The 63198-nt window shown below is 38.8% G+C and overlaps 1 long non-coding RNA gene across 1 annotated transcript; it reads left to right on the top strand.

Annotated features, from left to right (window-relative positions):
- Window positions 1–11056: 11056 nt before the first annotated feature.
- On the top strand, window positions 11057–49656 carry LOC134331736 (uncharacterized). The gene is made up of 4 exons (XR_010015163.1): window positions 11057–11445; window positions 12517–12668; window positions 15503–15646; window positions 49276–49656. It is a non-coding gene; the product is annotated as an uncharacterized LOC134331736 (long non-coding RNA).
- Window positions 49657–63198: the final 13542 nt, after the last annotated feature.

The following is a 63198-nucleotide window of genomic DNA, read 5'->3' as shown; positions in this document are numbered from 1 at the left end:
TGAAGCAGACAGGCTTTTCTTATGGGCTCACTAAAGTGTACACTCTTCTCCTCCCCTGAGTGCAGCGGCACTGGTGCAGAAAAAAGTGAACTGCCGAAGACCCCACTGTTTAACAAACATTCCAACTGTGAAGGGAAATTAATAATTCAAAGCCGTGGACCAAGTCAGGTTCATTTTAGTCTACCACAAAAGGTTGGTCGTAGACATGACGCTGATTTTTACAAGCTTTTCTCATGCTTGCTCTAGACGAGTTAATTATATTGATTGCGTTCATTTAATCTGCCAGATGTTCATACTGTACACAGCGTACGTGTCCTTGTGTTAGTGTATATTTGTGAATGATCATTAAACAAAACACAATTGAACAAAAATTGAATAAAACATATTTTGTAGATTTATTTCATTGGGTTTGCTGCCAAAACAGCCCTGACCCGTCAAGGCATGGCCTCCACTAGACCCCTGAAGGTGTGCTGTGGTATTTTTCACCAAGATGTTAGCAGCAGATCCTTTAACTCCTGTAAGTTGTGAGGTGGGGGAATTTGGAAAACAACTCGTTGTTGTGCTCCTCAAACCATTCCTGAACCATTTTTGCTTTGTGGCGGAGCTCATTATCCTGCTGAAAGAGGCCACAGCCATCAGGGAATACCGTTTCCATGACCGGGTGTACATGGTCTGCATCAAGGTTTAGGTAGGAAGTCCATGTCAATGAAACATCCACATGGATGGCAGGACCCTAGGTTTCCCAGCAGAACATTGCCCAAAGCATCACACTGCCTCCGCCGGCTTGCCTTCGTTCCCATAGTGCATCCTGGTGCCATGTGTTTCCCAGGTAAGCAACCACACGCACCAGGCCACCCACGTGATGTAAAATAAAACGTGATTGATCATACCAGGCCACCTTCTTCCATTGCTCTGTTGTCCAGTCCCAATGCTCATGTTCCCATTGTTGGTGCTTTCGGTGGTGGACAGGGGTCGGCATGGGCACCCTGACTGGTCTGCAGCTATGTAGCCCCATATGCAGCAACCTGTGATGCACTGTGTATTCTGACACCTTTCTATCAGAACCAGCATTAACGTCTTCAGCAGTTGAGCTACAGTAGCTCATCTGTAGTCAGCCTTCGCTCCCCACGTGCATCAATGAGCCTTGGCCAGCCATGACCCTGTCGCCGGTTTACCACTGTTCCTTCCTTGAACCACTTTTAATAGATACTGACCACTGCAGACCGGGAACACCCCACAAGAGCTGCAGTTTTGGAGATGCTCTGACCCAGTCGTCTAGCCATCACACTTTGGCTCTTGTCAAACTCACTCAAATTCTTACGCTTGCCCATTTTCACTGCTTCTAACATCAACTTTGAGGACTAAACGTTCACTTGCAGCCTAATATACCCCACCCACTAACAGGTGCTGTGATGAAGAGATAATCAGTGTTATTCACTTCACCTGTCAGTGGTCATAATGTTATGCCTCGTTGGTGTATGTTACATAATGTAATTGTTACAGATACAGCTGATTAAGCAATAATTCTCCAAGTAGCAGCCTATTCAGATGTAGAAGTGAATGCAAGTGCGCTCTTTATTATCAGTGACAGACATCCGGCAGGACTGGTGGCCCATTTTCCTCATGTCAGACAGCACCATATGGCAACCGTTCACTTGTGCTTCTTAGTTGTATTCGAAACCATATTTGTATGCAGGCATAATGGTGATCACCGTTAATTAAAAACACTCCGGGAGCAAGTTCATAGAGTGTACACTACAAAAAACATCGTCCCAAAGGCCTTCAAGCGTAATGTAAGGCAAGTTCTTGACGGCACCTAAGTATCAAGGACGGCAAAACTTTCTGACTTGCTGTCAGATTGGACTTTAAATAGCACAAGCGCAGAGCTAAAGCACTTGGTTACAAATTTAGCCAGGCTCTTGATAATGCTAAGCCAACATAGTTGAAAACAGAACATGCTAATTTGTTATGCTAATTCAGCAAGAAAGTGATCAAAGTTTGCCCTAGTTTTACAACTGAATTTTTCCTTTTACAGCAGTACTGGATCAGGACATCATATTAGCCAAAAAACAGCAATGACTTCTAACCTTCATTTTACATTTAGCTATAGCTATATTAGCAGTAATTATAGCTTGTTTTTGACCACACTGTTGGAACTTGGTCATTTTCATCTAAAGAGTAAATCTTACCTTACATTTGACATAAACCTGACATAAATAAATGTGACAATTTCTATGCAGTAATACATCGATCAGCCATAACATTAAAACCACGTCCTTGTTTCTACACTCAATGTCCAATATATCAGCTCCACTTACCACATACAATTACTGACTGTAGTCCATCTGTTTCTCTTACATTTTTAGCCTGCTTTCATCCTGTTCTTCAATGGTCAGGACCCCCACAGGACCACAACAGAACAGGTATCATTTAGGTGGTGGATAATTCTCAGCACTGCAGTGACACTGACATGGTGGTGGTGTGTTAGCGTGTGTTGTGCTGGTATGAGTGGATCAGACACAGCAGCGCTGCTGCAGTTTTTAAATACCGTGTCAACTCACTGTCTACTCTTTTAGACACTCCTACCTAGTTGCTCCACCTTGTAGATGTGAAGTCAGAGACGATCGCTCATCTATTGCTGCTGTTCGAGTTGGTCATCTTCTAGACCTTCATCAGTGGTCACAGGACGCTGCCCACGGGGCGCTGTTGGCTGAAAATTTTTGGTTGGTGGACTATTTTCAATCCAGCAGTGACAGTGAGGTGTTTAAAAACTCCATCAGCGCTGCTGTGTCTTATCATACCAGCACAGCACACACTAACACACCACCACCATGTCAGTGTCAATGCAGTGCTGAGAATGATCCACCACCCAAATAATACCTTTAAAAGGGTATGTACCATAAAAAGGTATGTAGAGAAATAGATGGACTACAGTCAGTAATTGTAGAACTACAAAGTGCTCCTATATGGTAAGTGGAGCTGATAAAATGGACAGTGAGTGTAGAAACAAAGAGGTGGTTTTAATGTTATGGCTGATTGGTGTGTGTGTGTGTGCATATATATATATATATATATATATATATAATTTAAAAGAATTAATTAAAGTATGAAGGAACTTCAGCCATCTCCTGATGACCCCAAACTAAAGCTTACAAAGCAAATTATGAACATATAGAATGTAACCAGTCTCAAAAATAAGTGTTCTCAGAAAATGATTGACCTTACTACGCCTATTAAGACCAATCACTCTTCATAGTCAGAATCCCAAAAACAGCCACCAGGCTTTTCAATTTTTAACCAAACCCTTTGTACATGTTAAATATTAACCAGTGCTACATTACACAGGATTACATCGTTTTCTCTTTCTCAGGTTTGTTTGTTTGTTTTCCTTTTTAGTTTTTACTATTTATTGTGGATTGCTTAAAATTCTTCTCGACCTTTTTCATTTGCCTGGAGGTTTAATGTGTTTTAAAACATCTCGACACAGGAGGACCGTGGCTAACAGGTAATCTGTCTAATTACAGCATTGGAGGGGAGGTCTGGTTAAATATTTACAAACCTCCATTACCTCTATTTCACCTATCCTGTGTGGGGTTTGCTCCAGAGACCAAGCTTCTTTTTTCCGCCTCCATTAGCTCATGCCTTCATGCCCAGAGCAAGCTGAGCGTGGTGACAGGAAGCGCAGGATTGCTGTGCAGCTCAGTTGTACCACCAGCCTGCAAATATGGCTTCTTTTCTAAAAATTCGCAGCATTGCCTTACAGCAGTAGGACCAAAATGTCATTTTTAACCTGATTGGTAGAGCATCATTTAGTTTTTGTTATATTTTTGTAACTTTGTGTACTAAACTAAATCTGGCTTGGGAATAGGGGAGGGAGGTTCATTTTTGTATATTACACAGAACTTCTTAATAACACAGTAATTACACCTAAATATCTTTTTTACCTTAAATTTTAGGATGCAATCATTAATATTTTATTGTTATTTTTAGAGTTTACTTAATAAAACAATTTCAAATATTTAGCTCTTAAAACTAAACCTAATATATGCTACTATTGCTAAAGCCAGTGTTAACAAAATCAGTGTTACTAAATACTAAAAAGTGTCCTGATCTTGCACTGTGGTCAGTGTAATATACAGTGTATCACAAAAGTGAGTACACCCCTCACATTTCTGCAAATATTTCATTATATCTTTTCATGGGACAACACTATAGACATGAAACTTGGATATAACTTAGAGTAGTCAGTGTACAGCTTGTATAGCAGTGTAGATTTACTGTCTTCTGAAAATAACTCAACACACAGCCATTAATGTCTAAATAGCTGGCAACATAAGTGAGTACACCCCACAGTGAACATGTCCAAATTGTGTCCAAATGTGTCTTTGTCCCTCCCTGGTGTCATGTGTCAAGGTCCCAGGTGTAAATGGGGAGCAGGGCTGTTAAATTTGGTGTTTTGGGTACACTTCTCTCATATTGGCCACTGGATATTCAACATGGCACCTCATGGCAAAGAACTCTCTGAGGATGTGAGAAATAGAATTGTTGCTCTGCACAAAGATGGCCTGGGCTATAAGAAGATTGCTAACACCCTGAAACTGAGCTACAGCATGGTGGCCAAGGTCATACAGCGGTTTTCCAGGACAGGTTCCACTCGGAACAGGCTTCGCCAGGGTCGACCAAAGAAGTTGAGTCCACGTGTTCGGCGTCATATCCAGAGGTTGGCTTTAAAAAATAGACACATGAGTGCTGCCAGCATTGCTGCAGAGGTTGAAGACGTGGGAGGTCAGCCTGTCAGTGCTCAGACCATACGCCGCACACTGCATCAACTCGGTCTGCATGGTCGTCATCCCAGAAGGAAGCTGACGCACAAGAAAGCCCGCAAACAGTATGCTGAAGACAAGCCGTCCAAGAACATGGATTACTGGAATGCCCTGTGGTCTGACGAGACCAAGATAAACTTGTTTGGCTCAGATGGTGTCCAGCATGTGTGGCGGCGCCCTGGTGAGAAGTACCAAGACAACTGTATCTTGCCTACAGTCAAGCATGGTGGTGGTAGCATCATGGTCTTGGGCTGCATGAGTGTTGCTGGCACTGGGGAGCTGCAGTTCATTGAGGGAAACATGAATTCCAACATGTACTGTGACATTCTGAAACAGAGCATGATCCCCTCCCTTCGAAAACGACCCCAAACACAACCTCCAAGATGACAACTGCCTTGCTGAGGAAGCTGAAGGTAAAGGCGATGGACTAAACCCAATTGAGCACCTGTGGCGCATCCTCAAGTGGAAGGTGGAGGAGTTCAAGGTGTCTAACATCCACCAGCTCCGTGATGTCATCATGGAGGAGTGGAAGAGGATTCCAGTAGCAACCTGTGCAGCTCTGGTGAATTCCATGCCCAGGAGGGTTAAGGCAGTGCTGGATAATAATGGTGGTCACACAAAATATTGACACTTTGGGCACAATTTGGACATGTTCACTGTGGGGTGTACTCACTTATGTTGCCAGCCATTTAGACATTAATGGCTGTGTGTTGAGTTATTTTCAGAAGACAGTAAATCTACACTGCTATACAAGTTGTACACTGACTACTCTAAGTTATATCCAAGTTTTATTTCTATAGTGTTGTCCCATGAAAAGATATAATAAAATATTTGCAGAAATGTGAGGGGTGTACTCACTTTTGTGATACACTGTATATATATATATACAGTGTATCACAAAAGTGAGTACACCCCTCACATTTCTGCAGATATTTAAGTATATCTTTTCATGGGACAACACTGAAAAAATGACACTTTGACACAATGAAAAGTAGTCTGTGTGCAGCTTATATAACAGTGTAAATTTATTCTTCCCTCAAAATAACTCAATATACAGCCATTAATGTCTAAACCACCGGCAACAAAAGTGAGTACACCCCTAAGAGACTACACCCCTAAATGTCCAAATTGAGCACTGCTTGTCATTTTCCCTCCAAAATGTCATGTGATTTGTTAGTGTTACTAGGTCTCAGGTGTGCATAGGGAGCAGGTGTGTTCAATTTAGTAGTACAGTTCTCACACTCTCTCATACTGGTCACTGAAAGTTCCAACATGGCACCTCATGGCAAAGAACTCTCTGAGGATCTTAAAAGACGAATTGTTGCGCTACATGAAGATGGCCAAGGCTACAAGAAGATTGCCAACACCCTGAAACTGAGCTGCAGCACAGTGGCCAAGATCATCCAGCGTTTTAAAAGAGCAGGGTCCACTCAGAACAGACCTCGCGTTGGTCGTCCAAAGAAGCTGAGTGCACGTGCTCAGCGTCACAGCCAACTGCTGTCTTTGAAAGATAGGCGCAGGAGTGCTGTCAGCATTGCTGCAGAGATTGAAAAGGTGGGGGGTCAGCCTGTCAGTGCTCAGACCATACGCCGCACACTACATCAAATTGGTCTGCATGGCCGTCACCCCAGAAGGAAGCCTCTTCTGAAGTCTCTACACAAGAAAGCCCGCAAACAGTTTGCTGAAGACATGTCAACAAAGGACATGGATTACTGGAACCATGTCCTATGGTCTGATGAGACCAAGAATAATTTGTTTGGTTCAGATGGTCTCAAGCATGTGTGGCGGCAATCAGGTGAGGAGTACAAAGATAAGTGTGTCATGCCTACAGTCAAGCATGGTGGTGGGAATGCCATGGTCTGGGGCTGCATGAGTGCAGCAGGTGTTGGGGAGTTACATTTCATTGAGGGACACATTAACTCCAATATGTACTGTGAAATACTGAAGCAGAGCATGATCCCCTCCTTCCGGAAACTGGGTCGCAGGGCAGTGTTCCAGCATGATAATGACCCCAAACACACCTCTAAGACGACCACTGCTTTATTGAAGAGGCTGAGGGTAAAGGTGATGGACTGGCCAAGCATGTCTCCAGACCTAAACCCAATAGAACATCTTTGGGGCATCCTCAAGCGGAAGGTGGAGGAGCGCAAAGTCTCGAATATCTGCCAGCTCCGTGATGTCGTCATGGAGGAGTGGAAAAGCATTCCAGTGGCAACCTGTGAAGCTCTGGTAAACTCCATGCCCAGGAGAGTTAAGGCAGTTCTGGGAAATAATGGTGGCCACACAAAATATTCACACTTCAGGAACTTTCACTAAGGGGTGTACTCACTTCTGTTTCCGGTGGTTTAGACATTAATGGCTGTATATTGAGTTATTTTGAGGGAAGAATAAATTTACACTGTTATATAAGCTGCACACAGACTACTTTTCATTGTGTCAAAGTGTCATTTTGTCAGTGTTGTCCCATGAAAAGATATACTTAAATATCTGCAGAAATGTGAGGGGTGTACTCACTTTTGTGATACACTGTATATTAGGGCTGTCAAACGATTAAAATTTTTTATCGCGATTAATCTCAGAATTTCATATAGTTAATCACGATTAATCGCATTAAAAAAAATCTGTGTAAATGTTATAGAAAACAAGGATTTTTAAGTGAAATGTTACAGTTAAAATGGTGAACACATTTTATGCTAAATGTACTGATGTTAAAAACTACTGGGACAAGAGAAAACTGTTTTATTCACTCACATACTAGGCAATAATACTATCCAGTGGTTTAATGGACGTTTCACGAACTGAGTGTGTTTAGACTAGGGTGGCCAGATTCATAGTAACAAAAAGGAGGACATAACACCCCAAAAAGCCGGACATCATATTAGGAACAGGGGGACATGCTACTGCAACACACAGAATGAATCCAGAACCCATATAACAGAGTTTTTGACCAATTTAAGCAAGAATTATATAACAAATGACTGTTTTACTCACTAAATGTTGTGTCTTTTCATATTTAGGTCCGTTCATCGCTGCCTCAAAAGTTTACTTTTTGGCATTTTCACCGCGTTCCTGATCATGAGAGCTGAGTGATTGACTCAGGTAGCGGTATTTACAAAACAGAGAGGGCGGGCGAAATTCAACCACCCAATCACAGACTAGCATTTAGAGGGCGGACCTTCTCCGATTGGCCAGTGGTGAGGCTGTTAAACCAATGAAATACAAAGCATTTGTTTTGACATGTACCTGAGCCAATGGTAAATAATATTGATCAAAAATGAAACCAGTTCACTCCAAAAGGAGGATTTTTAAGTGTCCGTCCTAGCGTTACGTGAATGGAGGACTGGCAGCTTCTTTATTATGCAAGTGCATTACTACCACACTACGACGCTCGGTAACATTATGTTAACAAACCGCAAATGAACAACGGTGGCAAGTCCGACATTAAAACGTTTGTTCTACCAGTCAAGTCTCAACATGAACTAGAATTTGCGTTAACGGCACTAATTTTTATAATCGCGTTAAATTGAGATTGCGTTAATGCGTTATTATCGCGTTAACTTCGACAGCCCTAATATATATATATATATGCATTTCTGATTAATTAATTTATTATTTAGTGATTTATTCATTTATTTATTATTATGTATTTGGTTAGTTATTTAGCCCGGCCACCTAGCTTAGTTTCTTATCCTATTTACAAAGCCTAACTAAATTAAAACCTAAATGTATTTATTTATTTATTAAGTTAGTTAGTTAGTTAGCCTGGCCACCTAGTTTAGTTTTTTTATACTATTTACAAATTTAAAACCTAAATTTATTTATTTATTTATTTATTTATTTATTTATTTATTTATTTATTTATTTATTTATTTATTTATTCATTTATTTATGTATTTATTTAGTTAGTTAGTTAGTTAGTTAGTTAGTTATTTACTCCGGCCACCTAGTTTAGTTTCTTATCCTATTTACAAAGCCTAACTAAATTAAAACCTAAATTTATTTAGTTAGTTAGTTCTGCCACCTAGTTTAGTTTTTTTTATTCTGTTTACAGAACTAAATTAAAACCGTAATTTATGTATGTATGAATGAATGTGTGTATGTATGTATGTATGTATGTATGTATGTATGTATGAATGTATGAATGTGTGTATGTATGTATGTATTTGTGTGTGTATGTATGTATGTATGTATGCATGTATGCATGTATGCATGTGTGTGTATGTATGTATGTATGCATGTATGTATTTGTGTGTATGTATGTGTGTGTATGTATTTGTGTATGTAGTTAGTTGGTTAGCCCTGCCACCTACTTTAGTTTTTTATTCTATTTGCAGAACTAAATTAAAACCCAAATGTATTTATTTATTTATTCATTTATTTATTTATTTATGTAGTTAGTTGGTTAGTTAGTTAGTTAGTTAGCCCTGCCACCTACTTTAGTTTTTTATTCTATTTGCAGAACTAAATTATAACCCGAATGTATTTATTTATTTACTTATTTATTTATTTATTTATTTATGTAGTTAGTTGGTTAGTTATTTAGTTAACCCTGACACCTAGTTTAGTTTTTTCTTCTATTTACAAAACTAATTTATGTATTTATTCATTTATTTATTTTTGTAGTTAGCCCTGCCACCTACTTTAGTTTTTTATTTTATTTACAGAACTAAATTAAAACTTAAATGTATTTATTTACTTATTCATTTATTGATTCATGTAGTTAGTTGGTTATTTAGTTAGTTAATTAGCCCTGCCACCAACTTTAGTTTTTATTCTATTTACAGAACTAAGTAAAAACCTAAATGTATTTATTTATGTATGTATGTAGTTAGTTAGTTCTGCCACCTAGTTTAGTTTTTTATTCTATTTACAGAACTAAGTTAAAACCTAAATGTATGTATGTATGTATGTATGTATGTAGTTATTTAGTTCTGCCACCTAGTTTAGTTTTTTATTCAATTTAGAGAACTAAATTAAAACTTAAATGTATTTATGTATGTATGTATGTATGTATGTAGTTAGTTAGTTGGTTATTTTGCCCAGCCACCTTAATTAGTTGTTTTTTTTTAATCTTATTTACAGAGCCTAGAGCAAATACTTAAAAAGTTTATAATTAGTTTAATTAAATAAATAAAACATTTTGCTGCTTTAAGAAACTAAAAAAAGTGCAAAGCAGGAGTTTTTCTCTGTGTTTATAAGCAGTCTGCACAACTGCTGGTTCCAGTCCTGAAAAAGTAAGTAATTAACTTAAATAAATATATAAAGTGCTTTAATTTGACTACAGATGTAATATAAAGTGTTAAGTACCATTCAGAGACAGTTATTTAAAGGTTATTTAAAACATAGGTGTTTCATTTTATGATAGCAAGGCTGTCCTCAGCTGAGCTTTTGTGGGACATCTGAAAGACATTTGCTCCCACTATTTTTGCTGTTCTTCTGCAATGCTGAACAGATCACAGAAATATTCCTGATTCCAATCAATCCAGTCACATTGCCAAACTTTATCTGTGTTGGCTTGAAATGAGAGATGACCTTTCGTACGTGTGGAAATCAATCACGCTGACAGACACGCCACTTGTTCTTTATTACCCTCATATCAAAACGCCCGAATTATTATTGCACTGGGACTTTTTGATTCCTCTTTTAATGTTGACTTGAGAAATATTTTCATTAGGATCTGTCTAATCACATTTTTCATCACACAGAAAGAAAGAATTAGTAGTTATGTACATCTTAGCGGCTTTTCTTGACGGTTCTTTGAGCGGAAGCTAAGAAATGTGCAAAGAATTCTTAATCACCTGGATGTCAGAGAGAAAAAAACAAAAAAACAATGAGTTTAAAACAAAAGCTTTTCAGTCGTGTGGGCACAATTTGAAATGCAGAACATAACTGAAGCTCAAACACTCTGTCATCATATTTCAATAGATTATGTGACACTTATTCATTTTGTACACTATTGAAAAAATGCTAATGCTGTTTTTTGTGCAATGCAGCAAACGCGTCTTCATAAGTCATAGACACATGAATAAACTGTACCTGTTTTAACTGACTAGGCTCACAGTAACTGATTTAGTGTATAAAAAACAGCACAGCGTGCTCTCTACAGGTGCAAGCAATGGCAATGCCACATTGGTCTCAACAGAAAGCCAACGGTTTTCATGCATTTTGGCTCTGCCAGGAAAAGTAAAAGAGCACAAAACAGGTTTCAGGCCTTGGTGGTGAAAGCCTGTCAGGCAGAATTCCCTCAAAGAGCATATCGACTCCCAAATCCGCTTGGACAAGGGTGCAACGAGCCGTCTGCAGACCCTGTCAATCAAAGACGGAACGATACCTCTTTTTGGGGAGTCGTGTTTTGGGGTCACGCTCGGCCTTTTCAAGGAAAAAAAAAACCCCACTCTTTTTAGTGATGAGAGTCTTTCACTAACTGCTACAGTCTAAATGGAGATATTTGTCTTTTCGCAGTGACCGCAGTCCCCCGTGTTAAGGATGACACAAAGATTGGAACTGCGGACGAATAAATATCGTTTTCTCAGGGTTTAGTGCAGGTGATGAATTACTGCAGATAAATAAATTGAAATCTTGAGACGTGAAGAAACTTAAGTCATCAGATTCTTTGCCCAAGGTGTGTTATTTTTAATGGTTTCCTCAATTATTCAGAATCCCAATAATGTTCTAGATTAAAATAATTTCTGATCTGAATAAGACATTAGATTAATAATAGATTACACTGTGTAATAGAATTCCACCTGTGAAATGGCTTCTATTCTCAATGATTTCTATATCATTAAAGAAAACATGATACTGTATGAAAGGGTATTTATCTACAACCCCAAATCAGAAAAAGTTGGGACAGTATGGAAAATGCAAATAAATAAAAAATGCAGTGTTCCTTACATTTACTTTGACTTTGATTTGATTGCAGATGTTTTGAACCCAAGATATTTAATGTTTTGTCTGCTCAGCTTTTGTTAATATACATCCATTCCTGCATTTCAGGCCTGCAGCACATTCCAAAAAAAGTTGGAACGGGGACAATTTAGTGCTAGTAATGAGGTGAAAAAACTAAATAATGATGTTGCACATCTTAAAACGTGTTTGCAGGAAGAATGGGACAAAATAAAAGCTAAAACACTAAATCACTTGGTCTCCTCGGTGCCAAAACTTCTTTTAAGTGTGGTGAAAAGGAATGGCAACATTACAAAGTGGTAAATGCTTTACTGTCCCAACTTTTTTTGGAATGTGTTGCAGGTCTGAAATGCAGGAATGGATGTTTATTAATAAATGACATGAAGATCAGCAGACAAAAACATGAAATATCTCAGGTTCATCCTGTCTGCAATAAAATAAAAGTCAAAGTAAATTCTTGTTTTTTTTATTATTTGTATTTTCCATGCTGTCCCAACTTTTTCTGATTTGGGGTTGTATAATTATGGTTAAATGCAAAAACTTGAAACTTAGAATATGGCACAATTTAACTGTGTGTTTGCATTATACTGTATAAATGCTAAATGTCACAGACTCCTAGTCCACACAATTAACACTATCAGTCTTTTTTACCTGGATTTCCCCCTTTGTTTAACATTTATTACCTAAATCAATAAAATTAACTACTGATATTTAAATGTGATCTGAATTACTTTTTGCTGTCGGTTTTTTAACATTTTCTTAATGCATTTTCTCCCCTTTTCTCCAGATTTTTAGCACTTCCAATTTGTACCCAATCGCGTTATGCTTCCTCTCTACTGGAGCTGACCCCCGCCTTGATTGAGGAGAGCAAGACTGTCGCACGCCCCCTCCGACATGTGTGCATAGTCGTAGCCGACTGCATCTTTTCACTTGCACGAGGTGAGTTCACATGCCGATCAGCTTTGTGCACGGAGAGCCACACCCTGATCAGCATTATTCATCGTAATTCGCTCAGTCCGGCTCATCCTACCCTATGAATGCCAGCCAATCGTTCATGCGGCCGCCCAGACAAGAGACAACAGAATCATCTGAAAAACCAAAACGTCCAGTAACCATCAGTTCTGCCCTGTTAATAACAGGTCAGAGGAAAACGGCCCAACTAACCGATCTAAAAAAAAAAAAATAATAATAATAATATTTTATTATTATTTTTAGAGCTTACTTAATAAAACAATATGAAATATTTGAGCTCTTAATTAAAACTATACCTACTACATGCTACTATTGCTAAAGCCAGTGAAACCTAAATGTATCACTTATGCTAAATACGAAGTGTTCTGATCATGCACTGTGGTCAGTCAGTGTGATTAAATGTTATTATTGCATTGTTTTGTTGTTATATTATTATATTGTGTGTTATATTACACCATTTATTAAGAAGCTTTTAAAATCTATACTGTAATTAGTCTTTTTACATGGATTGTTCCCCCTGCATGGAGTACAAGACAGTATAGTGTAAAGTATCAATATGCACATTTGTTGTTACCATTATAGTTACCATTACCATCACTAGATTATTAATAACAATAATAATTATAACAATGACAGTAACAAAACATGACAGCAAGTTTGGGGTCTCTAGAATAAAGTTACGTCAGTGTATAAGTGATTTAAGTTCTAAGAAAAACATCCCTAATCAGTCCAACAACATTAGATCTGGCTGCCTCGACTGTGAAGAGACTCGTTGTAGTGTCTGATGGCAGGGGGTAAAAAAGACCTCACGTACCGTTTTTTAGCACAGCGTGACTTTTTTAGCCGGTTGCTAAACACACTTTTCTGTGCCTTTACTGTTGAGTGGAGGGGGTGTGCAGCATTTGTCTGTGGCAGTGTTACTGGTGCCAGAAGCTGCCAGTCTTTTGGGATTTTTATGCTGTCTCATACACAGAAATATACATTAAGGGTGTGTTCGAAAACCTAGGGAGCTGCCTTGCTGTCTTACTGCCTACATACGCAGCTGCCTCAGTAGAGAGGATTCTAATAAGTCATTGACTTATAAAGCAGGTTATTCGAACACGCTACTTAGACAGCGATGCCATTGGGTTTCGCTTACTAAGCTAACAGTTAGCATCTTGCCATTCAAACCAATGGGATGGGGTGGCACAGCGCGCTGGCATGTCACCTAAGATCTCCCTCCATGTACCGAAAACGGTTACATTCGCTGACAAGCCTGAACATGCAAATAAAAACACTTGTGCAATTTTATACAAGTTAAAAATAAATAATAATTTATTTACGTTTGAAAATAACTCGTTTCTCCGCACCTTCCGCCATGTTTTTTTATTTTTCTGTGAGAGAAGTGCTGCCGCTCTGAATGCTGGGATTGCATATTAAGGCATCTAGGATTTCGAACAGCCTCATTCTCAGGAGCGCGCATAGGATGATGTAAAATGCTGTCTATGTAGAGAGCTCCCTAGCTTTTCGAACACACCCTAAAACTACAGTATTCGAGCCTAGTGGTTAAGGTACTGGACTAGTAATCAAAATAGCGCTAGTTGAAGCCCCACCATTACCCCCCATCACTGCCAGGTTGTCACTGTTGGGGACTTGAGCAAGGCCCTTAAGCCTCAATTGCTTAGACAGTATACTGTCACAATACTGTAAGTACACTAAAAAAAACTAAAATGTCCAGTAAGCGTCAGTTCTGCAGGTTAAAATGCATTGTTAATAACAGAGACACAAGGAAAACAGCCAGATTGGTGCAAGCTGACAGAAAGGCTATGCGACTCAAATAATCGTTTGAGTTTTAACGTTCAGGCAAATTAGCTATTGCGACAGAGGACCCCTTTGGGTTCAGCCAAGAACAAAAATCTGTTCTACAATAAGCACAGGCTCACTAAGACTGAAAGATAAGGATGGAAGAAAGACGCCTGGTTGGATAAATCTCAATTTGTGCTGCAACGTGGAAATAAAATAGGGGTCAGAATTCGGAGTGGAAAACATATTTTTGCTTTATAGGAGTGGAACCCCATGTGGTTTGCTGTTGTAGCCTATTGACCTAAAGTAATTAAGAAGTAATTATTTAAATTACCGTAGCCTTCTAACATTCTTACTCAAGCTTTATTGCCAAGGCATTTCCTCAGTAATTTTTTTATTTATTTATTTATTTTCCCCCCAATTCCCCCCCCCCAATCTAGTCGTGTCCAATTACCCTGATTGCGTCCTCTATACTGATTCGACCCTTCACCGCTGACTGAGGACGCCTCTCAACTGACATACGCCCCCTCCGGCACGTACGGTCAGTACAGACTGCATTTTTCACCTGCACGAGAATACACCGACGGGCACTGTGTACGGAGGGCCACACCCCCATCAGCATTATTCCTCAGCCTGTGCAGGCGCCATCAGTCAGCCAGCAGGGGCAGCAGTTGCACCATTTATGAGGACCTATGATCCCACTTTCTTACTCTCTAACCCTGAACTCGTACTTATGTGAAAGACGTGGTACAGATAGTAAGGTAAAAAATTGTCAATAGGTTTAAAGAGTCAGTAATATTTTCTCCAGCAATAGAAGTGTTGAGTAGGGCAGCGACTGTGGCTATTTGCTTGGCTTGCAATCCTCAGGTTCAGAGACCGTTATGTTGGGCATCTTGCTGTTCTGAAGTCTCAGTTATGCACTTGCAGGGAAGATATTTAACTTGACTTGGTGTTACTAACATCTGTGGTGTGGCAGCAACATTAGCCCCCCACAAATTGCCACTTGCTATCTATTACAGTTGGAGTGCCTGGAGTGAGAGTCCACTAACACCAGTTAAACTAGCTGACTCGAGCAGACCTGGCAAAGAGCTGGAATTACAGCAGGAACTCCTAGGATGATAGAAGTTAATGAATTACTTCAATAATAAAGGACTTCAAGACTGGTCAGTATGACACCTTGTTATTATTATTATTTTTACTATTATTATTATTATTATTACTCTTATTATTATTTTACTATCATTATTATTATTATCATTGTTTTTACTATTATTATATTTTTTTTTTACTATTATTATTACTATTATTATTATTATTATTTACTACTATTATTACTATTATTATTATTTACTACTATTAGTATTACTATTATTACTATTATAATCACTATTATTATTACTATTATTATCGCTATTATTATTTTTACTATTATTATTACTATTATTGTATTATTGTTTTATTTTTTTTACTACTACTACTATTATTAGTAGTACTATTATTATCATAACTATTATTATTATTTTTTTTACTATTATTGTATTATTATTATTATTTTGCATGTATTTATTTTGCATGTATTTATTATTAACCTCTTTAACCTGTTAAGTGTTGCATTTAACATCACTAGGAAACACAAGGCACCTGAACATGGCACCAATCCATTACAAAGCACCCCACACTCATATTCTCTCACTATCTGGAGCAGCCACGCCAACTTCAACATGTTTTTGAAAGGTTAGAAGAAAGCGGGGTACAACTGCCCTATACACACACACACAGACCCAAGAAGAACAATGGAAATTCCTCATAGACAGGGATCAGAAGCAAGAATTAAAATCAGGTTGTTAGATAGATAGATAGATAGATAGATATAGATAGATAGATAGATAGATAGCTATATCTATCTAGCTGCATATGTGTGTTTTAGGTATTATACTGATCTAAACCTGTATCTCAGTGGTACCGTGATAGTATAATAGACAGCTGTGCCACCCACGCACCCACAATTGGCTGTTTGGGCCTCTTCATAGACACGATTGACACCCCGTCCAGGGTATTCCTGCCTGTCTGAACCAGACCCGGCGTGACGCCGACCAGGATAAAACAGTTAATGAAAATAAAATAAAAATGATCAGTGTTGATCAGTTATTGTAATGTGTTAATAAGTTATTATTTTTATTTAATTCTTATATTATTATGCTAATTATTAAGAAATTACACAAGAAATATCTTGTACTTTAAAAAAATCTTTAAATAGATAAATATCTATCTATCTATCCATTTATTTATCTATTATTATTATTATTATTATTATCTTGTTTATTATGATAAATTTTTATAATTATTATTATAATAATTATTATAATAATAATTATCCTATTATTATTTTTTAATAATTATTATTATAATAATTAATGTTATCCTTTTAGTATTATTATTATTATTATTATTGTTGTTGTTGTGTATTATTATTATTATTATTATCTTGTTCATTATTATTATTATTATTACATCCTAGATATCCTGAATTTATCTCAGGACACTCAACACTACGTTTATGCACTTGCTCAAACCTATCTGCAGTTTAGATCAGATAAATCCACTTTTTACAAAACTGTTAAAGCCAGGTGGAAACCAGAGAGCATTGGGAAAAGAACATGCCAGACTCCTTATAAACATTGACTGTAGACAAGGGGTGAATCGGGTCCGTGTACCTGTTTTTTCACTGTGCTGCGGTATTATAATTCAATACAGTGGTACCTTGTAACTCAGCGTACCCTAAACTCTAAATCTTTGAAACTCAACGCCCTTTGTCGAGAAATTTGTACCCTTAAACTCAACATTTCCCCTTAACATGTTCACCTTTTTTTACCGCTTTTTAAAAATTGATTTATTTAACTTCAAATTAACAATGAACAGCCGCTTTGTTCTGCGCTTGGCTTAAGCGGTGCAATAAGACGTCATCAAAGTGTGAATATGAGACGAACCTGCATTTGTGTGGAATAACCGTCAGATTCACTCTGAAAGCTCCACATGTACAGTGTATCACAAAAGTGAGTACACCCCTCACATTTCTGCAGATATTTAAGTATATCTTTTCATGGGACAACACTGACAAAATGACACTTTGACACAATGAAAAGTAGTCTGTGTGCAGCTTATATAACAGTGTAAATTTATTCTTCCCTCAAAATAACTCAATATACAGCCATTAATGTCTAAACCACCGGCAACAAAAGTGAGTACACCCCTAAGAGACTACACCCCTAAATGTCCAAATTGAGCACTGCTTGTCATTTTCCCTCCAAAATGTCATGTGATTTGTTAGTGTTACTAGGTCTCAGGTGTGCATAGGGAGCAGGTGTGTTCAATTTAGTAGTACAGCTCTCACACTCTCTCATACTGGTCACTGAAAGTTCCAACATGGCACCTCATGGCAAAGAACTCTCTGAGGATCCTAAAAGACGAATTGTTGCGCTACATGAAGATGGCCAAGGCTACAAGAAGATTGCCAACACCCTGAAACTGGGCTGCAGCACAGTGGCCAAGATCATCCAGCGTTTTAAAAGAGCAGGGTCCACTCAGAACAGACCTCGTGTTGGTCGTCCAAAGAAGCTGAGTGCACGTGCTCAGCGTCACATCCAACTGCTGTCTTTAAAAGATGGGCGCAGGAGTGCTGTCAGCATTGCTGCAGAGATTGAAAAGGTGGGGGGTCAGCCTGTCAGTGCTCAGACCATACGCCGCACACTACATCAAATTGGTCTTCATGGCTGTCACCCCAGAAGGAAGCCTCTTCTGAAGTCTCTACACAAGAAAGCCCGCAAACAGTTTGCTGAAGACATGTCAACAAAGGACATGGATTACTGGAACCATGTCCTATGGTCTGATGAGACCAAGATTCATTTGTTTGGTTCAGATGGTCTCAAGCATGTGTGGCGGCAATCAGGTGAGGAGTACAAAGATAAGTGTGTCATGCCTACAGTCAAGCATGGTGGTGGGAATGCCATGGTCTGGGGCTGCATGAGTGCAGCAGGTGTTGGGGAGTTACATTTCATTGAGGGACACATGAACTCCAATATGTACTGTGAAATACTGAAGCAGAGCATGATCCCCTCCCTCCGGAAACTGGGTCGCAGGGCAGTGTTCCAGCATGATAATGACCCCAAACACACCTCTAAGACGACCACTGCTTTATTGAAGAGGCTGAGGGTAAAGGTGATGGACTGGCCAAGCATGTCTCCAGACCTAAACCCAATAGAACATCTTTGGGGCATCCTCAAGCGGAAGGTGGAGGAGCGCAAAGTCTCGAATATCCGCCAGCTCCGTGATGTCGTCATGGAGGAGTGGAAAAGCATTCCAGTGGCAACCTGTGAAGCTCTGGTAAACTCCATGCCCAGGAGAGTTAAGGCAGTTCTGGGAAATAATGATGGCCACACAAAATATTGACACTTCAAGAACTTTCACTAAGGGGTGTACTCACTTTTGTTGCCGGTGGTTTAGACATTAACGGCTGTATATTGAGTTATTTTGAGGGAAGAATAAATTTACACTGTTATATAAGCTGCACACAGACTACTTTTCATTGTGTCAAAGTGTCATTTTGTCAGTGTTGTCCCATGAAAAGATATACTTAAATATCTGCAGAAATGTGAGGGGTGTACTCACTTTTGTGATACACTGTATGTGTGTTTATCTGGATTTTTCTCCTGTTTCACTTTTAAACTTGTGTTATAGCTCGAGGGGTTGAGATTGTGAGAATCAGCTTTTTGTTTTGAGAGAGTCTAAAATGCTCATCATTAATGAAATTCTATGCACATTTTAGTAGAATGTCACGTTAAGCTTTGTGCAGTAATTTATTTTTAATTGTTTTCAATTGTATTTTAGTGTGTTTATATTATATTTGTGTAATTTTCAGTTTATAAGTGTCAAAAACAACCCCAATTATTTTACATGAGCCTAAAATATATGCAGTTCCACAGGACCATGGAACGCATTAACCGGTTTCCCGTACATCCTTATGGGAAAAAATACCTTGAAACTCAACGCCACTCCCAGAAACAATTAACATTAAGTTTTAAGGTACCACTGTATTTAAAAACACAGACGCTCTGCCTGGTACACTTATTAACAGCAAAATGACAGGTTTGGTTTATATTTAGCTTACAATCCTCAAATCACATCAATCATTTACACATAAAAGACTCTTTTTGGGTCAAACACACAATCTATCTAATGTGTGCTTTAAATTTTCATACTTATTTCATATTTCATTTTTAAAACACATCAATTCTGATGTGATATTTTTCCTAAATGAAAATCAGAGTGAAACACCCTATGATAACTCTTGGGCTTGCATATATGATTAATGTTTTGAAAAATTGTGTTTAATGGCAGATTAGGCATAGTTATGCGCAGCCTCATCTATTTTCTACATCTCATTATTTCCTCAATGATGGCTGAAAAAGTTGAGACTTTATTTGTGCAATCTAAATGGGTTATTGATTCAGTTTTTTTTTTATGGGAAAGTGTCCTTGGTACTCCCTGTTGCAAACAGCAAGTGATACAGTTCTCATGACCCGACTCTTCTAATAATATTCTCTCGCTTTTAGGTGCTTTTAGAATATGCACACTGCATAGTAATGTTTCACTATGAACTTGTTATGAATTCAGAAACATAGCCTGTAATGACCTTTACAGTTTCTCTCTAATGCCGTTTAGTAGTTAACATACAGGTATTTCCCAAGGGTGGTTTATGTCTGTATAGGGATAAACACTGGGGGAGGGAGGTAACCCATTTTTCTCTGAAAGACCAGTAAAAGTTACAGAATACGAGACGCAAGACTCTGGTCTCTGATAATCTAGTGCCATCTACTGTTAACATGTCCATTATCATGCATATCCAATTGTTAAAATGTTAAAACATTATACATTGAATTTAACCAGAATATACATTCATTTATTTATTCATTCATTTTCTCTAACCAATTTATCCTGGTAAGGGCTGTCATGGGTCTAAGACCACCATTTAACACTGATGACAGTTTATTGACAGTTTATTGCAAGGCAACACCCATTTACACAGTACAGACAATACACACCGGAAGTGCAGAAATTGCTTAAAATCCATTTTATTGTGATTATCACAAGGTGTGAATAGAATAGAAAATAACTACTTTACACACATAGGCCTGACATGGTGGCACAGCAGGTAGTGTTGGTGCTGCACAGGTCTAGGTGATGGTTTGTGTGGGGTTGTGTCTTCCCCATGATTATGTGTAGAGTTCCTTCCTGTATTTTGATTTCAAAAATTCCTGGTTGGGTAAATTGTCCCGAGTGAGTGAGTGAATTAATGATTAAATTAGTGAGTGAGTGAATGTGTAAGTGAGTGTGATAATGTATGAGTAAATAGGTTAGTAACTGAGTAAATAAGTTACTTCTTTACCTAGTTGTGAATTAAGTGAGAGTAAATTCTTGAGTGAGTGAATTAATGAGTTTTCAGTGAGTAAATGAATTAGTAAATGAATGACCAAAATAGTGAGTGAGAGTGTTCATGTATAAGAGTAAATATGTTAGTGAGTGGGTAAATGAGTAAATAAGTGAGTAAATTATTGAGTGAGTGGGTGAGTAAATGAATGAATGAGTAAATTAATGAGTAATAATGTAAAGAGTAGTAATGTATGAGAGGAAATACATTAGTGACTGAGTAAGTTGTGAATGTGATGTGAATTAAGTGAACGAGTGAGTGAGTCAGTGAGTCAGTAGGTGAGTGGGTGAGAAAAGAGTATAATAAGTAAGAGTCTAAATGTATGAGTAATGTTATTGAGTGAGTAAATTAGTGAGTGTGTTAACGTAAAAGAGTAATGTGTTAAAGAGTTAGTAAATAAGTAAGAGTCTAAATGTATGAGAGTGTTATTGAGTGAGTAAATTAGTGAGAGTGTGTTAATGTATAATAGTAATGTGTTAGTGAGTTAGTAAATAAGTGAGTAAACTAGTGAGTGAGTAAGTAAATAAGTGAGTGAGAGTCTGTATGAGAGTAATAGTGAGTGAGTAAATAAGTGAGTAAATTAGTGAGTGAGTGTTAATGTATAAGAGTAATATGTTAGTGAGTAAGTAAATAAGTGAGTAAATTAGCGATTGAGTGTTAATGTATAAGAGTAATATGTTAGTAAGTAAATAAGTGAGTAAATTAGTAAGTGTTAATGTATAAGAGTAATATGTTAGTGAGTAAGTAAATAAGTGAGTGAGTGTTAATGTATAAGAGTAATATGTTAGTAAGTAAATAAGTGAGTAAATTAGTAAGTGTTAATGTATAAGAGTAATATGTTAGTGAGTAAGTAAATAAGTGAGTAAATGAGTGAGTGAGTAAATAAGTGAGCGAGAGTCTAAATGTATGAGAGTAATATGTTTGTAAGTGAGTAAATTAGTGAGTGAGTTAATGTATAAGAGTAATATGCTAGTGAGCTAGTAAATAAGTGAGAATTAGTGAGTGAGTGTGTGTTAATGTATAAGAGTAATATGTTAGTAAGTAAATCAGTGAGTGAGAGTGTTAATGTATAAGAGTAATATGTTAGTGAGTAAGTAAATAAGTGAGTAAATTAGTGAGTGAGTGTTAATGTATAAGAGTAATGTTAGTGAGTAAGTAAATAAGTGAGTAAATTAGTGAGTGAGAGTGTTAATGTATAAGAGTAATATGTTAGTGAGTAAGTAAATAAGTGAGTAAATTAGTGAGTGAGTGTTAATGTGTAAGAGTAATATGTTAGTAAGTAAATAAGTGAGTAAATTAGTGAGTGAGAGTGTTAATGTATAAGAGTAATACGTTAGTAAGTAAATAAGTGAGTAAATTAGTGAGAGAGTGTTAATGTATAAGAGTAATGTTAGTGAGTAAGTAAATAAGTGAGTAAATTAGTGAGTGAGAGTGTTAATGTATAAGAGTAATATGTTAGTAAGTAAATAAGTGAGTAAATTAGTGAGTGAGAGTCTTAATGTATAAGAGTAATATTTTAGTGAGTAAGTAAATGAGTGAGTGAGTGAATAAGTGAGCGAGTCTAAATGTATGAGAGTAATATGTTTGTGAGTGAGTAAATAAGAGAGAATTAGTGAGTGAGTTAATGTATAAGAGTAATATGCTAGTGAGTTAGTAAATAAGAGAGAATTAGTGAGTGAGTGTGTTAATGTATAAGAGTAATATGCTAGTGAGCTAGTAAATAAGAGAGAATTAGTGAGTGAATGTGTTAATGTATAAGTGTAATATGCTAGTGAGCTAGTAAATAAGTGAGAATTAGTGAGTGAGTGTGTTAATGTATGAGTAATATGCTAGTGAGCTAGTAAATAAGAGAGAATTAGTGAGTGAATGTGTTAATGTATAAGTGTAATATGCTAGTGAGCTAGTAAATAAGTGAGAATTAGTGAGTGAGTGTGTTAATGTATGAGTAATATGCTAGTGAGCTAGTAAATAAGAGAGAATTAGTGAGTGAATGTGTTAATGTATAAGTGTAATATGCTAGTGAGCTAGTAAATAAGTGAGAATTAGTGAGTGAGTGTCAGAGTCAGAGTCAGAGTCAGAGGTTTTATTGTCATTTCAGCTACATACAAGTACATATTGAAACGAAACAGCGTTCCTCTAGGATCACGGTGTAACACGGTACAAAAAGTGCAAGACAAAACAGTGCAAATACAACAATAATACAAAAAATCCTATAATAAATAACTACAAAAGATATTCCTAATTATCCCTAATCTAAACAAGTAATTAGAACACAGGACTAAAGACAAGTGTTAGTACATGATGGTGAATAGATGGTACAATGGTTCCTGAGGTAGTGACATGTTGTACATTAGCAGCGTAAAATTGGCAATGCAGATAAGGTGCCTAAAAAGTAAATATGGTGCAAAATACAAGTAAGGTGCAGAAATTATTGTGCATTTCCAGGAGGTGTGCAAAAATACAAGTAACATAGTCAAAAATGCAAGTAACAGTCAATACAGATCAGTGTGTGGCAGCAGAAAATTTCCGGAGGAAATTGTTACAGTCCTGAGTTTAGAAGTCTGATTGCTTGAGGGATAAAACTGTTACATAGTCTGGTTGTGTTAGTCCGGATGCTGCGGTATCGTCTCCCAGACGGGAGCAGAGTAAAAAGTCCATGTGATGGATGGGTTGGATCGTCCACAATGCTGAGAGCTTTGCGGATGCAGCGGGTGTTAAAAATGTCCGTGAGAGATGGAAGAGCGACCCCGATGATCTTTTCAGCTGTCCTCACTACTCGCTGGAGAGTCTTACGGTCCGACGCAGTACAATTTCCGAACCAGACAGTGATGCAGCCGCTCAGGATGCTCTCGATTGTAGAACGTGGTGAGAATGGGGGGTGGCAGATGAGCTTTCCTCAGTCTTCTCAAAAAGTAGAGACGCTGCTGGGCTTTCTTGGTGATGGAACTGGTGTTGAGGGTCCAGGTGAGATTCTCCTCCAGATGAACACCGAGAAATTTGGTGCTCTTGACGATCTCAACAGATGAGCCGTCGATGTGCAGTGGGGAGTGGTCCCTTAGTGTCTTTCTAAAGTCAATGACCATCTCTTTGGTTTTATCCACATTCAGAGACAGGTTGTTGACTTGGCACCAGTTCGTTAGATGTTGTACCTCCTCTCTGTACGCTGACTCATCGTTGTTGCTGATGAGTCCCACCACAGTTGTGTCGTCTGCAAACTTAACGATGGAATTCGAGCTGTGCATTGCTGTACAGTCGTGTGTAAGCAGAGTAAACAGCAGTGGACTGAGCACACAGCCTTGGGGAGCGCCGGTGCTCAGTGTGGTGGTGCTGGAGGTGTTCTTACCGATCCGGACGGACTGAGGTCTCTCAGTCAAGAAATCCAGGATCCAGTTGCAGAGAGAGGTGTTCAGGCCCAGCGTGCTCAGCTTTCCAATTAGATGCTGAGGAATGATGGTGTTGAATGCTGAGCTAAAGTCTATGAACAGCATCCTGACGTAAGTATTCTTTCTGTCCAGGTGTGTAGAAGCCAGGTGAAGTGTAGTGGATATGGCGTCGTCCGTTGAGCGGTTAGGACGGTACGCAAACTGCAGTGGGTCCATGGTGGGAGGCAGTAGGGTCTTAATATGCCTCATGACTAGTTTCTCGAAGCACTTCATGATGATAGGCGTGAGTGCTACGGGACGATAGTCGTTGAAGCATGACACAGATGACTTCTTTGGCACGGGTACGATGGTGGTCGTCTTGAGGCACGTTGGAACGATGGCGCTGCTCAGGGAGATGTTGAAGATGTCAGTGAATACATCTGCCAGCTGGTCTGCACATCCCTTGAGCACTCGGCCAGGAATGTTGTCTGGTCCAGAAGCTTTCCGTGGGTTGACTCTGTGCAGAGTTCTCCTCACGTCCGCTGTGGAGAGACGAAGCACCTGGTCGTCACAAGGTGGGATCATCTTCCTCGCCAACATGTTGTTCTGCGCCTCGAATCGAGCGTAGAAGTCATTCAGCGCATCTGGAAGGGAGGCATCACTGTCACAGACGGGTGGAGTCGTCCTGTAGTTGGTGATGGCCTGGATGCCCTGCCACAAGCGCCGTGTGTCACCGCTGTTCTGGAAGTGGCTGTGGATGTTCTGGCCGTGTGCGCGCTTTGCTTCTCGGATCGCCCGAGAAGTGTGTTAATGTATGTGTTACATCGCCCGAGTGTGTTAATGTATAAGAGTAATATGTTAGTGAGTAAATTAGTAAGTGAGAGTGTTAATGTATGAGAATAATGTTAGTGAGTGAGTAAATAGGTAAATAAGTGAGTAAACTAGTGAGTGAAAGTGTTAATGTATGAGAGTAATATGTTAGTGAGTGAGTAAATATGTGAGAATTAGTGAGTGAGAGTGTTGATGTATAAGAGTAGTATGCTGGTGAGTGAGTAAATAAGTGAGTACATTAGTGAGTGAGTAAATAAGTGAGTACATTAGTGAGTGAGTAAATTAGTGAGTGAGTAAATAAGTGAGTACATTAGTGAGTTAGAGTGTTGATGTATAAGAGTAGTATGCTGGTGAGTGAGTAAATAAGTGAGTAAATTAGTGAGTGAGTAAATGAATGAGTAAATTAGTGAGTGAGAGTGTTAAAGTATGAGGCCTAATTTAATTGTCCTTATTAATTGTCTAAATTATTTATCTATAGTGGTGAGTAATCATGTGATTGTGTGAGTTAATGAATGAGTGAGAGTAAGATAGTGGGGTGAGTTACAGTATGTAAGTAAATGAGTAAAGGAAGGCGTAAATGAATGAGTGAGAGTGAATAAGTTAGAGAGTTAATGAGTTAGTAAATGAGTAATAAGTAAATGAATGAGTCATTGAGTAAATAAGTGAGTTAATGAGTCAGTAAGCGAGTAAATGAATGAGTAAATTAGTGTGAGTGAGTGAGTGAGTAAATCGGTTGGCGGGTGATTGTGTGATGCCATGTGATTGATTGGCCTCTGTTCAGTCTGTATTTAGGAATCGGCTCTGGATCCGCTGGAACCTAAATTGATGAGTGCAGGCCACACCTTTATCTGTAGTGAATGAAGAGTGATTATAAGACCGTAAGGGAAGGGAAAGGAACGCTGAGATGTTGGATTGGAGTTCAGGGTGACTTCCTCTTTGTGCTGGGCAGTGCCCTCCCCCTCCTCATCAAAAATTCATCAAGGTAGAGAAAAGGGAATGATGGGTAATTACTAAATACAGGGAATCAATTAGAAGTTGGAAGGAGTTGTATTCATTTTGGGACAGTGGTAGCCTAGTGGGAAAAGCTTTGGGCTATCAATTGAAAGGTTGGTGGTTTAAATCCTGGCTCTGCCATGCAGCCACTGTTGGGCCCTTGAGCAAGGCCCTTAACCCTCTTGGCTCTAAACAAGCTGGGATATGCAGAATATGTTTTAATTCTTAATTTGTTAGTGTGAGGAAGTAACAATCAGTTGTTGAACTTAGATTTTAGTTGCAGATTTATTATACAGTTGTTATCTTTGACTGAGCAACTAATATTAATCAGGTTTTGGTTCTATATAAATGAATAAAAAAATAATTATTTATTATTAAATATTAAAATTATTAATTGTTATTATTATTAATTATGCATTATTGATTATTAAAATTATTAATTGTTATTATTATTAATTGTTGTTGTTATTATTATTATTATTATTATTATCATTATTAATAATAATAATAATAATATTAATTATTACTTTTATTACTATTATATTATTATTATTACTAGTATTACTATTATTATTATTATTATTATTATTCTTATTATTATTATAAAATTATACTTCAATATTTATTTTTTTCTCCGTCACCGCACCTGCCCGGCTGACACGAGTGTCCAAAACTATGCATACATACCATGCATACATATTTACATACATACATACCTACATACATACACACATACACATACATATACACATATACCTACATACATACACATACACATACATGTACACATATACCTACATACATACACATACATGTACACACATACATTCACAAATACATTCATACACACATAGATACACAGACATACAGTGTATCACAAAAGTGAGTACACCCCTCACATTTCTGCAAATATTTCATTATATCTTTTCATGGGACAACACTATAGACATGAAACTTGGATATAACTTAGAGTAGTCAGTGTACAGCTTGTATAGCAGTGTAGATTTACTGTCTTCTGAAAATAACTCAACACACAGCCATTAATGTCTAAATAGCTGGCAACATAAGTGAGTACACCCCACAGTGAACATGTCCAAATTGTGCCCAAATGTGTCGTTGTCCCTCCCTGGTGTCATGTGTCAAGGTCCCAGGTGTAAATGGGGAGCAGGGCTGTTAAATTTGGTGTTTTGGGTACAATTCTCTCATACTGGCCACTGGATATTCAACATGGCACCTCATGGCAAAGAACTCTCTGAGGATGTGAGAAATAGAATTGTTGCTCTCCACAAAGATGGCCTGGGCTATAAGAAGATTGCTAACACCCTGAAACTGAGCTACAGCATGGTGGCCAAGGTCATACAGCGGTTTTCCAGGACAGGTTCCACTCGGAACAGGCTTCGCCAGGGTCGACCAAAGAAGTTGAGTCCACGTGTTCGGCGTCATATCCAGAGGTTGGCTTTAAAAAATAGACACATGAGTGCTGCCAGCATTGCTGCAGAGGTTGAAGACGTGGGAGGTCAGCCTGTCAGTGCTCAGACCATACGCCGCACACTGCATCAACTCGGTCTGCATGGTCGTCATCCCAGAAGGAAGCTGACGCACAAGAAAGCCCGCAAACAGTTTGCTGAAGACAAGCAGTCCAAGAACATGGATTACTGGAATGCCCTGTGGTCTGACGAGACCAAGATAAACTTGTTTGGCTCAGATGGTGTCCAGCATGTGTGGCGGCGCCCTGGTGAGAAGTACCAAGACAACTGTATCTTGCCTACAGTCAAGCATGGTGGTGGTAGCATCATGGTCTTGGGCTGCATGAGTGTTGCTGGCACTGGGGAGCTGCAGTTCATTGAGGGAAACATGAATTCCAACATGTACTGTGACATTCTGAAACAGAGCATGATCCCCTCCCTTCCAAAACTGGGCCTCATGGCAGTTTTCCAACAGGATAACGACCCCAAACACAACCTCCAAGATGACAACTGCCTTGCTGAGGAAGCTGAAGGTAAAGGTGATGGACTAAACCCAATTGAGCACCTGTGGCGCATCCTCAAGTGGAAGGTGGAGGAGTTCAAGGTGTCTAACATCCACCAGCTCCGTGATGTCATCATGGAGGAGTGGAAGAGGATTCCAGTAGCAACCTGTGCAGCTCTGGTGAATTCCATGCCCAGGAGGGTTAAGGCAGTGCTGGATAATAATGGTGGTCACACAAAATATTGACACTTTGGGCACAATTTGGACATGTTCACTGTGGGGTGTACTCACTTATGTTGCCAGCCATTTAGACATTAATGGCTGTGTGTTGAGTTATTTTCAGAAGACAGTAAATCTACACTGCTATACAAGTTGTACACTGACTACTCTAAGTTATATCCAAGTTTTATTTCTATAGTGTTGTCCCATGAAAAGATATAATAAAATATTTGCAGAAATGTGAGGGGTGTACTCACTTTTGTGATACACTGTACATACATACATACATACATACATACATATACACATATACACATACATATTCACACATTCACAAATACGTTCATACACACATAGATACACACACACACACACACACACACACACACACACATACACATGTATATATATATATATATATACTGTATATATATATATGTATATATACAGTATATATATATACACACATACATACATACATACATACACATACATACATACACATACACACATACATACATACATACACACATACATACATACATACATATACACATACATACACACATACATACATACATACATACATACATATACACATACATACACACATACATACATACATACACATACATACATACACATACATACATACATACATACAGTGTATCACAAAAGTGAGTACACCCCTCACATTTCTGCAAATATTTCATTATATCTTTTCATGGGACAACACTATAGAAATAAAACTTGGATATAACTTAGAGTAGTCAGTGTACAACTTGTATAGCAGTGTAGATTTACTGTCTTCTGAAAATAACTCAACACACAGCCATTAATGTCTAAATAGCTGGCAACATAAGTGAGTACACCCCACAGTGAACATGTCCAAATTGTGCCCAAAGTGTCAATATTTTGTGTGATCACCATTATTTTCCAGCACTGCCTTAACCCTCCTGGGCATGGAATTCACCAGAGCTGCACAGGTTGCTACTGGAATCCTCTTCCACTCCTCCGTGATGACATCACGGAGCTGGTGGATGTTAGACACCTTGAACTCCTCCACCTTCCACTTGAGGATGCGCCACAGGTGCTCAATTGGGTTTAGTCCATCACCTTTACCTTCAGCTTCCTCAGCAAGGCAGTTGTCATCTTGGAGGTTGTGTTTGGGGTCGTTGTCCTGTTGGAAAACTGCCATGAGGCCCAGTTTTCGAAGGGAGGGGATCATGCTCTGTTTCAGAATGTCACAGTACATGTTGAAATTCATGTTTCCCTCAATGAACTGCAGCTCCCCAGTGCCAGCAACACTCATGCAGCCCAAGACCATGATGCTACCACCACCATGCTTGACTGTAGGCAAGATACAGTTGTCTTGGTACTTCTCACCAGGGCGCCGCCACACATGCTGGACACCATCTGAGCCAAACAAGTTTATCTTGGTCTCGTCAGACCACAGGGCATTCCAGTAATCCATGTTCTTGGACTGCTTGTCTTCAGCAAACTGTTTGCTGGCTTTCTTGTGCGTCAGCTTCCTTCTGGGATGACGACCATGCAGACCGAGTTGATGCAGTGTGCGGCGTATGGTCTGAGCACTGACAGGCTGACCTCCCACGTCTTCAACCTCTGCAGCAATGCTGGCAGCACTCATGTGTCTATTTTTTAAAGCCAACCTCTGGATATGACGCCGAACACGTGGACTCAACTTCTTTGGTCGACCCTGGCGAAGCCTGTTCCGAGTGGAACCTGTCCTGGAAAACCGCTGTATGACCTTGGCCACCATGCTGTAGCTCAGTTTCAGGGTGTTAGCAATCTTCTTATAGCCCAGGCCATCTTTGTGGAGTGCAACAATTCTATTTCTCACATCCTCAGAGAGTTCTTTGCCATGAGGTGCCATGTTGAATATCCAGTGGCCAGTATGAGAGAATTGTACCCAAAACACCAAATTTAACAGCCCTGCTCCCCATTTACACCTGGGACCTTGACACATGACACCAGGGAGGGACAACGACACATTTGGGCACAATTTGGACATGTTCACTGTGGGGTGTACTCACTTATGTTGCCAGCTATTTAGACATTAATGGCTGTGTGTTGAGTTATTTTCAGAAGACAGTAAATCTACACTGCTATACAAGCTGTACACTGACTACTCTAAGTTCTATCCAAGTTTCATGTCTATAGTGTTGTCCCATGAAAAGATATAATGAAATATTTGCAGAAATGTGAGGGGTGTACTCACTTTTGTGATACACTGTACATATACACATACATACACACATACATACATACATACATACATACATACATGAATTCCAGCATAGCAATTTCAATCATATTGTAGATCCCTGTTTTTTATTTGCATGTCATTAACACAGATTATCATATATTAACATACATTTTTGTTTCACTCATTCACTCATTGTATTATTATGCCCTCCATTAGTATTAGAGTCAGATTTGCTGCTTTACAGTGTCACCTCAGAAGGTTTATGAAAAATTAAGTTTTAGTGCTGACGAGGCGGCGTTTCTGAATTTAAGCCTGGAGCTGAAATTATTATACAAGAATGTCATGTAGGGCAGCGGCAAAGCGAGGTGTGAATTTCACAGCCTGTGTTTTCAATTCAAATGCTCACCTTGCATTTAAATGCCTTTCCTAAAAATGTCTCTAGTTTCTGCACCACTACTCCAGTGTGGAACAATGAAGAGTAAAGGAAAGTCATTTCCCTCAAATGAGTCTGGAGAGGTCTGTTACAGTTTTTACTTCGGGTTTAGTTGTGCGTGTACATTTTTCTGAAACAAATTGGTGCTATTTACATTATCCTAGTGTTAGCCAGTCAGTTCTAAATCATTTTTAAACATCGAGCGAGAACAGAGCTCAGAGTCTGTTTCAGCTGTAACATACTGTCAGGTAAAACAGTGCTACAAGTTCTAACCTTTAACTGATGGATCTGTGTACCTTTTGTCATTCGTTTTTCACTTCAAATCCCAAAGTTGAAAAACAAGGAAACGGAGCGTTATTCGTTTTTCGTTTTAAGATCAAAAATCAAATAACAAACAAGCAGAAATTGAAAAACGGGTCGTATTTTAATTTTCCGAAAACAACATTTAATTCGGAAATAAACACACAAGCGTGTGCACGCACGGACGTGTATATTTGCTTCATATAGAGACAGTGTAAATTAGGCAATCAAGTGTTGTGAGGACAGCAAAAAGTAGTAATAACGTTACGCCGCGTCCCCTGTTCTGAATTTTGTGTCTGTCGTACTTTTTCTCTGCCCTTGTAATTCACACAATTCACACTTGTAGTTTACACAAACACACACACACACACACACACACATAGATACATATGTATATACAAACATACATATACACACATATACACACATGCATACATACATGTAGATACACACATACAGTGTATCACAAAAGTGAGTACACCCCTCACATTTCTGCAGATATTTAAGTATATCTTTTCATGGGACAACACTGACAAAATGACACTTTGACACAATGAAAAGTAGTCTGTGTGCAGCTTATATAACAGTGTAAATGTATTCTTCCCTCAAAATAACTCAATATACAGCCATTAATGTCTAAACCACCGGCAACAAAAGTGAGTACACCCCTAAGAGACTACACCTCTAAATGTCCAAATTGAGCACTGCTTGTCATTTTCCCTCCAAAATGTCATGTGATTTGTTAGTGTTACTAGGTCTCAGGTGTGCATAGGGAGCAGGTGTGTTCAAATTAGTAGTACAGCTCTCACACTCTCTCATACTGGTCACTGAAAGTTCCAACATGGCACCTCATGGCAAAGAACTCTCTGAGGATCTTAAAAGACGAATTGTTGCGCTACATGAAGATGGCCAAGGCTACAAGAAGATTGCCAACACCCTGAAACTGAGCTGCAGCACAGTGGCCAAGATCATCCAGCGTTTTAAAAGAGCAGGGTCCACTCAGAACAGACCTCGCGTTGGTCGTCCAAAGAAGCTGAGTGCACGTGCTCAGCGTCACAGCCAACTGCTGTCTTTGAAAGATAGGCGCAGGAGTGCTGTCAGCATTGCTGCAGAGATTGAAAAGGTGGGGGGTCAGCCTGTCAGTGCTCAGACCATACGCCGCACACTACATCAAATTGGTCTGCATGGCTGTCACCCCAGAAGGAAGCCTCTTCTGAAGTCTCTACACAAGAAAGCCCGCAAACAGTTTGCTGAAGACATGTCAACAAAGGACATGGATTACTGGAACCATGTCCTATGGTCTGATGAGACCAAGATTAATTTGTTTGGTTCAGATGGTCTCAAGCATGTGTGGCGGCAATCAGGTGAGGAGTACAAAGATAAGTGTGTCATGCCTACAGTCAAGCATGGTGGTGGGAATGCCATGGTCTGGGGCTGCATGAGTGCAGCAGGTGTTGGGGAGTTACATTTCATTGAGGGACACATGAACTCCAATATGTACTGTGAAATACTGAAGCAGAGCATGATCCCCTCCCTCCGGAAACTGGGTCGCAGGGCAGTGTTCCAGCATGATAATGACCCCAAACACACCTCTAAGACGACCACTGCTTTATTGAAGAGGCTAAGGGTAAAGGTGATGGACTGGCCAAGCATGTCTCCAGACCTAAACCCAATAGAACATCTTTGGGGCATCCTCAAGCGGAAGGTGGAGGAGCGCAAAGTCTCGAATATCCGCCAGCTCCGTGATGTCGTCATGGAGGAGTGGAAAAGCATTCCAGTGGCAACCTGTGAAGCTCTGGTAAACTCCATGCCCAGGAGAGTTAAGGCAGTTCTGGGAAATAATGGTGGCCACACAAAATATTGACACTTCAGGAACTTTCACTAAGGGGTGTACTCACTTTTGTTGCCGGTGGTTTAGACATTAATGGCTGTATATTGAGTTATTTTGAGGGAGGAATAAATTTACACTGTTATATAAGCTGCACACAGACTACTTTTCATTGTGTCAAAGTGTCATTTTGTCAGTGTTGTCCCATGAAAAGATATACTTAAATATCTGCAGAAATGTGAGAGGTGTACTCACTTTTGTGATACACTGTACATACATACAGTACATATACATACACACACATACGTACATACATATACATACATATACGTACATACACACATACATATACGTACATACACACACATACGTACATACATATACATACATATACATACACACATACATATACATACACACATACATATACATACACACATACATACATATACATACACACATACGTACATATACATACACACATACATACGTACATATACATACACACACATATATACATACACACATACATACATATACATACATACATACATACATGTACATACACACATACATATATATACACACATACATACATATACATACACACATACATATACAGTGTATCACAAAAGTGAGTACACCCCTCACATTTCTGCAAATATTTCATTATATCTTTTCATGGGACAACACTATAGACATGAAACTTGGATGTAACTTAGAGTAGTCAGTGTACAGCTTGTATAGCAGTGTAGATTTACTGTCTTCTGAAAATAACTCAACACACAGCCATTAATGTCTAAATGGCTGGCAACATAAGTGAGTACACCCCACAGTGAACATGTCCAAATTGTGCCCAAATGTGTCGTTGAACCTCCCTGGTGTCATGTGTCAAAATCCCAGGTGTAAATGGGGAGCAAGGCTGTTAAATTTGGTGTTTTGGGTACAATTCTCTAATACTGGCCACTGGATATTCAACATGGCACCTCATGGCTAAGAACTCTCTGAGGATGTGAGAAATAGAATTGTTGCTCTCCACAAAGATGGCCTGGGCTATAAGAAGATTGCTAACACCCTGAAACTGAGCTACAGCATGGTGGCCAAGGTCATACAGCAGTTTTCCAGGACAGGTTCCACTCGGAACAGGCTTCGCCAGGGTCGACCAAAGAAGTCGAGTCCACGTGTTTGGCGTCATATCCAGAGGTTGGCTTTAAAAAATAGACACATGAGTGCTGCCAGCATTGCTGCAGAGGTTGAAGACGTGGGAGGTCAGCCTGTCAGTGCTCAGACCATACGCCGCACACTGCATCAACTTGGTCTGCATGGTCGTCATCCCAGAAGGAAGCTGACGCACAAGAAAGCCAGCAAACAGTTTGCTGAAGACAAGCAGTCCAAGAACATGGATTACTGGAATGCCCTGTGGTCTGACGAGACCAAGATAAACTTGTTTGGCTCAGATGGTGTCCAGCATGTGTGGCGGTGCCCTGGTGAGAAGTACCAAGACAACTGTATCTTGCCTACAGTCAAGCATGGTGGTGGTAGCATCATGGTCTTGGGCTGCATGAGTGTTGCTGGCCCTGGGGAGCTGCGGTTCATTGAGGGAAACATGAATTCCAACATGTACTGTGACATTCTGAAACAGAGCATGATCCCCTCCCTTCGAAAACTGGGCCTCATGGCAGTTTTCCAACAGGATAACGACCCCAAACACAACCTCCAAGATGACAACTGCCTTGCTGAGGAAGCTGAAGGTAAAGGTGATGGACTAAACCCAATTGAGCACCTGTGGCGCATCCTCAAGTGGAAGGTGGAGGAGTTCAAGGTGTCTAACATCCACCAGCTCCGTGATGTCATCATGGAGGAGTGGAAGAGGATTCCAGTAGCAACCTGTGCAGCTCTGGTGAATTCCATGCCCAGGAGGGTTAAGGCAGTGATAATAACGGTGGTCACACAAAATATTGACACTTTGGGCACAATTTGGACATGTTCACTGTGGGGTGTACTCACTTATGTTGCCAGCCATTTAGACATTAATGGCTGTGTGTTGAGTTATTTTCAGAAGACAGTAAATCTACACTGCTATACAAGTTGTACACTGACTACTCTAAGTTATATCCAAGTTTTATTTCTATAGTGTCGTCCCATGAAAAGATATAATAAAATATTTGCAGAAATGTGAGGGGTGTACTCACTTTTGTGATACACTGTATATACATACATACGTACATACATATACATACACACATACATTCATATACATACACACATACGTACATATACATACACACATACATACGTACATATACATACACACATACATACATATACATACACACATACGTACATATACATACACACACATACATACGTACATATACATACACACATACATACATATACATACACACATACATACGTACATACATATACATACACACACATACATACACCGATCAACCATAACATTAAATCCACCTCCTTGTTTCTACACTCACTGTCCATTTTATCAGCTTTTTTTTTTTTTTTACCGTATAGGGCTCAATTCTGTAATACAGGCATAACTAATCGTACATGTCACGGTGTAACTGTTACAACATTTAATGCATTTTAATCATCGTTCTTCATGAACTTTTAAGATGCTCCTTTAGTTTATTATCGCATTACCTCACATTTAAGAAAAATAGTTTTAACTAAAATAATAAAAATACTAAAATAATAAAATATTTGACTGTTGTTGGGCAAGCTGTGGCCTAGTGCTTAAGGTACTGGACTAACAGTCAGAAGGTCACTGGTTCAAGCCCCACCACTGCCAGGTTTCCACTGTTGGGTCCCTGAGCAAGACCCTTAACCCTCAATTGCTCAGATTGTATACAGTAATGTCAGTTGTTTTACAGCTCAGGGTTCTGAGAAATTGTAAGAATTCCACGGGACCATGGAATGCATTAACAGGTTTTCCATACATCCTTATTGGAAAAAATACCTTGAAACTCAACGCCTTTTAACTCAACTGCCATCCCAAAACCAATTGATGTTGAGTTTCAAGGTACCACTGTATATATTTACATGACTCCCAGCATGTATTTACTTTAACTGTATACTCTTTATGGGCATCACATTAATGACTGCATCCCCGATCACACTAATTAAACAAACTATTAATACTATTTAATACTATTGTAGTTTATATAAGCTTATAAAATTCACACTGAATTTCATCCTATTCTGGCCAGACTTGGTTTCTAATCACCTTTAGGTTTAGGTCAACATTTTATCACAAGCATGTCCATCGCAGCTCGGCCAGCTGGCTAACGTAAAACACCTTTGTGACAGTATTTTATAGAATAACTATGTTTATTCTTGTAAAAAAAAATCATGTATTAGTATTTTAAGTTTTACAGAATTGCATTCATCTCTGTGAAAAAAAGTCTATCAGTGTTTAAAAAAAAAAAAAAAATATGATAAGCATCCTACATGGTTGCCATCCTGTTATCTATGTCAAACATTCACCACAAGATCGATTGTCATACCGCAAGCTTTTGCCCTCGGCGTAAACACATATGTATTGTAGTTATTGAATTTGAAGTAATCTTTCGGATATACGCTGGACTGATCAATATTTTTTTTTTTGCCAAAGTATTCACTCACCCATCCAAATAATTGAATTCAGTTGTTCCAATCACTTTCATGGCCACAGGTGTATAAAACCAAGCACCAAGGCATGCAGACTGCTTCTACAAACATTTGTGAAAGAACGGGTTGCTCTCAGGAGCTCAGTGAATTCCAGCGTGGTATCGTGATAGGATGCCACTTGTGCATCAAGTCCAGTCGTGAAATTTCCTCGCTACTAAATATTCCACAGTCAACTGTCAGTAGTATTATAATGAAGTGGAAGCGATTGGGAACGACAATGACTTGGCCACAAATTGGTAGGCCACGTAAAATGACAAAGCGGGGTCATAGTGCGCAGAGGTCACCATCTTTCTGCAGAGTCAATTGCTACAGACCTCCAAACTTCATGTGGCCTTAAGATTAGCTCAAGAACAGTGCGCAGAGAGCTTCAAGGAATGGGTTTCCATGGCCGAGCAGCTGCATCCAAGCCTTACATCACCAAGCGCAATTCAAAGTGTCGGCTGCAGTGGTGTAAAGCACGCCGCCACTGGACTCTAGAGAAGTGGTGACGTGTTCTCTGGAGTATTCTCACTGTATTGTGCGAGGTGTAAAGTTTGGTGGAGGGGGGATTATGGTGTGGGGTTGTTCTTCAGGAGTTGTGTTCGGCCCCTTAGTTCCAGTGAAAGGAACTCTTAATGCTTCAGCATACCAAGAGATTTTGGACAATTTCATGCTTCCAACTTTGTGGAAACAGTTTGGGGATGGCCCTTCCTGTTCCAACATGACTGCGCACCAGTGCACAAAGCAAGGTCCATAAAGACATGGATGAGCGAGTTTGGTGTGGAAGAACTTGCCTGACCTCAACCCGATAGAACACGTTTGGGATGAATTAGAGTGGAGACTGAGAGCCAGGCCTTCTCATACAACATCAGTGTCTGACCTCACAAATTCCCATAAACACACTCCTAAACCTTGTGGAAAGCCTTTTCAGAAGAGTTGAAGCTGTTATAACTGCAAAGGGTGGGCCGGCATCATTTTAAACCCTATGGATTAAGAATGGCACTCAAGTTTATATGCGTGTGAAGGCAGACAAGCGAATACTTTTGGCAATACAGTGTATATGTGTGTGTGTGTGTGTGTGTGTGTGTGTGTGTGTGTGTGTGTGTGTGTGTGTGTGTTTGTGTGTTTGTGTGTGTGTGTACAATGGCTGGCCCTGCACTCTGACCCCAGCTTGGATATGTGCAAAAAGCATGTCATTGTCCTGTACATGTGTATATGTATATATGGCATCCCATCTGCCCTTTGGTGTCAAATACTTGGTGTCATGTGCAGTTTCAGTTACATTTTTGCTTCTCATCATATAATCAATTCTACAGTAAATGTGTCTTCCTTCCTTGAAGGGAAATACATCTTAATAATGAATAAATCTTGTCACAGGGCAGAGAAAACCAGTTTAAAATATATTCCCACTGGGTGTAGTGCATGCCGTTTCAGAATGAATGATACGGTTAGATGCAGCTACTTGAGTAACCATTGACACCTTTAACTAAGAGATGAACTGTGTGGCTTTGTGTATGTCCCTGTGTTTGACCCAACTCATCATTTAGCAGCCATTCTGTTCCATTTACATCAACATTAGTTCATTTTAGAGACAGTTGTATCTATAGCAGGAGAGGCAGAATACAGTAACTGGAGCTGACAGAGAATCAAGTGCGGCAATATGACCATATACAAGCCTTCACTATATCCAATTGTATGTAGACACCCATCTATGAGCTGGCAGGACATTATGTTCCACAAACATGCCCATTAATCTAATCTAATCTCAAAATAAACTCAACATCATTGTTTGGCAAATGAGAGTATTGCAGTGTATTCAATATTCAGCCATGATTTATATATTTTTTGGCTGTCTTTTGTCTGGTCAACTTTATTTTATTTATTAATAAACATCCATTCCTGCATTTGAGGTCTGCAACACATTCCAAAAAAGTTGGGACGGTAAAGCATTTACCACTTTGTAATGTTGTCATCCCTTCTCACCACACTTAAAAGACATTTTGGCACCGAGGAGACCAAGTGATTTAGTGTTTCAGCTTTTGTTTTGTCCCATTCTTCCTGCAAACACGTCTTAAGATGTACAACAGTACGGGGTCGTCGTTGTTGCATTTTTCGTTTTAAAATTCTCCACACATTCTCTATTGGGGACAGGTCAGGACTGCAGGCAGGCCAATCCAGTACCCGTACCCTCTTCTTCCTCAGCCGTGCCTTTGTAATGTGTGCAGCATGTGGTTTTGTATTGTCTTGTTGAAAAATGCATGGACGTCCCTGGAAAAGAAGACGTCTTGAAGGCAGCATATGTTGCTCTAAGGTCTCAATGTACTTTTCTGCATTAATGCTGCCATCACAGAAGTGTAAATGACCTTTGCCAAAAGCACTGACACAGCTCCATACCATAACAGACTCTGACTTTTGGACTTGTTGCTGATAACCTTTTCGTCTTCGGTCCGGAGCACATGGCGTCCATTTCTTCCAAAAAAAGACCCGGAATGCGGATTTATCTGGCCACAATACATGTTTCCACTGAGTGATGGTCCATCCTAGATGCCTCCGAGCCCAGAGAAATCAACGTCACTTCTGGACATGGTTAACATAAGGCTTCTTTTTTGCACAGTAAAGTTTTAAGTGGCATTTGTGCATGTAACTCAGTATTGTAGTGCTTGACAAAGGTTTGCCAAAGTAATCCCTCACCCATGTGGTTATATCAGCTATTGTTGAGTGGCAGTTCTTGATGCAGCGCCGTCTGAGAGATTGAAAATCGCCAGTATTCAGTCTAAGCTTGCAGAACTTCCAGATTTCGTGAATCGTTTGACGATATTATGCACTGTAGAGGGAGAAATATGCAAATACCTTGCAATCTTTCTTTGAGGTACATTTCTTTGTTTTTAAACATTTCAATCATTTTCTCACACATTTGTTGACAAACTAGAGATCCTCTGATCATCTTTGCTCATCAGAGACACCTGTTTGGAATCACAGGCTTGAAATGCAGGAATGGATGTTTATTAATAAATGAAATGAAGTTGAGCAGACAGAACATGAAATATCTTGGGTTCAAACTGTCTGCAATCAAATAGAAGTCAAAGTAAATGTAAGGAACACTGTATTTTTATTTTATTTGCATTTGCCATACTGTTCCAACTTTTTCTGATTTGGGGTTGTAGTTTTAAAAGGATGTGTGCAACAAAACATAGCAAAATTCACCTTAATTTACCTTGAATGTGTTCAAACACTTAACAGTTTCATGTTCTTGTTGATGTATTTATTCTTCAGTACTTCAGTAAAGCAAAATGAAATGAAATTAGGTTATTACACATCCTTAAAAAAGCTAAGCCTATGCCTAAAATCATTTGAACAATTAATACTATGGTTGTAACCTGTCATTAATAAAAGCCACCATTTATTTTTCTGTGTTGACTTATGGAAAAGAGAGCTCTCTTGCATGCAATGCCCGTTTCAGTGAGGTGATCTGAACCACATACGCAACATTAACCTGTGCAGACTGTTCAGCTGTGTGATTAATGTTATGTGTGTATTTGTTTCATTAATGACTGATGGGAATGACAAAATGGCATTTTAATGTGATTTATACACCACTTCATCAGCTCTGAATTATGTTTTAATAACCCTCCCTACATGACTTCCCTGAAAACACAGTCTATCTGTCATTGAAGTGGCATCATCTTATCATTAAACTATTGTATCGTAAGGTCGTGTGAAGTCAATTAAAATTTTCATTTGTTAAAACTGTACAGGGACATTAAGTGGTGACTGTCAGTCCACTGTATTTATAGAAGGAATTTATTAAAAAATGTAAATAAATAAATACAACCCCAAATCAGAAAAAGTTGGGACAGTATGGAAAATGCAAATAAAATAAAAATGCAGTGTTCCTTATTTTTACTTTGACTTTTATTTGATTGCAGACAGTTTGAACCCAAGATATTTCATGTTTTGTCTCCTCAACTTAATTTCATTCATTAATAAACATCCATTCCTGCATTTCAGGCCTGCAACACATTCCAAAAATAGTTGAGATGGGGGCAATTTAGGGCTAGTAATGAGGTGAATCCAAACGGGTGATGTCAACAGGTGTTAGTAATCATGGTTTGGTGCAAAAGCAGCATCCAGGAAAGGCTGAGTCTTTGATGAGCAAGGATGATCAGAGGATCTCCAGTTTGTCAACAAATGCGTGAGAAAATTATTGAAACGCTTAAAAACAATGAACCTCAAAGAAAGATTGGAAGGGATTTGCATATTTCTCCCTCTACAGTCCATAATATCATTAAACCATTCAAGGAATCAGGAGGAATTTCAGTGCGTAAAGACCACACCCGTGATCTTCCATCCCTCAGACAGCACTGCATCAAGAACCGCCACTCAACAATAGCTGATATAACCACATGGGTGAGGGATTACTTTGGCAAATCTTTGTCGAGCTCTACAATACGGAGTTACATGCACAAATACCACTTAAAACTTTACTGTGCAAAAAAGAAGCCTTATGTTAACCATGTCAAGAAGCAGCGTCGACTTCTCTGGGCCCGGAGGCATCTAGGATGGACCATCACACAGTGGAAACGTTGAATTAAAAATTCACTTTGCTGTTCTTAGAACTGTTCTTTAAAAATTGAAAACACATTAAAAATATTTCTATCGCTCAGCTTAGCTTAGGAAAGTATGTATTATTTATGGCTGTGAAGAGGGCAAGATTTGGCTAGAGTTTATCAGAATTGACCTTCAGTAAGGACTTGTGTTCACCATTTCTTTACTTTCCCAACCTTGTGTCTCAGATGAAAAATGCATCTTTGAAGGATTAACAGGGCCTTGAACACTCATTTAAAAGCTCATTTTTGAATGTCAAGGCACAATCGTTTATAAGCGCTGGTGTAACTCGAGTCAGCAGTATGTCCTGGTGTAAGCAGCGGAAACAATAGCGGAGTGTCCTGCATATAAACGACTCAGATCCCAGAAGGCCATGCTGTATCATCATCAGTATTTGAGGTTTCACCTTATCGTTCTTTGATCAGATGTAGTGGCTTTTAGAGGACAGTAGGGACCAGGATGAGAAGTCTTGTATCAGCACTCTTAGCGTGCCAACTGACCGCTTTCTGTCATATCCATTTACGTTAATCTCATGGTAGAATTGTCAACATTTCGTCTTGTTTTTGCTATAATTATTAATAAAAAATACTTACTCTACTTATTGTAGTAAAATTACAAACAGACAGAAAGCATTCATTGTCTTTTCACATTCACAACCACAAAGTATTCATGAGAGAACCCATTTAATCCCTCTCAGGTTACAATTACATAAAGCACAAGACATCCATTACGGCCACTATCCTGTCTATACCGCAAAATGATCTCCATACAAGCGGTCTCTAATGGTGAGTTCTCAGAAGTACGTTTCAAACCATTTAGCGATTCAGGCGGAATCCGAGCAAACACACATAAATCACGTTCGCTTCTTTAACTGGCCGCTCTGCTTCAGAAGTAATAGTCTTTTTATTCAGGAACAGTAAATGTCTTTGCCTAGAGGTAGAGAAGCAAGAAAATGGAAGAGATCTAAGAAGTTATATGACCATTTATTACAGCACATGTATAAACAAAAGCTGGGGGCAGCGACTTGTAAAGTCCCATTTATATCAGTGTTTATCTCCTACGACATGTCAGGCTTGAGTGTAAATCTACCCTATTGTACGCTTTTAGCAAACTTGTGAGATTTTAAAGTACTTATGTATTGGATAGACGCTCAGGTAGTGGATAAATGCGCTAGCCCACCAGTGCAGAGATTTCCAGCGTTTGAGTTTAAATTTCAGCTCTGCTGATTGGGTAATGTCTGCCAGGTGGAAGAGCCAAAGAGATTCCTTATTGCTGCTTGATTATAAAAATTATGATTATTAAATCTATTTTATAAAAATAGTACAGCTTATTAGACATTTTTGTTGCTGTTTCTTTTCCCGATAATAATAATAATAAAAATAATAATAATAGTTTTTCATCTACAGTGTTAACCTGGTCAGGGTTGTGGCAGGTCATGTTCACCTGGGAAACACTGGCCGCAAGACAGTAACCAATCACACAACACTAAGTATACAATAACACCCACAAACTCACACACACGGGCATTTTAGAGCAGCCAAATCACCGTTTACATGTTTTTGGAAGGCAGGAAAAAGGGAAATTAATGTGAACTATAATAATAATAATAATAATGGTAATAATAAAAATAGTAATAATAAAAATAATAATAATAATGGTCATAATAATACTAGTAATAATAATAATAATAACAACAATAATACTAGTAATAATAAAAAAATAATAATAATGGTAATAATAATAGTAATAATAATAATAATAATAATAACAATAATACCAGTAATATTAATAATACCAGTAATAATAATAACAACTGTAATATTAATAATAATAATTAAAAAAATATATAATTATTAATAATGGTAATAATAGTAATAATAATAACAGCATTAATAATAGTAATAATAATAATAGTAATAATATTAATAACAGTGATAATAATAGTAGTAATAGTAATAATAACAATCATAATAATAAGGAGATATAGTAAATGTTGCATTTAGCTTAATAATTTGGCTTTACTTAAGGAATAAAGTAGAATTTACTTGAGGAATAAAAATAACTGACTTTTACTTACACATTAAAGCATCTTTTATATAGTTTTTTTCATAAGCAGGATGCTGTCAAATGTTATTTTTTATTTGAATAATTATTCTTTGTAAACCTTTTACTTCTACATGTGCAAAAATGATTCTAGATTAAAGCACAATTTGTTAAATTTTTTTAGAAAGTTTTTAAACCAATTTTTAAGATTTTCAACAAACAATACCTTCAAAAAGTAGTGTGTTCAAAATCAAGCGTTTTTAAAAATAGTGGGCAGATATTCCCTGTTCACATTATGCCTGTGGACTTGCAGCTATCCAGTGTCGATATTCAATAAAGAACATTTTGCATGAAGAATGAACGCTGATATCGTAATACCGTATTATACAGGCACCCCAAAGTTAGTGATATACAAAAATAGCTACAAACGTGCTCATACACCCACTGAAATTAAAGTCGTTCAGTGTTAATCATCTTTTAACTGTATTGTCCTACATTCAGAAAAATAGCTGGAGTATTGACTACTGGCTAAGAAAGGATTTCTTGCTGTGAAAGCCAAACCCGAAGATTCATGCAGGATTTGGAAAAATTGGAGCTAAAAGAATTTGTCCACTCCCCATGAGGCTGAATCTGTTCACTTGTGTAGCCCTGCAGAAGCAAAGTGGATTAGCTCTTATTCAGCACAGATAGAACTTTAAAGTTCCAGATAATTTGTTCTAATAAGCATTAACCATGCAGAGAAAAAGGAGGTAAATGCAGTGGTGGGACGGGTAGAAGTGCATCTTTTATTAGCGCGATGACTAAATTAGACACGCAGCGGGGTCGCGTTTTGTCCGAATCTTCACAATCGTTTGACAAACTGCAGGGGCGCTAAATCAAAAACGTGAAGCCTAATCAAAACTGACATGCTTACTCTACTCTACCAGCACTGCTTTACTGTTTGTAGAACAGGCCACATATGCAGCTATGGGGGTGTTTTCAGGTCACGACAGCTTTTCCATTCACAAAGGCTGCATTCACAATTCCTTACACTCGCCATATTCATCTACTGATTTCACTCTGTCACATACGATTGCAAGAAAAAGATTGTTATCCCTACGCAATTACATGGATTTCTACCTTAATTACTCATAAAATGTGGACTTTAATGTCAATCATAATATCAAACAAATTCAGTCTACCAATAAACAATTATTATTATTATTATTATTATTATTATTAATTACTTCTATTTTGTCTAAGACAATTTTATAATATAAGATTTTTAATGTGGTTTTAATTGGTAATTATAATTAAATAAATAAAACAGAATTTTGAGACTGATAATAGCATAAAAACAACAACAAAAAATAATAATAATATTAATAATAATAACAATAATACCAATAATAATAATAATAATAATGATAATAATAATAGCACCAATAATAATAATAATGCCAATAATAATAATGATGATGATGATGATGATGATAATAATAATAATACCAATAATAACAATAATAATAACAGTAATAACAACAACAATAATAAGTACAATAAGAAGAATATACTGAATGTTGCCTCCAGCTTTTTTCATTTTATTATTATTTTTTAATAAAATCTTATTATTATTATTATTATCATTGTTATTATTAATTACTTTTACTTTGTCTAAAGGAATTTCATAGTACTATAGGGTTTTTGTGTGGTTTTTTAGCTTAATGTGTTTAATTATTATTAAATAATTCTCTATCCATCCATTCATCCATCCATCCATCCAGTGATATTAGTTCCTAATGACAATTTAGAGTAGCCAGTTCATGTGAACATGTAATGACCATGCCAACCTTCCTACAGTCAGGTGAAGTAGCAGTCATGCACCACTGACAGCTGTGCTATTAGCCGACTGGATGTCTACACTGACATGATTGAGTATGTCTGAGGGTTGGTGGCCCTGAGGTGGATCGGCACCCTGTCCAGGGTATTGCTGCCTGCTGCCACGTTGAACAGAATAAAGCAGTTAATGAAACTAGAATTCATTAATAAAATATTGAGAAATAAATAAATAAATTCATTAATTAATTAATTTTTGGCAAGATTGATGTAAATTTAGCAAAAGGCCAACTGGACAATTCACCGTGCTTTGTGAATAGTGCTTATGCAATTTGAAGAAAACCAAACAATAATTGTATTTGTGAAGCATGATGGAGGAAGCATCAAGCCTTGGTGCTGCCTCAGGGCCTGAACAAATTTTAATAATTGAGAAAATACCAAAAATCATACATGTTATTCTGTTGTATTAACCTTAAACATCTTATGTCTGATAAATACATAAAAATGACAATTAGTGAGATTTACACTGATCTGCCATAACATTAAAACCACCTCCTTGTTTCTACACTCTGTCTATTTTATCAGCTCCACTTACCATATAGAAGCACTTTGTAGTTCTACAATTACTGACTGTAGTCCATCTGTTTCTCTGCATGCTTTGTTAGCCCCCTTTCATGCTGTTCTTCAATGGTCAGGACTCTCCCAGGACCACTACAGAGTACATATTATGTGGGTGGTGGATGATTCTCAGCACTGCAGTGACACTGACATGGTGGTGGTGTGTTGATGAATAAGACACAGCAGCGCTGCTGGAGTTTTTAAACACCTCACTATCCCTGCTGGACTGAGAATAGTCCACCAACCAAAAACATATCCAGCCAACAGCGCCCCGTAGGCAGCGTCCTGTGACCACTGATGAAGGTCTAGAAGATGACCAACTCAAACAGCAGCAATAAATGAGCGATTATCTCTGATTTTACATCTACAAGGTGGACTAACTAGGTAGTAGAGAGTGGACAGTGAGTGGACATTGTATGTAAAAACTCTAGCAGCGCTGCTGTGTCTGATCCACTCATACCAGCACAACACACACTAACACACCACCATCATGTCGGTGTCACTGCAGTGCTGAGAATGATCCACCACCTAAATAATACCTGCTCTGTAGTGGTCCTGTGGGGGTCCTGACCATTGAAGAACAGAGTAAAAGCATGCAGAGAAACAGATGGACTACAGTCAGTAATTGTTAAACTACAAAGTGCTTCTATATGGTAAGTAAAGCTGATAAAATGGACAGTGAGTGTAAAAACACTCACTCCTGGTGGTTTTAATGTTAAGGCTGATCGGTATAATAATCTGACCACATTTTATGGGTAATTACAATGTATAATAAGTTAAAACTATTTCCCACATATGTCTTACTTAAATTAAATCAAACAACTTTGTAAATAAATCAGTACTAATACTTAAATCCTCCCAAGGACCAATGCTGATAAGTCAATGACTTTCTACTATAGTAAAGTAAATGTACAGAGCATGTTATTATAAATGATGAGCTTGGACTGTCAGGAGAATAAGATACAATAGATACAAATAAAATAACTGATCAGGTTTCCTACCTGTACCGAAGTCTTGTCTGCAGCATTTCTAGATAAGCACTGATTGGTTACCGTGTTTGTATGTGAGCTCTTTTGCCATGTGGCTACAACTGACACACTGTTAAGGGTCCGTCGGGAATAGACAGACCCAGCATAATAGACACTCCAACATAACAAAGACTGATAATCCTGTCTCTCCCAACTGCTCCCAAGTTGCTGGCAGACATTTTAAGGGCAGTTAAGTTGCTGGGAGGTGACACCGAATGAACTGCGGGCGGAGAGAGATACCCAAAAAGCCATTATCTATGGCAAGCGGCGTCAATTCGCATCAATTAGGAGCTGTCCGATGTGTCGGTGGTGAGGCTTCAAATTAATAATTAAATAAATATTGCCAACCACAAGTGGCTACTATATAGCCTTTTAGTCATCCGAGTTCCCCCTTAGTGATTTGGCGCAAAAAGCTTTGTGCCGTGTGCAAGACGATGGAGGGCCATCTTGCAAACCTCACACCGCTAACTTGGGACAGCTACACCACTTTAATAGCTTCTAATTTAGAATGTAGCAGGAAATGGAAGGGTTATGATACTCTGTGTCTTCCTTTTAAAGCGATCGAATGCAGCGCTTGCCAAATAAGTGATCGTCGGTCATGGTCTTGTTCAAACTGGCGCATAAAAGACACAGTAAATTCTCAATAAGAGATTTATTTTCAAGGCTTTGGGTAAAATGCACAGTAAATGGCTTATAATATTTTTAAAGGTGTTCCTGAAAACAAAAGGCTGGTTGTTTTGACTCCTTTTAGATGGTGATTGTAATCATGGTTTGGTACAAAAGCAGCATCCAGGAAAGGCTGAGTCTTGGATGAGCAAAGATCATCAGAGGATCTCCAGTTTGTCAACAAATGTGTGAGAAAATGATTGAAATGTTTAAAAACAATGTACCTGAAAGAAAGATTGGAAGGGATTTGCATATTTCTCCCTCTACAGTGCATAATATCATTAAACCATTCAAGGAATCAGGAGAAATTTCAGTGCGTAAAAGGCCAAGAGCGCAAGCTTAAGCTGAATGCCTGTGATCTTTGATCCCTCAGACGGCACTGCATCAAGAACCGCCACTTAACAATAGCTGATATAACCACATGGGTGAGGGATTACTTTGGCAAACCTTTGTCAAACACTACAATACAGAGTTACATGCACTTTGTTAACTATGTCCAGAAACAGTGTTGACCTCTCTGGGCTCGGAGGCATCTAGGATGGACCATCACACAGTTAAAACGTGTATTGTGGTCTGATGAATCAGCATTCCAGGATTTTTTGGAATAAAAATGGACTCCGGACCAAAGACGAAAAGGACCATCCAGACTGTTATCAGCAACAAGTCCAAAAGCCAGGGTCTGTCATGGTATGGGGCTGTGTCAGTGCCCTTGGTCATTTACACTTCTGTGATGGCAGCATTAATGCAGAAAAGTACATTGAAATCTTAGAGCAACACATGCTGCCTTCAAGACGTCATCTTTTCCAGGGACGTCCATGCATTTTTCAACAAGACAATGCAAAACCACATGCTGCACACATTACAAAGAAGAGGGTACGGGTACTGGACTGGTTTGCCTGCAGTCCTGACCTGTCCCCAATAGTGAATGTGTGGAGAATTTTGAAACGAGAATTACGACAACGACGACCCCGTACTGTTGCACATCTTAAGACGTGTTTGCAGGAAGAATGAGACAAAATAAAAGCTGAAACACTAAATCACTTGGTCTCCTCGGTGCCAAAACGTATTTTAAGTGTGGTGAGAAGGAATGACAACATTACAAAGTGGTAAACTTTTTTTGGAATGTGTTGCAGGCCTGAAATGCAAAAATGGATGTTTAATAATAAATAAAATGAAGTTGATCAGACAAAACATAAAATACATAAAATAAATAAAATCCTTTAAAATTATTTTAACCAGTAGGAGCAAGCCAGTCCGGCTAATGTAAACAGAGACTGTATTTCACAAACCATGCTACATAATACAGCTCGTCAGCACTGTAATTAAATTACTGGTTGTGGATTAATATGACGTACTCTTTAGTGCATTAGTAAGAGATTAAGTACGTCTTGAAGTTGCTCTGGATAACATGCTGCCAGAAATGTCATAATTACGAAATGAGCAGACACAGTTAACATCACAACATTGTGATTACTAGTGGTAAACTATTTTTCTACAGGTTCGGCCCTGCTTTACAATGCCAGGGTTGCACAGGGTGATTATGCATTTGCGCCTGCATTAAAAAGAAAGCGTTTTTTTATATGTATAATACTATTCAGTTGTTATTATAATCAGGATATAAGAGTACACACAATGACACTCTTTTGTTTATAACCTGAATGTTTAAATACATGAATTAATTATTGTGTATTTATCTTTTTTAGTGTCATGGTGGGTCCGATTCACAAGGAGGAAGGTAGAAAACACCACATATAGGTCACCAGTCCATCACATGGCAAACACACACCGACACACACACTCTGGGCAATTTTAGTAGCTCCATTGATTCTGACTGACTGTGGGAGGAAACTGAAGCACACCCATGCAGACAGGCAACACAGAAAGGACCCAGACCGCTCCACCTGGGAATTAAACCCAGGAACATCTCGCTGTGAGGCGACAGTGCTACCCAGCGAGCCACCGTGCCGCCATGAATACAAACAACATATGAATATTGTTATCACATTAACAGTAGGAATTTTCATTGTAATTTTTTGATCACCCTTCTTTTATTCATTATTAACAAAATAAAGGTAGTCTAGAACATTCCAAAATACTAAAATTGCATAATTTTTACCTGCAATAAAAAAATAAAAATTTCATTGAGCACATTGTACAGTAAATACACCATGCCTGACCAAAAATCCATGTTAAATGAGCCATTTTCATTCTTGTAGCATTTAAGTGTCTCACGTTTACTGGTTAATTTGCACTATGAGGCGGTCCTAGTGTAACCGAGTGTCTTTACAGTTTGCTGAGTTTAGATCAGAAGCATTATACTTTACTGGCTTGTTCTACAAAGAGATGATCACGTGTGTAGAGAAGCTCACTTTTCCTTTGATTATAAAATTTCCAAAGGGACAAAAGGCACTTAATACGTAAACACATACATCAAACATTGTCAGCACACTACACCACAGAAAAGTCTGTTACACTAGCAATCCTACGGCAATTCAGTTAGCGATCGGTTAGTCAAAATGTCCAAAATGTCGAAGTGTAAAGCAGCTAACCTATCTCAGCTTTTCAATGGGCACAAGGCACACAGTAACACCCTGGACGGGGCGCCAGTCCATCACAGGGCAGACACACATACACACACACACACACACCCATTCACCTATAGGGCAATTCAGTGTCTCCAATTGCATGTTTTTGGACTGCGGGAGGAAACCGGAGCTCCCGGAGGAAACCCACGCAGACATGGGGAGAACATGCAAACTCCCCACAGAAAGGACCCGGACCGTCTTGCTGTGAGGCGACAGTGCTACCCACCGAGCCACTGTGCCGACCACTTTTCTGAATTATTGAATTACAATTCAAGTCCCCCTGAAACCACAATTCTTTAAAAGAATGAAGGTTCAATTATTAAAGTTTCTCGGGTAGAAATATGGTAACTATTACCAGGTTTGTATTTTTATTGTGACAACAGAGAGAGTAGCAGCATAAACAACTAATTGACAACTAGCCCAGTACTAACACTTCATACTTCATACAGACTGTAAAGTGCTAGGTTAGGACATTTGGGAAGTACTTGAATGTGAAACTTGAGTGTAGTAAACCAGACATCCCAAGTTGCAAAAACTCATTTCAGGGAGGTACCCCCGGACCCGGACCTCGACCCCCCAAGCCCCCAAAAAGCTAAAAAATCTCTCGCACACACCAAAGTGTGATAACAGAACTTTTAGGAGCTGCTAACTGAGCTACTAAGCTAACTGTTCACGTCACAAACACATTAATGTGTACTACATAGTGCACTAGATAGTGTGAAAGATAATAGATTTATGTTCCCTACATAGTGCACTCGACTGTATATTAGAAAATAATTTATGTTTCTTACTTAGTGCACTAGATAGTGTACTAGATAAGAGACTTATGTTTCTTACATAATGCTTTAGGTAGCGTATTAGATTTAGGTTCCCTACATAGTGCACTAGATAGTGTATTAGATAACGCATTCATGTTCACTACATAGTGCACTAGAAAGTATAACTAGATGATGATTTGTGTTCCTTACGTAGTGCACTAGATAGTGTATTACATAATTAATTATGTTCCTTACATAGTGCACTAAATTGTATATCCGATAACGGATTTATGTTCCCTACATAGTGCACTAGATAGTATTTTAGATATGAATTTATGCTCCCTTTGTAGTGCACTAGATAGTGAATTAGACAATTGGTTTATGTTCCCCACACAGTGCGCTAGATTGTATATCAGATCACGGAGACCGGATTTAATACGCGATCGGGGAAAAAAGTCTGTGTCGCCTGCGTGCGCGTTTGTGCGTGTGTGTGTCGCTCTTGGCCGCTCGTTCTAGATTCCGGGAGATTTTGTCTGACTTGCGAGCCGCTATGTATATGTGGGAGACTCCCGGAACTTCCGGGAGACTTGGGATGTCTGAGTAAGCTGACTGGACTGTTATCATGGGATGCACAAGGGCATGGGTGTACTGTATTTTCACATTTTATATTGTATATATGCTTTTTTTATAAATTCTGATATTTTTAGAGGTGTTTCACCTCAGCCAGTTTAGTATTTTTCTTCTACTCTGAATAAAATAGACTATTTATTTTCTTGTAAGATCCCAATGGTTTAAAACAACCTGTTTTGATGAACTTAAGTAAATGTAATTACTGTATGCATGGCACATTGACACAGCAGATAGTGTGGGTAATTGTTTTTTGAGGACCTGTGTTTAATTCTTACTCTCAGTCTCTGTGAGTGTCATTTTTCATATGAGTTAGGTTTCCTGTCATAGACCAATGCCAGAGAGGTAAACAAGCTACAGCAAATATTTGCTAGGTGTGAGTTAGTGAGTGTGTAATGCCCTCAGATGGATTTACCATAGTACTAGGTTCTATTGCGATGAAGAATGAAGCCGTGACTAAACATCAGTGAATGAAGTAATAAATATGTGAATCTTTTTCTTTATTCATGTAATGGATACAGTGCTGTGAAAAATTCTTGCTAAACTGACACATTTTAGGGTTTCAGATCACCCAACTAATTTTAATATAAGATAAAGCGTAGCTTTAAAATGATCATTCCATTCCAGTATTAGAACTACTACTTGTTTTACAGCACTTACAGGCCGATTACTTAAAGTAATGGAGTTTCTGGTTGCATTTTTTAATGCAGTGGTGGACTGTGTTAAATGACAACAGTTTTCCAAAGTACTCCCAAACCCATGTAGCTGTATTTATAACAGCAGCATGACGGTTTCTAATGCAATGGTGTCTCAGAGCTGACATGAAGGTGTATATTTTGTTTGATATCAGGACGGCACGGTGACTAAGTGGGTAGCAGTGTCGTCTCATAGCGAGAAGGTCCTGGGTTCGATCCCCAGGTAGGGCAGTTCGGGTCCTTTCTGTGTGGAGTTTGCATGTTCTCCCTGTGTCTGCGTGGGTTTCCTCCGGGAGCTCCGGTTTCCTCTCACAGTCGGAAAACATGCAGTCAGGTTAATTGGAGACACTGAATTGTCTTATAGGTGAATGGGTGTGTGTATGTGTGAGTGTATGTGTGTAAGTGTGTCTGCCCTGCAATTGACTGGGATAGACGTCAGCACCCCCCCCCCCATGACCCTGATTGGATAAGCGGTTTAGAAAGTGAGTGTTTGATATCACCTGAATATTAGTATTTTGCTGATTGTGCATTAAAAACTTATAGTTGTTAAATCCTTATGTGGCTGGGAGTGTAAAGTGCAGAGATAAGCAACATGTCTGTTGTTCAGCCGTAAGCAGATACGAAACAACAATTAACACAGAATGGAGATTCCAAAGTCCAACACCCAATGTAATGTGACTAAAGCAGTGTAAAGGAAGGGCCATGGTTTGTTCTTCAGCTATTCCGCTGCTATAAGAACCCCAATTGTGCCAATAAATTATTCCAATCCAGTCAACTGTAATCTTTGCTTTCATTTATCATCTTATCTTATTTTTCCATGACAAAGGTCATGCACATTCAGCAGTGCTTTCCAGCCTTTCCCAACACTCACTGAGATTTTTCTCTATTTACCCTGAATCCCGCACATTATTGTGTGTGGTAAATTATAAAATTATTTACAATTTTGATTTGAGAAACATTCTATTCGAACAGATTGACATTTCTCTCATAAAAGAGAAAGATGAGCCACAACTCCTTCAAACAGCCTATTAATGCCTTAGATTGGTGCCAAGTAGCATAAGCTACAAACCATTCCCTTCCTGTAGTGGCACAGTTCCAGTAAAGATCCCAGAGACACAATACAAATATAAAGACCAGTATTCTCTATTGCCAGCTTAACCTCTAAGAGCCCTGTCTTTCAATTCTCTACACTTCTGTTTTACTGCTGACTCTCCTCCTGCTTTATTGCACTTTATTTTGTTATCCTTTTAGGAAGTGGACTGTCTTTTGACCATTTCAGTTACGAGTTTAAATTTGTAAGCCTTAACAAGAGGAAAATTCATGATATTTTCAGTGTTAACTTACTTATTATTTTTTTGAACCCCAAATCAGGAAAAGATGGGACAGTATGGAAAATGCAAATAATAAAAAAAATACAGTGTTTCTTTGACTTTTATTTAACAGTTTGAACCCAGGATAACCACAGGCAAGCCGTAGCCTAGTGGTTAAGGTACTGGACTAGTAACCAGAAGGTCGCTGGTTCAAGCCCTACCACTGCCAGGTTGCTGCTGTTGGGCCCTTGAGCAAGGCCCTTAACCCTCAATTGCTCAGATTGTACAGTATACTGTAACAACTGTAAGTCGCTTTGGATAAAAGTGTCTGCTAAATGCTGAAAATGTAATATTTCATGTTTTATCTGCTCAACTTCATTTAATTTATTAATATACCCCCATTCCTGCATTTCAGGCCTGCAACACATTCCAAAAAAAGTTGGGACGGGGGCAATTTAGGGCAAGTTATGAGGTGAAAAAACTAAATAATGATGTGATTCCAAACAGGTGATGTCAACAGGTGATTGTAATCATGGTTTGGTACAAAAGCAGCATCCAGGAAAGGCTGAATCTTTGATGAGCAAAGATGGCCAGATGATCTCCAGTTTCTCAACAAAGATTGGAAGGAATTTGCATATTTCTCCCTCTACAGTGCATAATATCATTAAACTATTCAAGGAATCTGGAGGAATTTCAGTGTGTAAAGGCCAAAGGCGCAAGCTTAAGCTGAAAGCCTGTGATCTTCGATCCCTCAGACGACACTCCATCAAGAACCGCCACTCAACAATAGCTGATATAACCACATGGGCAAGGGATTACTTACAAACCTTTGTCGAGCTCTACAATACAGAGTTTCTTACTTTTACCTTTGACTCTTCCAAGCATTTTGGCATTACCTATGAACTGGTATTTCTTATAATGTGTCCAAAATAAAATAGCTTCAGTTTGGTTATTTGGGCTTTGAGTGAGAGATTTAGTTTGATTTAAGGATCCATTTGTTGGTCTTCTTTGCCATTCAAGGTGCTCTCCAAAGTCAGCACAAAAGTTCAAAGGCATTGATATTCTTCCCATCCTGCTTTTTTTACTGTCAAGTTTTCACATCCATGAAAAAAACACAAAGAAGACAATCCTGATCTTTGATAGAAGAGCCAAATCTTTACATCTGAATTTTTTTTTTTCCATTTCCTTCATTGTTGTTCTGCCAAGGGTCAGTCTGTGATGTATTTTTGAACCGCTGGATTCTTTGCTGTTAATAATTGATCTAAGTAGGCAAAAGCTGTCCACCACTTCAACATATTCTCAATAGTAGTAAAGTTAGTGTTTTTTTCTTGTTATCATTACTCTTCTTTATATTGAGCTAAAGTCCCATCTTTTTCTCTCTGTTCTTTAAAATATTACATTACCTATATTTAATTTAAATGTGTACATCCAGTTTCTTTCTGTGTGGAGTTTGCATGTTCACAGAGTTTCTTACATGTCGCTCTAAGATCTCAATGTACTTTTCTGCATTAATGCTGCCATCACAGAAGTGTAAATGACCTTTGCTAAGGGCACTGACACAGCCCTATACCATGACAGACCCTGGCTTTTGGACATGTGGCTACGTGATTCATCTGACCACAATACACATTTCCACTGTGTGATGGTCCATCCTAGATTCGTCAGAGCCCAGAGAAGTCAACGCCGCTTCTGGACATGGTTAACATAAGGCTTCTTTTTTGCACAGTAAAGTTTAAGTGGCATTTGTGCATGTAACTCTGTATTGTAGTGCTCGACAAAGGTTTGCCAAAGTAATCCCTCACCCATGTGGTTATATCAGCTATTGTTAAGTGGCGGTTCTTGATGCAGTGCCGTCTGAGGGATCGAAGATCACAGGCGTTCAGCTTAAGCTTGTATCCTTGGCCTTTGCGTACTGAAATTCCTCCTGATTCCTTGAATGGTTTAATGATATTATGCACTGTAGAGGGAGAAATATGCAAATTCCTTCCAATCCTTCTTTCAGGTACATTTTTTAAAAACATTTCAATCATTTTCTGACACATTTGTTGACAAACTGGAGATCCTCTGATCATCTTTGCTCATCAAAGACTCAGCCTTTCCTGGATGCTGCTTTTGTACCGAACCATGATTACAATCACGTGTTGACATCACCTGTTTGGAATCACATCATTTAGTTAGCCCTAAATTGTCCCCATCCCAACTTTTTTTCGGAATGTGTTGCAGGCCTGAAATGCAGGAATGGAGGTTTATTAACAAATGAAATGAAGTTGAGCAGATAAAACATGAAATATCTCAGGTTCAAACTGTCTGCAATTAAATAAAGTCAAAGTAAATGTAAGGAACACTGAATTTTTATTTTATTTGCATTTTTTATAACTTTTTCTGATTTGGGGTTGTAGATTAGTTCAGTGCCAGCTGTGAGAAGGATAAGCGATCCGTGAGAATGAACAGATAAAACAGAGAATTACTGTTCAGTTGACATTTCAGATATATTTGTCAAAAAGCCAAAAAACTGTTGCATCAATTAATAAATGATAGAGGATGATATAATAACCCGTCAGCTCTCTGACACCCAACATAATACACTTTAACAATGAGCTATTCAGATACATTTCAAATCTACAGGCATTAATTTAAAGTTCTTGGATGAATACACCTCAGACAGGGCATCAACGCATTGCAGGGCAGCACACACCCTTTTTTTACTTACTCCCTAGTGTGATTATTATTTTATTCTGACAACAATAGATTAAAAATACTATTAATATCAAATCTGAAGCCTGAAATGTCACATTTTAACACAGAACAAAGAATCAGGAGTCAAAAATCATAATTATGTTATGCATTGTAATGCTCAGATACATTTTATTTACTTATACTTATCCACCATAGCTAACATAAAGACTATTTTAAACACACTCATAATCACTTACACTGATCAGCCATAACATTAAAAGTACCACTGTCCATTTTATCAGCTCCACTTACCATATAGAAGCACTTTGTAGTTCTACAATTACTGACTGAAGTTCATCTGTTTCTCTACATACTTTGTTAGCCCTGTTTCATGCTGTTTTTCAATGGTCAGGACTTTCCAAGGACCACCACAGAACAGGTATTATTTGGGTGGTGGATCATTCTCAGCACTGCAGTGACACTGACATGGTGGTGGTGTGTTGTGCTGGTATGAGTTGATAAGACACAGCAGCGCTGCTGGAGTTTTTGAATATCTCACTGTCACTGCTGGATTGAAAATAGTCCACCGACCAAAAATACCCAGCTAACAGCGTCCTGTGACCACTGATGGTCTAGAAGATGACCAACTCAAACAACCGCAATACATGGGCGATTGTCTCTGACTATACATCTACAAGGTGGACCAACTATAGTGTTTAATAGAGTGGACAGTAAGTGGACACGGTATTTAAAAACTCCAGCAGCGCTGCTGTGTCTGATCCACTCATACCAGCACAACACACACTAACACACACTTTTTTTCACCATCTTGATGGCTCTCTCAACTCCACTGACCAGAATGGGTGGCACTTCTTCATCTTCTTCTTCAGACCTTTTCCAGCTACCTCTTATCTCAGACTTTTACATCTTCCTATTCTTAAGCATCATCACTTCTGATCTCTTTCTCACGCTTGTGTTTTTTTCATTCCTCTGCTCCTCTTCAGGAGCTTTTCCATATGATATCTCTCGAAATCCACCTCCAGACGTTGCTGTTTGCTTTGCAAAGAAAGGAGCACTTGAGGTGATATTCCCTGGTTCTCTTAATATTCCTCCTCTGCTCGATCAGTTCCCTTGTCTCCTTAAAGGTTCTTCCTCTCGTCTCCTTCGGGCATGCTTCCTTCGCCTTTCTTACACACTCCTTCATTTCCTGGATCAGTGATTCATAATCTTGATCCATCCCGTCAAGCAGGTCCCAGGTTTCCTGTCTGATGGCTTCCTGCTGCCGGGTCTCGTCGTAGACCATTACGCATTAGTCCCCGTCTCCGTCGTCCCATCTATAACGATCATGGCCCTTACTAGGTGTTAAAGGGCGTTGTGACAGAGACGTCATGCAAAATGCATTGGTTGTTGACTAGGATGTAGTCAATCTCATTTTAATGTCTCGTGTCACGGCACTTGTTAGTGGGTGGGAAATATTAGGCAGCAAGTGAACATTTTATCCTCAAAGTTGATGTGTTAGAAGCAGGAAAAATGGGCAAGCGTAAGGATTTGAGCCAGTTTGACAAGGGCCAAATTGTGGTGGCTAGACGACTGGGTCAGAGCATCTCTAAAACTGCACCTCTTGTGGGTGTTCCCGGTCTGCAGTGGTCAGTATCTATCAAAAGTGGTCCAAGGTAGAAACAGTGGTAAACCGGCGACAGGGTCATGGGCGGCCAAAGCTCGATGATGCACGTGGTGAGCGAAGGCTGGCCCATGTGGTCCGATCCAACAGACGAGCTACTGTAGCTCAAATTGCTGAAGAAGTTAATGCTGGTTCTGATAGAAAGGTGTCAGAATACACAGTGCATTGCAGTTGCAGGGCTGTTTTGGCAGTAAAAGGGGGACCAACACAATATTAGGAAGGTGGTCATAACGTTATGCCTGATTGGTATATAGTTGCTTCGTTTCTGCCATGGTGACTAAATGCTCTCCTCTCTTATTTCTTTCACCAAATTCGAACTTTCCAACATATCTTTCTCCTCGTCAAGATAGTGTAAGTGGATTTTTGAGCTGTGTGTTGTAGAACTCCTCCACTTCATAACTGTCACTGAAACTCGTGGGAGTGTAGTTCTGGACAATCTTCAGTGTGACTTTCACAGAGGGTCTGATGTTTAGCAATTTAATCTGTGATAATACAAACTGCATTAGGTGATTTTCCAGGCCCATCCCTTGCTGATGATAAACCCGACACCTCAAACTGACTTGGGGTCTGTCTGAAAATCTAGTGAGCCCTTTACATAGACAGTATTTTACGTCATCCTACACGTGCTTGTGAGAAGAAGGCTGTCTAAATTCTTAGATGCATTAAAATTAATTCGAAGCGATAAACTGACTGAATAATGAGGGAGCATCTGATGCATCCTTAACGGTGAAGGCAATCCCAGCGTTCAGTGCAGCACAACTTTTGTCATAAAAAATTACAAATGTGCCGGGCGAATGCGGGGCAGCGAAGTTCTTTTTAAATGTTAATAAATTCTCATTCATTTTGAATGTGAATAAAGGTGTACAAGTGTCATTTATTTTCAAATTTGGTCTAGTCAGTGACAGTTTAACCGTTTTTGGTACACAGAGGGAGATGGTAGCTGGCATGCTAGCTGGGTTGGTTTGAATGGCCTGAGGCTAACTGTGTTAGCTTGGTAAGCAAAACTACAGTGTCTAAGTCACCGACTAACTAGTGTGTCCAAATAACCTGCCTTATATGTTTGATGTCTTATTAGAATCCTCTCTACTTAGGCAGCTGCTTATATTCGTTATAACAACACAAGGATATAGATTTGGTCTTAATATGAAGAAGAGAAGTTTAGGTACGCAGCGGTTATGATTTTATGCTGCTGTGTGGTTGATCTGGGTTGCAGTGCTGCTGTTTACCATGCACTTTCATTTTGCAGTGATAGCAAAGCATTTGTTTGATATAAATATTGTCAATATTAATACAAATACAGCCTATAAACAGTGTAATGCTTTCAGAATGTATCAGAACTACAATGTTTTGTGTTTTTAATATAACTTGTTAACAAAATAAGCTAAAATACGGGCAGTGGCCTGCCATTGTACTTTAAGTTTACATTATATTGTATTGTATTGTATTGTATTGTATTATATCACCACTTCTCAAAATCATATCGAGATATGAGTTTTTTAGTCATATCACCCAGTCCTAAGTCTCCTCTGCATTAGAACAAAGACTTTAAACCTTGAAATCTGTTTCTTTTTTGCCTTGTAGATATAAACCTCCGTTGCCTTTGTTTTGCCTTAGCGTCAGCTCACGGACAGATTTTGATATAGAGCAGAATTCATAGTTTTCTTATAAACAACAACTCCAGGTCATGACGGGTCTCCAAACCATCACACTGACACCACCGTGTTTGACTGTTGGTATTATGTTCTTACTTTGAAATGCTGTGTTTGCTTTTTTGCCAGACGTAAGGAGTGCCAAAACAGCTCTGATTTTGATTTATCGTTTTGTAGCTGTCACACGATCCCTGATGTTTCTTTTAGAAAGCTGTGGTTTTCTAACTGATAACCTAACATGAATTCCTTTTTGTCTAGTCACTTCTTATTGTGGCGATATAAACACTGAGAGGTTAATACAACCCCAAATAAGAAAAAGTTGGGACAGCATGGAAAATGCAAATAATAAAAAAAAAATACAGAGTTTCTTACATTTACTTAGATTTTTATTTCATTGCAGACAGGATGAACCTGAGATATTTCATGTTTTATCTGCTCAACTTCATTTCATTTAGTAATAAACATCCATTCCTGCATTTCAAGCCTGCACCACATTCCAAAAAAAGTTGGGACAGTAAAGCATTTACCACTTTTAGCACGAGGAGTCCAAGTGATTGAGTGTTTCAGCTTTTATTTTGTCCCATTCTTTCTGCAAACACGTCTTAAGATGTGTAACAGTACGGGGTCATCGTTGTCACATTTTTAGTTTCAAAATTCTCCACATATTCTCTATTGGGGACAGGTCAGGACTGCAGGCAGGCCAGTCCAGTACACGTAGCCTCTTCTTCCTCAGCCATGCCTTTGTAATGTGTGCAGCATGTGGTTTTGCATTGTCTTGTTGAAAAATGCATGGACGTCCCTGGAAAAGATTACGTCTTGAAGGCAGCACATGTTGCTCTAAGATCTCAATGTACTTTTCTGCATTAATGCTGCCATCACACAAGTGTAAAGGACCTTTGCCAAGGGCACTGACACAGCCTCATACCATGACAGACCCTGGCTTTTGAACTTGTCACTGATAACAGTCTGAATGGTCCTTTTTGTCTTTGGTCTGGAGCACACAACGTCCATTTTTTCAAACAAAGATGTGGAATGCTGATTCATCTGACCACAATACATGTGATGGTCCATCCTAAATGCCTCTTAGCCCAGAGAAGTCGATGTCCCTTCTGGACATGGTTAATATAAGGCTTCTTTTTTGCACAGTAAAGATTTAAGTGGCATTTGTGCATGTAACTCTGTATTGTAGTGCTTGACAAAGGTTTGTAAGTAATCCCTCACCCATGTGGTTATATCAGCTATTGTTGAGTGGCGGTTCTTGATGCAGTGTCGTCTGAGGGACGCTTAAGCTTGTGCCCTTGGCCTTTACGCACTGAAATTCCTCCAGATTCCTTGAATGGTTTAATGATATTATGAACTGTAGAGGGAGAAATATGCAAATCCTTTCCAATCTTTCTTTGAGGTACATTGTTTTTAAACATTTCAATCATTTTCTCACACATTTGTTGATGAACTGGAGATCCTCTGATCATCTTTGCTCGTCAAAGACTCAGCCTTTCCATGATTACAATCACCTGTTTGGAATTGCATCATTATTTAGTTTTTTCATCTCATTACTAGCCACTAAATTGCCCCTGTCCCAACTTTTTTTGGAATGTGTTGCTATTAACAAATGAAATGAAGTTGAGCAGATAAAACGTGAAATATCTTGAGTTCAAACTGTCTACAGTCAAATTAAAGTCTAAGTAAATGTAAGAAACTCTGCATTTCTATTTTATTTTCATTTTCCATACTGTCCCAACGTTTTCTGATTTGGGGTTGTAAAAGAAATGATATGCTTTTGGAAAAGCATATGAGTCCCTGAGGTCCATAAAAACATGGTTTAATGAATTTGATGTGGGCATACACAAGTGCTTGCACAGAGACTTGACCTCAACCCTGTCAAACTCTTTGGGATTAATTGGAATGCTGATTGTCAGCCACAAGTGAGGACTTCATAAATAATACCCATGGGTTTAGAGGAGGATGTCCAACAAGATTGTAGCCAGGTCTCTATAATTAGTGTATATTTTAATTTATAAGTTAAATCACTTTAATAAAGTGAAGAGTTGTTATAAAACCTACATTAGTGTTTAATAAAATGCATTACTGTGATGTCTATTATATAGAACTTGCATTATGTGTATAGTACTTACAGCAAACAAGAAAAGCTGAATCATTTTCTTAAGCAGGAGATGTCACTAGGTGTACTCGCACGCACGGTGCTGAGCTCCTTATTTTAGATAATAGCTTTGGCATTAATGAGCTAGTCCTTGTGCTTCTGAATATAAAGGCATCTTTGATCTGAGTGTGGGAATAAAAAAATGATGTGGTATTACTGTATGTGTACTAATGAATACTATTTGCATTGAAGAGGTAACCAGATAAGAGTCCTTTTGAGCCTTTTCTGAATGAATCCTTTACAGATCAGGAACATAAGTGTGGAATAATACCTAGAAAAGGAGCTCATTTATCCAATTTATCTAGACTTCATTTAGAGATAGAGAAACTAGAGAGAAATAATATACACTGACTAGGCATAACATTATGACCACTGACAGGTGAAGTGAATAACACTGATTATCTCTTCATCACGGTACATGTTAGTGGGTGGGATATATTAAGCAGAAAGTGAACATTTTATCCTCAAAGTTGATGTGTTAGAAGCAGGAAAAATGGGCAAGCGTAAGGATTTGTTAGGTTCTTTGTTAGGTTCTTTGTTAGGTTCTTTGTTAGGTTCTTTATACAGTATTAGGAAATGCACCTTATTTTTGTAGGTAGCAGTAGGCACCTACATTACAATAAAAAACACACTTAGCACTTTTCCACCAAAAGAACCCTGGTTCTTGAACCGGTTCTGTTCAAGTTTCTTCGAACCTTGGTGTTTTGTAGAGAACCGACCCACGTTTTCACAAATTTTTGGGAACCAAGCGTGCGTCATCAACGGTGTGCGTTACACAGTGAAAGTAAAGAGTAGTAACATGATGGTGGAGCATGTAGATTACCTGCGAGCATTTGTAGATGTGTTTGTCGCAGTTGTTGTTTTCTTTCTTCTTTGACGTGAGAAGCGTTTTGCGCTTCGCTCTCACCGCGACCTTCGGCGCAAATAGCCGATTTGCTCAGCGCTCGGCTTGAGCGATAAAACATCACTAGTTCCACGATACAAACATCCATTTGTGTGAAATAACCGTCAAATCCAGTCTAAAAGCTCCACATGTATCTGTGTTTATCCGTATTAACTTTACGTGTGGTGTTTTTGCAGCTCGGGGTTCTGAATCCGCTTCTCGGGAGAGTCGAAAAAGCTTCACCTAAAGAAGAGTAACATGTCTGAATGTACTAAAAGTATGACACGGAAACACTCAATTTCTCTGTTATTACTGGTTATAAGTGCTCTGTACTGCCCAAATTCATCTGTCGTTGTTTTAGTACAACAATCCAGCGTTTCTACTGTTCAGGTCACTTTTACCACGTCATATCACACAGTTCATCACTTTAAAAATATCAGCGAATATCAGCGGCAAACTGGTTTAAAATTCGATCAGGTGAATTTAAAAAAATGAAAGTGCAGCGCAAACGCAGTTTACCAGCTTCTCATGTAAAAGCACCCAAACCTCTACACTGCGACACGCTCACAGTTGACGTCACGGTTCGCGCTGAAAAACCAAG

This window comes from Trichomycterus rosablanca, chromosome 17 (assembly GCF_030014385.1).
Source record: "Trichomycterus rosablanca isolate fTriRos1 chromosome 17, fTriRos1.hap1, whole genome shotgun sequence".
Classification (NCBI taxonomy): domain Eukaryota; kingdom Metazoa; phylum Chordata; class Actinopteri; order Siluriformes; family Trichomycteridae; genus Trichomycterus; species Trichomycterus rosablanca.
The sequence above is the reverse complement of the archived record's forward strand: the minus strand, read 5'-3'. Positions and strand labels throughout refer to the sequence as shown.